Raw genomic sequence first — 72,089 nt, 5'->3', positions numbered from 1 at the left:
AATTGATCTCTCATGCTTCACTTATATTATTTTGAGAGTCCTTTAGAACAACATGGCAATTTTCTTTTAGGCATAATAAAAACTTTCATATAAGTGCATTGAATACTAAGATAAGTTTGATACTTGATGATTGTTTTGAGATATGGAGATAGTGATATCAAAGTTGTGCTAGTTGAGTAGTTGTGAATTTGAGGAATACTTGTGTTGAAGTTTGCAAGTCCCGTAGCATGCACGTATGGTAAAAGTTGTGTAACAAATTTGAAACATGAGGTGTTATTTGATTGTCTTCCTTATGAGTGGCGGTCGGGGACGAGCGATGGTCTTTTCCTACCAATCTATCCCCCTAGGAGCATGCGCGTAATACTTGGTTTTTGATGACTTGTAGATTTTTGCAATAAGCATGTGAGTTCTTTATGATGAATGTTGAGTCCATGGATTATACGCACTCTCACCCTTCCACCATTGCTAGCCTCTTCGGTACCGTGCATTGCCCTTTCTCACCTTGAGAGTTGGTGCAAACTTCACCGGTGCATCCAAACCCCGTGATGCGATACGCTCTATCACACATAAACCTCCTTATATCTTCCTCAAAACTGCCACCATACCTACCAATTATGGCATTTCCATAGCCATTCCGAGATATATTGCCATGCAACTTTCCACCATTCCGTTTATTATGACACACATCATCATTGTCATATTGCTTTGCATGATCATGTAGTTGACATCGTATTTGTGGCAAAGCCACCGTTCATAATTTTTTCATACATGTCACTCTTGATTCATCGCAATCCCGGTACACCGCCTGAGGCATTCATATAGAGGCATATCTTGTTCTAATATCGAGTTGTAACCATTGAGTTGTAAATAAATAGAAGTGTGATGATCATCGGTAATAGAGCATTGTCCCCAAAAAAGGCCAAATAAAAAAAGGCCCAAAAAATAAAAGAAAATAAAAAGGTGGCAATGCTACTATCCTTTTTTTCCACACTTGTGCTTCAAAGTAGCACCATGATCTTTATGATAGAGAGTCTCTTATTTTGTCATTTTCATATACTAGTGGGAATTTTTCATTATAGAACTTGGCTTGTATATTCCAACAATGGGCCTCCTCAAGTGCCCTAGGTCTTCATGAGCAAGCAAGTTGGATGCACACCCACTGTGTTTCTTTTGTTGAGCTTTCATACATTTATATCTCTAGTGCATCCGTTGCATGGCAATCCCTACTCCTTGCATTGACATCAATTGATGAGCATCTCCCTAGCCCATTGATTAGCCGCGTCGATGTGAGACTTTCTCCTTTTTTGTCTTCTCCACATAACCCCCTTCATTATATTCTATTCCACCCATAGTTCTATATCCATGGCTCACGCACATGTATTGTGTGAAAGTTGAAAAAAGTTTAAGATTACTAAAGTATGAAACAATTGCTTGGCTTGTCATCGGGGTCGTGCATGATGAGAGCATTCTTGTGTGACGAAAATGGAGCATGACCAAACTATATAATTTTGTAGGGATGAACTTTCTTTGGCCATGTTATTTTCAGAAGACATGATTGCTTAGTTAGTATGCTTGAAGTCTTATTATTTTTATGTCAATATTAAAATTTTATCTTGAATCTTCTGGATCTGAACATTCATGCCACAATAAAGAAAATTACATTGAGAAATATGTTAGGAAGCATTCCACATCAAAAATTATGTTTTTATCATTTACCTACTCGAGGACGAGCAGGAATTAAGCTTGGGGATGCTTGATACGTCTCCAGCATATCTATAATTTTTGATTGTTCCATGCTATTATATTATCAACCTTGGATGTTTTATATGCATTAATATGCTATTTTATATGATTTTTGGGACTAACCTATTAACCTAGAGCCCAGTGCAAGTTTCTGTTTTTTCTTGTTTTTAAGTATCGCAGAAAAGGAAAATCAAACGGAGTCCAATTGACCTGAAACTTCACGGAGATCATTTTTGGACCAGAAGAAGCCCAGGAGTACCGGAGGTGGGCTAGAAGAGTCCTGAGGCCACCACGAGGGTGGGGGCGCACCCTACCCCACTGGGCGCGCCCCCTGCCTCCTGGCCGCCTCGGGGCCCCCCTGGCCGACTTCTTTCGTCTATATACATCAATATACCCTAAAAACATCGGGGAACAGAATAGATCAGGAGTTCCGCCGCCAGAAGCCTCTGTAGCCACCGAAAACCAATCTAGACCCGCTCCGGCACCCTGCTGGAGGGGGGAATCCCTCTCCGGTGGCCATCTTCATCATCCCGGCGCCCTCCATGGCGAGGAGGGGGTAGTCCACCCTCGGGGCTGAGGGTATGTACCAGTAGCTATGTGTTTGATCTCTCTCACTCTCGTGTTCTTGAGGTCGTACGATCTTGATGTATCGCGAGCTTTGCTGTTATAGTTGGATCTTATGATGTTTCTCCCCCTCTACTCTCTTGTGATGAATTGAGTTTTCCCTTTGAAGTTATCTTATCAGATTGAGTCTTTAAGGATTTGAGAACACTTGATCCACTTGATGTATGTTTCGGTGATCAACTTGCGAGTTCCCTCGTGAACTTATGCATAGGGGTTGGCACACGTTTTCATCTGAACTCTTCGGTAGAAACTTTGGGGCACTCTTTGAAGTTCTTTGTGTTGGTTGAATAGATGAATCTGAGATTGTGTGATGCATATCGTATAATCATACCCATGGATACTTGAGGTGGCATTGGAGTATCTAGGTGACATTAGGGTTTTGGTTGATTTGTGTCTTAAGGTGTTATTCTAGTACGAACTTTATGATAGATTGAACGGAAAGAATAGCTTCATGTTATTTTACTACAGACTCTTGAATAGATCGATGAGAAAGGATAACTTTGAGGTGGTTTCATACCCTACCATAATCTCTTCGTTCGTTCTCCGCTATTAGTGACTTTGAGTGACTCTTTGTTGCATGTTGAGGGATAGTTATATGATCCAATTATGTTATTATTGTTGAGAGGACTTGCACTAGTGAAAGTATGAACCCTAGGCCTTGTTTCAACACATTGCAATACTGTTTGTGCTCATTTTTATCATTAGTTACCTTGCTGTTTTTATATTTTCATATTACAAAAACTTATATCTACCATCCATATTTCACTTGTATCACCATCTCTTCGCCGAACTAGTGCACCTATACAATTTACCATTGTATTAGGTGTGTTGGGGACACAAGAGAATCTTTGTTATTTGGTTGCAGGGTTGTTTGAGAGAGACCATCTTCATCCTACGCCTCCCATGGATTGATAAACCTTAGGTCATCCACTTGAGGGAAATTTGCTACTGTCCTACAAACCTCTGCACTTGGAGGCCCAACAACGTCTACAAGAAGAAGGTTGTGTAGTAGACATCAAGCTCTTTTCTGGCGTCGTTGCCGGGGAGGTTAGAACTTGAAGGTATATCTTTAGATCTTGCAATCGAATCTTTTAGTTTTTTGTTTTATCACTAGTTTAATTTATAAAAGAAAACTACAAAAAAATGGAATTGAGTTTACCTCATACGCTTCATATTTTTAATATCTTTCGTGAGTATGATGGAAAGGAAAATTGTGCCAAAGTGTTAGAAGAAGAATGCATTAGAATGTTTGGCACTAAATATTTTAATGATGAGCATGATTGCAATGTTTTTAGTATGAATTCCTTGAATATCCATGATGCTAATGATATGCAATGCCACAAGCTTGGGGAAGCTATGTTTGATGAAGATGATATTTTTTGTCCCCCAAGTTTTGAAGAGCAAATTTATTTTGATGATAGCATGCCTCCTATCTATGATGATTATTGTGATGACACGTATGCTTTAAAGAATAATGATAACAATGAAACTTGTCATCTTGATTTCAATTTTGACTCCCATGATAGTTAATTTGTTGAGTTTGCTCCCACTACTATTCATGAGAAGAAATTTGCTTATGTGGAGAGTAGTAAATTTTCTATGCTTGTAGATCATGAAAATAATGCTTTATGTGATAGTTATATTGTTGAATTCATTCATGAAGCTACTGAAAATTATTATGAGGGAGGAACATATGCTTGTAGGAATTGCAATAATATCAAGTTTCCTCTCTATGTGCTTAAAATCCGGAAGTTATGCTTGTTTTACCTTCCTATGCAAGTTGATTCTTGTCCCCATAAGTTGTTTGCTCACAAAATCCCTATGCATAGGAAGTGGGTTAGAATTAAATGTTCTAGTCATATTCTTCATGATGCTCTCTTTATGTTTCAATTCATATCTTTTATATGAGCATCATTGAAATCATCATGCCTAGCTAGGGGCGTTAAACGATAGTGCTTGTTGGGAGGCAACACAATTTTATTTTTGTTCCTTGCTTTTTCCTCATTATTATAAATAAATAATTTATCTAGCCTATGTTTTGGTTGTGTTTTTTATGTTTTAGTTAGTGTTTGTGCCAAGTAAAGCCTTTAGGACCTTCTTGGGTGATTGTTATTTGATCTTGCTGTAAAAAACAGAAAGTATGCGCTCACGAGAATAATTTTCATTTTTTACCAGGGAGCGATAAAATACCAATTCCACTTGCAGTAGATTAATAAACATATTTCCTAGGACTTCCTAATTTCTCAGGATTTTTGGAGTTACAGAAGTATTCAAGAGTTACAGATTACTACACATTGTTCTGTTTTTGACAGATTCTGTTTTCATTGTGTTGTTTGCTTATTTTGATGAATCTATGAGTATTATTGGAAGGTATGAACCATAGATAAGTTAGAATACAGTAGATATTACACCAATATGAATTTAGAATGAGTTCACAACAGTACCTAAGTGGTGATTTATTTTCTTATACTAACGGAGCTTACGAGTTTTCTGTTAAGTTTTGTGTTGTGAAGTTTTCAAGTTTTGGGAAAAGATTCGATGGACTATGGAATAAGGAGTGGAAAGAGTCTAAGCTTGGGGATTCCCAAGGCACCCCAAGGTAATATTCAAGGACAACCAAAAGCCTAAGCATGGGGATGCCCCGGATGGCATCCCCTCTTTCGTCTTCATTCATTGGTAACTTTACTTGGAGCTATATTTTTATTTACCACATGATATGTGTTTTGCTTGGAGCATCATTTTATTTTATTTTGTTTTGCTTGCTGTTTGAATAAAATACCAAGATCTGAAATTCTTTAATGTTAGAGAGTCTTCATATAGTTGCATAATTATTCCACTACTCATTGATCTTCACTTATATCTTTCGGAGTAGTTTGTTGTTGCTCTAGTGCTTCACTTATATCTTTTTAGAGCACGGTGGTGGTTCTATTTTATAGAAATAGATGAACTCTCATGCTTCACTTATATTATTTTGAGAGTCCTAAACAGCATGGTAATTTTCTTTGGTTATGAATTTAGTCCTAATATGATGGGCATCCAAGAGGGATATAATAAAAACTTTCATATAGAGTGCATTGAATACTATGAGAAGTTTGATACTTGATGATTGTTTTGAGATATGAAGATGGTGATATTAGAGTCATGCTAGTTGAGTAGTTGTGAATTTGATATATACTTGTGTTAAAGTTTGTGATTCCCGTAGCATGCACGTATGGTGAACCGTTATGTGATGAAGTCGGAGCATGATTTATTTTTGATTGTCTTCCTTATGAGTGGCGGTCGGGGACGAGCGATGGTCTTTTCCTACCAATCTATCCCCCTAGGAGCATGCGTGTAATACTTTGTTTCGATAACTAATAGATTTTTGCAATAAGTATGTGAGTTCTTTATGACTAATGTTGAGTCCATGGATTATACGCACTCTCACGCTTCCACCATTGCTAGCCTCTCTAGTATCGCACAACTTTCGCCGGTACCATGAACCCACCATATACCTTCCTCAAAAAAGCCACCATACCTACCTATTATGGCATTTCCATAGCCATTCTGAGATATATTGCCATGCAACTTTCCATCGTTCCATTATTATGACACACTTCATCATTGTCATATTGCTTGCATGATCATGTAGTTGACATCGTATTTGTGGCAAAGCCACCGTTCATAAATCTTCATACATGTCACTCATGCATTATTGCACATCTACACCGCTGGAGGCATTCACATAGAGTCATATTTTGATCTAAGTATTGAGTTGTAATTCTTGAGATGTAAGTAAATAAAAGTGTGATGATCATCATTATTAGAGCATTGTCCCATGTGAGGAAAGGATGATGGAGACTATGATTCCCCCACAAGTCGGGATGAGACTCTGGACGAAAAAGAGGCCAAAAAAGAGAGAGAGAGAAAAGGCCCAAATAAAAAAAATAAAAAAATGAGAGAAAAAGAGAGAAGGGACAATGTTACTATCCTTTTTCCACACTTGTGCTTCAAAGTAGCACCATGATCTTCATGATAGAGAGTCTCCTATGTTGTCACTTTCATATACTAGTGGGAATTTTACATTATAGAAATTGGCTTGTATATTCCAATGATGGGCTTCCTCAAAATTGCCCTAGGTCTTCATGAGCAAGCAAGTTGGATGCACACCCACTTAGTTTCTTTTGTTGAGCTTTCATACACTTATAGCTCTAGCGCAACCGTTGCATGGCAATCCCTACTCACTCACATTGATATCTATTAATAGGCATCTCCATAGCCCGTTGAAACGCCTAATTGATTCGAGACTATCTTCCCCTTTTTGTCTTCTCCACAACCACCATTCTATTCCACTTATAGTGCTATGTCCATGGCTCATGCTCACGTATTGCGTGAAGATTGGAAAAGTTTGAGAACATCAAAAGTATGAAACAATTGCTTGGCTTGTCATCGGGGTTGTGCATGATTTAAATATTTTATGTGATGAAGATAGAGCATAGCCAGACTATATGATTTTGTAGGGATAGCTTTCTTTGGCCATGTTATTTTGAGAAGACATGATTACTTTGTTTGTATGCTTGAAGTATTATTATTTTTATTTTAATATTAAACTTTTGTCTTGAATCTTATGGATCCGAATATTCTTGCCACAATAAAGAGAATTACATGGAAAAATATGTTAGCTAGCATTCCACATCAAAAATTCTGTTTTTATCATTACCTACTCGAGGACGAGCAGGAATTAAGCTTGGGGATGCTGATATGTCTCCAACGTATCTATAATTTTTGATTGTTCCATGCTATTATATTATCTGTTTTGGATGTTTATGGGCCTTATTATACACTTTTATATTATTTTTGGGACTAACCTATTAAGCGGAGGCCCAGCCCAAATTGTTGTTTTCTTGCCTATTTCAGTGTTTGAAGAAAAGGAATATCAAACGGAGTCCAAAACAGAATGAAACCTTCGGGAGAGTTATTTTTGGAACGGAAGCAATCCTGGAGACTTGGAGTAGACGTCAGGGAAGCTTCGAGGTGGCCACGAGGCAGGAAGGCGCGCCTGCCCCCCTGGGAGCACCCCCACCCTCGTGGGCCCCTCGTGGCTCCCCTGACCGACTTATTTTGGCTATATATATCCATATACCCAAAAAACATCGGGGAACAAAATAGATCGGGAGTTCTGCCGCCAGAAGCCTCCGTAGACAACGAAAACCAATCTAGACCCGTTCTGGCACCCTACCAGAGGGGGGAATCCCTCTCCGGTGGCCATCTTCATCATCCCGGCGCTCTCCATGACGAGGAGGGAGTAGTTCACCCTTGGGGCTGAGGGTATGTACCAGTAGCTATGTGTTTGATTGCTTTCTCTCTCTCTCTCTCTCTCTCTCTCGTGTTCTTGAGGTGGCACGATCTTGATGTATCACGAGCTTTGCAATTATAGTTGGATCTTATGATGTTTCTCCCCCTCTACTCTCTTGTGAAGAATTGAGTTTTCCCGTTGAAGTTGTCTTATCGGATTGAGTCTTTAAGGATTTGAGAACACTTGATGTATGTCTTGCATGTGCTTATCTGTGGTGACAATGGGATATCATGTGATCCACTTGATGTATGTTTTGGTGATCAACTTGCGAGTTCCCTCGTGAACTTATGCATAGGGGTTGGCACACGTTTTCATCTTGACTCTTCGGTAGAAACTTTGGGGCACTCTTTGAAGTTCTTTGTGTTGGTTGAATAGATGAATCTGAGATTGTGTGATGCATATCGTATAATCATACCCATGGATACTTGAGGTGACATTGGAGTATCTAGGTGACATTAGGGTTTTGGTTGATTTGTGTCTTAAGGTGTTATTCTAGTACGAACTTTATGATAGATTGAACGGAAAGAATAGCTTCATGTTATTTTACTACAGACTCTTGAATAGATCGATGAGAAAGGATAACTTTGAGGTGGTTTCATACCCTACCATAATCTCTTCGTTCGTTCTCCGCTATTAGTGACTTTGAGTGACTCTTTGTTGCATGTTGAGGGATAGTTATATGATCCAATTATGTTATTATTGTTGAGAGGACTTGCACTAGTGAAAGTATGAACCCTAGGTCTTGTTTCAACACATTGCAATACCGTTTGTGCTCACTTTTATCATTAGTTACCTTGCTGTTTTTATATTTTCATATTACAAGAACGTATATCTACCATCCATATTGCACTTGTATCACCATCTCTTCGCCGAACTAGTGCACCTATACAATTTACCATTGTATTGGGTGTGTTGGGGACACAAGAGACTCTTTGTTATTTGGTTGCGGGATTGTTTGAGAGAGACCATCTTCATCCTACGCCTCCCATGAATTGATAAACCTTAGGTCATCCACTTGAGGGAAATTTGCTACTGTCCTACAAACCTCTGCACTTGGAGGCTCGACAACGTCTACAAGAAGAAGGTTGTGTAGTAGACATCAATCTTGTGTGATCGTAGGAAATTTTCTGAAATTGCATGCTACGTTCCCCAACATAGAATGCCCGGCATGTGGCGTTGGTGCGCGGTAGCTGCGTTCCGCAGGCTAAAGGGCATGCGAACGTAGATGTGTGAGCGGCCTCCACACCGGCCGATGCGGGACGGCCAGAAGAGCTCCTGAGAAGCAGCTCTGTTGAGCCCTGGGATGTTGATGCAGACACGTAGCTCGCCACCCATGTCCGGGGTGACAGCTGCACCGGGTGATTGCTACCTCTTGAGCACTGCGTTGGTTTTCCCTTGAAGAGGAAAGGGTGATGCAGTAAAGCAGCGTAAGTATTTCCCTCAGTTTTTGAGAACCAAGGTATTACTCCAGTAGGAGACCATGCGTGAGTCACCTCGTACCTACACAAACAAATAAGAACCTCGCAACCAACGCGATAAAGGGGTTGTCAATCCCTTCACGGCCACTTGCAAGAGTGAGATCTGATAGAGATAATAATAATAAGATAAATATTTTTGGTATTTTTATGATATAGATTGAAAGTAAAGATTGCAAAATAAAATAGATTGGAAACTTGTATGATGGAAAATAGACCCGGGGGCCATAGGTTTCACTAGTGGCTTCTCTCAAGTTAGCATAAGTATTACGGTGGGTAAACAAATTACTGTCGAGCAATTGATAGAAAAACAAATAATTATGAGAATATCTAGGTATGATCATGTATATAGGCATCACGTCCGCGATAAGTAGACCGAAACGATTCTGCATCTACTACTATTACTCCACACATCGACCGCTATCCAGCATGTATCTAGAGTATTAAGTTCATAAGAACAGAGTAACGCCTTAAGCAAGATGACATGATGTAGAGGGATAAACTCATGCAATATGATATAAACCCCATCTTTTTATCCTCGATGGAAACAATACAATACGTGTGGTTTCCCCTACTATCACTGGGATGCAAGATTGAACCCAAAGCTAAGCACTTCTCCCATTGCAAGAAAGATCAATCTAGTAGGCTAGACCAAACTGATAATTCAAAGAGACTTGCAAAGATAAACCAATCATACATAAAAGAATTCAGAGAATAATAAAATATTATTCACAGATAATCTGGATCATAAACCCACAATTCATCGGATCTCGACAAACACATCGCAAAAGAAGATTACATCGAATAGATCTCCAAGAGAATTGAGGAGAACTTTGTATTGAGATCTAAAGAGAGAGAAGAATCCATCTAGCTACTAGCTATGGACCCGAAGGTCTGAAGTAAACTACTTACACATCACCGGAGAGGCCATGGAGTTGATGTAGAGGCCCTCCGTGATCAATGACCCCTCCAGCGGAGCTCCAGAAAAGGCCCCAAGATGGGATCTCTCGGGTACAGAAGTTTGCGGCAGTGGAATTAGGTTTTCGTGGTGCTCCTGGATGTTTGCGGGGTACGTGGACTTATATTGGAGGAAGAAGTAGGTCGGTGGAGCAACGAGGGGCCCACGAGGGTGGAGGGCGCGCCCAGGGGGTAGGCGCACCCCCTGCCTCGTGGCATCCTCGATTGTTTCTTGACGCCCACTCCAAGTCTCCTGGATCACGTTTGTTGAGAAAATCACATTCCCGAAGGTTTCATTCCGTTGGGACTTCGTTTGATATTCCTTTTCTGTGAAATACTGAAATAGGCAAAAAAACAGCAATTTGGGTTGGGCCTCCGGTTAATAGGTTAGTCCCAAAAATGATATAAAAGTGTAAAATAAAGCCCATTAACATCCAAAACAGATAATATAATAGCATGGAGCAATCAAAAATTATAGATACGCTGGAGACGTATCAAGCATCCCCAAGCTTTATTCCTGGTCGTCCTCGAGTAGGTAAATGATAAAAAAGAATTTTTGATGTGGAATGCTTTCTAACATATTTCTCAATGTGATTTTTCTTTATTGTGGCATGAATGTTCAGATCCGAAAGATTCAAGATAAAATTTGAATATTGACATAAAAATAATAATACTTCAAGTATACTAACTAAGCAGGCATGTCTTCTCGAAATATCATGGCCAAAGAAAGTTATCCCTACAATATCATATAGTCTCGCTATGCTCTATCTTCACCACACAAAATATTTAAATCATGCACAACCCCGATGACAAGCACAGCAATTGTTTCATACTTTTGATGTTCTCAAAAAATTTCAATCTTCAGGCAATATATGAGCGTGAGCCATGGATATAGCACTATATGTGGAATAGAATGGTGGTTGTGGAGAAGACAAAAAAGGAGAAGATAGTCTCACATCAACTAGGCGTATCAACGGGCTATGGAGATGCCCATCAATAGATATCAACGTGCGTGAGTAGGGATTGCCATGCAACGGATGCACTAGAGCTATAAGTGTATGAAAGCTCAACAAAAGAAACTAAGTGGGTGTGCATCCAACTTGCTTGCTCACGAAGACCTAGGGCAATTTGAGGAAGACCGTCATTGGAATATACAAGCCAAGTTCTATAATGCAAAATTCCCACTAGTTTATGAAAGTGACAACATAGGAGACTCTCTATCATGAAGATCATGGTGCTACTTTGAGGCACAAGTGTGGAAAAAAGATAGTAACATTGTCCTTTCTCTCTCTTTCTCTCATTTTTTATTTTTTATTTGGGCCTTTTCTCTCTCTCTTTTTTTGGCCTCTTTTTTTCGTCCCGAGTCTCATCCCGACTTGTGGGGGAATCATAGTCTCCATCATCCTTTCCTCACATGGGACAATGCTCTAATAATGATGATCATCACACTTTTATTTACTTACAACTCAAGAATTGCAACTCAATACTTAGAACAAAATATGACTCTATGTGAATGCCTCCGGCGGTGTACCGGGATGTGCAATGATGCATGAGTGACATGTATGAAGAATTATGAACGGTGGCTTTGCCACAAATACGATGTCAACTACATGATCATGCAAGCAATATGACAATGATGAAGCGTTTCATAATAACGGAACGGTGGAAAGTTGCATGGCAATATATCTTGGAATGGCTATGGATATGCCATAATAGGTAGGTATGATGGCTGTTTTGAGGAAGGTATATGGTGGGTTTATGGTACAGGCGAAAGTTGCGCGGTACTAGAGAGGCTAGCAATGGTGGAAGGGTGAGAGTGCGTATAATCCACGGACTCAACATTAGTCATAAAGAACTCACATACTTATTGCAAAAATATATTAGTTATCGAAACAAAGTATTATGCGCATGCTCCTAGGGGGGTAGATTGGTAGGAAAATACCATCGCTCGTCCCCGACCGCCACTCATAAGGAAGACAATCAATAAATAAATCATGCTCCGACTTCATCACATAACGGTTCACCATACGTGCATGCTACGGGAATCACAACCTTCAACACAAGTATTTCTCAAATTCACAACTACTAAACTATCATGACTCTAATATCACCATCTCCATATCTCAAAACAATTATCAAGTATCAAACTTCTCATAGTATTCAATGCACTTCTATGAAAGTTTTTATATTATTCCTAAAAGAAAATTTCCATGTTGTTCTAAAGGACTCTCAAAATAATATAAGTGAAGCATGAGAGATCAACTATTTCTATAAAATAAAACCACCGCTGTGCTCTAAAAGATATAAGTGAAGCACTAGAGCAAAAACTATATGGCTCAAAAGATATAAGTGAAGCACATAGAGTATTCTAATAAAATTAAAATCATGTGAGTCTCTCTCAAAGGGTGTGTACAGCAAGTATGATTGTGGTAAACTAAAAGGCAAAGACTCAAATCATACAAGATGCTCCAAGCAAAACACATATCATGTGGTGAATAAAAATATAGCTCCAAGTAAAGTTACCGATAGACGAAGACGAAAGAGGGGATGCCTTCCGGGGCATCCCCAAGCTTAGGCTTTTTGGTGTCCTTGAATTTTACCTTGGGGTGCCATGGGCATCCCTAAGCTTAGGCTCTTGCCACTCCTTGTTCCATAATCCATCAAATCTTTACCCAAAACTTGAAAACTTCACAACACAAAACTTAAAATAGAAAATCTCGTGAGCTCCGTTAGCGAAAGATAACAAAACACCACTTCAAGGTACTGTAATGAACTCATTCTTGATTTATATTGGTGTTAAACCTAATTTATTCCAACTTCTCTATGGTTTATAAACTTTTTACTAGCCATAGATTCATCAAAATAAGCAAAGAACACACGAAAAACAGAATCTGTCAAAAACAGAACAGTCTGTAGTAATCTGTAGCTAACGCAAACTTCTGGAACCCCAAAAATTCTAAAATAAATTGATGGACGTGAGGAATTTATCTATTAATAATCTTCAAAATAGTTAACTAAATATCACTTTCCAAATAAAAATGGCAGCAATTCTCGTGAGCGCTAAAGTTTCTGTTTTTTACAGCAAGATCAAAAAGACTTTCCCCAAGTCTTCCCAACGGTTCTACTTGGCACAAACACTAATTAAACACAAAAACACAACCAAAACAGAGGATAGATAAATTATTTATTACTAAACAGTAGCAAAAATCAAGGAATAAAAATAAAATTGGGTTGCCTCCCAACAAGCGCTATCATTTAACGCCCCTAGCTAGGCATAAAAGCAAGGATATATCTAGGTATTGCCATCTTTGGTATGCAATCCATAAGTGGATATCATAATAGATTCATATGGTAATTTAAATTTATTTCTATGGAAGTGTTACATGCCTTTCCTTAATGGAAATTGGAATTTAATATTCCCTTCCTTCATATCAATAATTGCACCAATCGTTCTAAGGAAAGGTCTACCAAGAATAATAGGACATGAATGATTGCAATATATATCAAGAACAATGAAATATACGGGCACATAATTCCTACTTGCAACAATAAGAACATCATTAATTCTTCCCATAGGTTTCTTAATGGTGGAATCCGCAAGATGCAAGTTTAAAGAACAATCATCAAAATCACATAAACCTAGCAAATCACACAAAGTTTTTGGAATCGTGGAGACACTAGCACCCAAATCACACAAAGCATAACAGTCATGATCTTTAATTTTAATTTTTATTGTAGGTTCCAACTCATCATAAAGTTTTCTAGGGATACAAACTTCCAACTCAAGTTTTTCTTCATAAGATTGCATCAAAGCATCAACAATATGTTTAGTAAAAGCTTTATTTGACTATAAGCATGAGGAGAATTTAGCACGGATTGCAACAAGGAAATGCAATCTATCAAAGAGAAATTATCATAATTAAATTCCTTGAAATCCAAGATAGTGGGTTCATTGCTATCTAAAGTTTTAACCTCTTCAATCCCACTTTTAACAATTTTTGCATCAAGATCTAAAAACTCCGAATCATTGGAACGCCTTTTAACTAAAGTTGACTCATATCTAGTCCCATCATTATCAAGATTCATATTGCAAAACAAAGATTTAATAGGCGGCAAATCATTCACTTTTAGATCTTCATCCTTATTATCATGAAAACTAGAAGAACACGCTTTCACAAAGCAATCTTTCTTAGCACGCATCCTAGCGGTTCTTTCCTTGCACTCATCAATGGAAATTCTCATGGCTTTGAGAGACTCATTGATATCATGCTTAGGTGGAATAGATCTAAGTTTCAAAGAATCAACATCAAGAGAAATTCTATCCACGTTCCTAGCCAACTCATCAATCTTAAGCAATTTTTCTTCAATCAATGCATTGAAACTCTTTTGTGAAGTAATAAATTCTTTAATATTAGATTCAAAATCAGAGGGAATCTTATTATAATTTCCATAAGAATTGTTGTAGGAATTACCATAATTATTAGAGGAATTACTAGGAAACGGCCTAGAATTAAAATTACCTCTATACGCGTTATTACCAAAATTGTTCCTACCAACAAAATTCACATCCATAGATTCATTATTATTCTCCATCAAAGTAGACAAAGGCATATCATTAGAATCAGTAGGAGCACTCTTATTAGCAAACAATTTCATAAGTTCATCCATCTTTCCACTCAAAACATTAATCTCTGCAATTGCATGCACTTTTTTACTAGTAGATCTTTCAGTGTGCCATTGAGAATAATTAACCATAATATTATCTAGGAGTTTGGTAGCTTCTCCTAAAGTTATTTCCATAAAAGTGCCTCCTGCGGCCGAATCTAAAAGATATCTAGAAGCAAAATTCAATCCGGCATAAACTGTATAATCATCCATAAATTCAAACCATGTGTAGGGCAATTACGTATCATTAATTTCATCCTCTCCCAAGATTGTGCAACATGTTCATGATCAAGTTGCTTAAAATTCATAATATCATTTCTAAGAGAGATGATCTTAGTGGGAGGAAAATACTTAGAGATAAAAGCATCTTTGCACTTATTCCATGAATCAATACTATTTTTAGGCAAAGACGAAAACCAAGCTTTAGCACGATCTCTAAGCGAAAACGGAAATAGCTTAAGTTTAAAAATATCATTATCCACATCTTTATTCTTTTGCATATCACACAAATCAATAAAGTTGTTTAGATGGGTAGCGGCATCTTCACTAGGAAGGCCAGAAAACGGATCTTTCATGACAAGATTTAGCAAAGCAGTATTAATTTCACAAGATTCAGCATCGGTAAGAGGAGCAACCGGAGTGCTAATAAAGTCATTATTGTTGGTATTGCCAAAGTCACACAATTTAGTATTGTCTTGAGCCATCGTGACAGGCAAGCAATCCAACACACAAGCAAACAAGCGGAGAGAAAGCGAGCGGAAAGAGAGGGAGAGAGGAAAAAAGGGCGAATAAAACGGCAAGGGTTAAGTGGGGGAGAGGAAAACGAGAGGCAAATAGCAAATAATGTAATACAGAGGATAAGAGCTGTAATGGGTACTTGGTATGTCTTGACTTGGCGTAGATCTCCCCGGCAACGGCGCCAGAAATCCTTCTTGCTACCTCTTGAGCACTGTGTTGGTTTTCCCTTGAAGAGGAAAGGGTGATGCAGTAAAGCAGCGTAAGTATTTCCCTCAGTTTTTGAGAACCAAGGTATCAATCTAGTAGGAGACCACGCGCGAGTCACCTCGTACCTACACAAACAAATAAGAACCTCGCAACCAACGCGATAAAGGGGGTGCCAATCCCTTCACGACCAGTTGCAAGAGTGAGATCTGATAGAGATAATAATAATAAGATAAATATTTTTGGTATTTTTGTTATATAGATTGAAAGTAAAGATTGCAAAATCAAATAGATTGGAAACTTGTATGATGGAAAATAGACCCGGGGGCCATAGGTTTCACTAGTGGCTTCTCTCAATATAGCATAAGTATTACGGTGGGTAAACAAATTACTGTCGAGCAATTGATAGAAAAACAAATAATTATGAGAATATCTAGGTATGATCATGTATATAGGCATCACGTCCGCGATAAGTAGACCGAAACGATTCTGCATCTACTACTATTACTCCACACATCGACCGCTATCCAGCATGCATCTAGAGTATTAAGTTCATAACAACAGAGTAACGCCTTAAGCAAGATGACATGATGTAGAGGGATAAACTCATGCAATATGATATAAACCCCATCTTTTTATCCTCGATGGAAACAATACAATACGTGTGGTTTCCCCTACTGTCACTGGGATCGAGCACCGCAAGATTGAACCCAAAGCTAAGCACTTCTCCCATTGCAAGAAAGATCAATCTAGTAGGCCAAACCAAACTGATAATTCGAAAAGACTTGCATAGATAAATCAATCATACATAAAAGAATTCAGAGAAGAATCAAATATTGTTCATAGATAATTTGGATCATAAACCCACAATTCATCAGATCTCAACAAACACACCACAAAAGAAGATTACACCGAATAGATCTCCAAGAGAATCGAGGAGAACTTTGTGTTGAGATCCAAAGAGAGAGAAGAAGTCATCTAGATACTAGCTATGGACCCGAAGGTCTGAAGTAAACTACTCACACATCACCGGAGAGGCCATGGAGTTGATGTAGAGGCCCTCCGTGATCAATGCCCCCTTCGGCGGAGCTCCAAAAAAGGCCCCAAGATGGGATCTCTCGGGTACAGAAGGTTGCGGTGGTGGAATTATGTTTTTGTGGTGCTCCTGGATGTTTGCGGGGTACGTGGACTTATATAGGAGGAAGAAGTAGGTCGGTGGAGCAATGAGGGGCCCACGAGGGTGGAGGGCGCACCCAGGGGGGTAGGCGCGCCCCCTGCCTCGTGGCCTCCTTGATTGTTTCTTGACGCCCACTCCAAGTCTCCTGGATCACGTTTGTTGAGAAAATCACGCTCCCAAAGGTTTCATTCCGTTTGGACTTCGTTTGATATTCCTTTTCTGTGAAATACTGAAATAGGCAAAAAACAACAATTTGGGCTGGGCCTCCGGTTAATAGGTTAGTCCCAAAAATGATATAAAAGTGTAAAATAAAGCCCATTAACATCCAAAACAAATAATATAATAGCATGGAGCAATCAAAAATTATTGATACGTTGGAGACGTATCAGTGATGCGGGGCGTTGCTCGTCGCGCATGGCACACACCTGTTGAAGCTCTTCGATTCCCTCCGTGGTGAATTCCTGAGCGCCTAGTGCTTCGCACCCTACGCCCTGTTCGTGGAAGCGCGCATTGAAACACGCCTCCACATGGCGCCCAAACGCCTCCCTTGTGACGTTGGTCAGGTCAGAGGCCCTCCAGAGGAGGGCCCCCGAGCCCAAACTGAGAGTGGCGCCGGGCGCGCCTTCCTATGCAAGAGAGGAAGGCGCCCCAGCAGTGGGGCAGGCCCTGAGGCACGTCCATCAGATAACCCACCCTCCTGAGGTCCTCTGAGGAGTAGCTGATTCTTCTTCTTAGGGACGGCCTCAGGAGGATGGATGGCGCCCTCGTCATCTGAGTTCTCAGCCGCTGCGTCCTGGTAGGCGCGTTCGAGGAAGCACATCGCATCCTTCTCATCGCAGGCGATCATGATGATGCCACAGGTTCCTAGCATCTTGAGGACGTTGTAGCCGTGGTGAGTCGCCACCATGAACTTGGCGAGGGCCGGGTACCCCGAGGATGGCATTGTATGGGAGGCGAATGTGGGCGACGTCGAAGTCTATGAGATCGGTGCGGTAGTTGTCGTGCTTGCCGAAGGTGACAGGGAGGGGAATCTGCCCCAAGGGGACAGTGGAGCCATCGATCACCCCTGAGAAGGGCTTGGTGGGGAGGAGCTGGTCGTAGGGGCACCTGGAGCCTCTCGAATGTCTCAGCAGAGAGGACGTTCAGCCCTGCACCTCCGTCGATGAGTGTCTTGGTAACAAGGACGTTGCTGATGGTCGGTGAGCAGAGCATTGGGAGCACGCCGGCGGTGGCTGCACACTTGAGTTGATCCGTAAAGTCAAAGGTGATGGAGTATTTGGACCACCTGAGGGGACGCGACACCTTGAGCCTAGGGAGGGCTGTGTTCACCTCATGAGCGAACTGCTTGAAAACGCTATGGGAGGCGGGGGCCTGAGCGCCACCCAGGATGCAGGCGATAGCACGAGGCTCCTGGAAGCCCCCGGCCCCATCATCTTGGTGGTGGTCATCGTTCCTCCTTGGTAGCGACGGTAGTGGAGGAAGGCCAGCGTTGTCCTGAGGACGGTCCTCACGAGGCTCGTCCCTCCAGGGGCCATCGCGAGGCTGGTCCTGCCAGCGGTCTTGACGAGGCTGATCACGCCAATCCTGGTGAGGGTCGCGGTTGTCCCAGTGGCCTCCACCACGGCCTCCTCTGCGGCCGTAGCCACGATCGTTGTGCTCAAGGCAGCGGCCAAGGCACCCATCTCGGATGGCCCTGTGCTCTTGGCAGTCGTTGGTGTTGTGGCTATGGATGTTGTGGAAGGCGCAGAACGGGCGGCTACCCCCGGAGGACTCGGGATGGTTGCAGCCGCACTTCATCTCGGGCTCGGCCACGAGCACAGCCGGACCCTTGCGCTTCACATCCTTGGCCTTAGCCTTCTTGTCTTCCGGGTCGGCCTTCGGAACCTCAAGGAGGGAGAGGCGGCCTTCCTCTGCCCTCGCGCACCTGGTTGCCATGTTGAACATCTATAGGGTTGAGTACATGTCTTCATGTATGGAGAGTTCTTCCTTCATCTTGACATCCCGGACACCATCAGTGAATGCTAAAATGATGACCTCGTTCGACACCTTGGGGATCTTGACGCGAACATTGGTGAAGCGTTGGATGTATTTGTGTAAGGTCTCCCCTGGCTGCTGCTTGATGCGTCGCAGGTCGTGTAACGCCCCGAGACCGATGTGCCAGGTGTCTTCCAGTTATTCGTTGTTGTTGCCCTGTCATTGCTTGTGTGTCATGCTTTGCATATCATGTCATCATGTGCATTTCATTTGCATACAAGTTCATCTCATGCATCCGAGCATTTTCCCCCTTGTCCGTTTTGCAATCCAGCGCTTCTATGTCACCCGGTGTCCCTTTCTACCTCTTTTCGTGTGTGGGTGTTAAACGTTTTCGGATTGGACCGAGACTTGTCATGTGGCCTTGGTTTACTACCGGTAGACCGCTTGTCAAGTTTCGTGCCATTTGGACTTCGTTTGATACTCCAGCGGTTAACCGAGGGACCGAGAAGGCCTCGTGTGTGTTGCAGCCCAACACCTCTCCAAAGTGGCCCAAAACCCACCTAAACCTCTTCCATCATCTCGGTCGTTCGATCACGATCGCGTGGCCGAAAACCGCACCTCATTTGGACTCTCCTAGCTCCCTCTACCTATATATATGTGGCTCTCCCCGAATTTTCGCGCAGTCCAAACCCTAGCCATCTCCCTCATCGCGCCGCCGGACACGTCCATCCCGCACCGGACATGTCTGCCGGACGCGTCACTCCGACCAATGGCGCGCTGCCACATCACCTGCCCCGCCACCACTGCGCCAGGCCCGCCCGGGCCCGGGGCCGGCCCCCGCGGCCCGTCTCCCCGTGGCCGCCGCCCGAGGGCACCGAGCTGCCCGAGTCGCTGCGCGCCCTACCCCGCCGCCGCGTGCTCCGGCCATCGCCTGAGTTTCGCACGCCGCCGGCCGCTGCCCCTCTCGGCCGCGCCCGCAGCCGGCCGTCGCCCCGCATCGAGGCATCGACCTCCGCCGCCTCCCGCAGCGCCTCGCCGCCGCCCAAGCTCTTCGCCCGCGCCGCCCCGACGTCTCTCCGGTGAGCTCGGGCCTCCTCTTCGTCAACTCCGGTGGGAATCCGATAAACCTCGAAGTCTGTTCCCCGGATCCAGATCTGGATGAACTAGGGTTGACTTTTTGCCCTAATCTCAGTAATTTTTGCCTTTCTTCATCGCATCATAACTTTGCATCCGTGGTTTCGATTTGTGTGTGTACCATATCAAAATGTTCGTCTCGACGAGTACATTATTTCAACTCATTGCGTCATTTTCATTTGAGCTCATCTTAATGCCCGAAATGCTGTTGGAAGAGGGCTATGTGAGAAATATTTCAGTTCTGCTTCAGCAAATGGCCTTTTGTCATTTTTGCCATGATTAATGTGTGCATGCTATGATCCTGAGCTCTACATGTGTTTTGTAGAATGCCATGCCATCTTTACAGGGGTGTATGCCATGTATTTTTGTGATCTTTGTGGTGACTAGCACAAGCATGCAAAGTAGCGTAATCGTTGATGCTGATTTCAGGGACTTACAATTTCACCAAGTCCTTGTCCTGATTTTGTTGTTATGCCATATGTTCATGTTGTTTCCTAGTGATCCGTGCCTATTTTGAGGATGATCAGTAAGGATGTTTTGTTAACATTGTGGTTCTCTATCCATCCATGTCTTTTTTTGCATTTATGGAGCACCCTAGCTTGAGTCAGTCGAGCTCTACTTTTGCTATAAAATGATCCTGGCAGATTGTTGACATGTTTAGCGATTTTGCCGATGATGTTGCTATTGATCCGTGCATGCTATGTTGTTGTTCTTGCCATGTATAGCTTCTATGACATGTCTTCTTGCTGGGTGTATGCTTAGTTTGTCATTCCATGCTTTGTAGTGAGTGCATCGAGCTCGTAAACATGGCTACTTGTTAACTGTTTTGCTATGCTAAGTCTGAATCTGATTATGTTTTTGCTTTGTTCACATGCTTGCAATTGTATTCTCTGATCCCTTTTGGCTCATGGTCACGAAGGGACTTTTGTTATATGCTTAGAGTAACTTCATGCCATGCCTTGCTTTGCCATGATATGTTCCTGTAGCATGTAGTTATCATGCTCTAAACATTGCTTCCTGATGATAAATTCCTGTCATGTTGTTATTTCTCTAAGTCTGAAACCTGTTATCTTTTGCATTTTTGCCATGCTTGTTTGAACCTGTTAATGGATGAATTAGCCGTAGCTCAGTGTTAATATTTTGGCAAGCTTCATGAGTGGATCTCTGCCATGTATTTTGTTGCCATGTTTGAGTGCTGTAGCACATTTATCTTGATGCATTTAGATGGCTACTTGCTGTTTATCGCAGACCGGTGCCATATTTGTTTTGCTTGCCATTTCCAAACCGTGCATCCGATTCCGGTGATCTTTATATCGATTTCAACCGAAATCAACTCCTCTTTCTAGTGGAACTCTTGGACCAGGTTCAATCATTCCTTTTCAAATCATGCATATGCACCGCATACCGCATCCCGCATATCATACCATGTTCGTGTGTTGGTTGTTTACTATGTTGTGTGCTTCTTTCTGATGTTGCTTCTTCGGGTTGGTTCTGATAACGTCGCGTTCATGAGGACCCTTTCGACTACGTCCGTTTGTCTTCTTCATGGACTCGTTCTTCTTCCTTGCGTTTCAGGCAAGATGACCATACCCTCGAAATCACTTCTATCTTTGCTTGCTAGTTGCTCGCTCTTTTGATATGCCTATGCTACGATACCTACCACTTGCTTATCATGCCTCCCATATTGTTGAGCCAAGCCTCTAACCCACCTTGTCCTAGCAAACCGTTGTTTGGCTATGTTACCGCTTTACTCAGCCCCTCTTATAGCGTTGTTAGTTGCAGGTGAAGATTGGAGTTGTTCCTCGTTGGAACATGGATATTTTGTTGGGATATCACAATATCTCTTATTTAATTAATGCATCTATATACTTGGTAAAGGGTGGAAGGCTCGGCCTTATGCCTGGTGTTTTGTTCCACCCTTGCCGCCCTAGTTTCCATCATATCGGTGTTATGTTCCCGGATTTTGCGTTCCTTACACGGTTGGGTTATAATGGGAACCCCTTGACAGTTCGCCTTGAATAAAACTCCTCCAGCAAGGCCCAACCTTGGTTTTACCATTCGCCACCTAGCCTCTTTTTCCCTTGGGTTAGGCCAGCCCAAGGGTCATCTTTATTTTAACCCCCCCCCCCCCGGGCCAGTGCTTGTCTAAGTGTTGGTCCGAAACAGAGCCACTTGCGGCACCACCTCGAGGAAACTTGAGGGATGGTTTTAGCTGTACGTAGTGTTCATCCGGTGTTGCCCTGAGAACGAGATATGTGCAGCTCCCATCAGGATGTCGGCGCATCGGGCGGTCTTGCTGGACTTGTTTTACCATTGTCGAGGATGTCTTGTAACCGGGATGCCGAGTCTGATCGGCTTGTCTTGGGAGAAGGAATATCATTCGTTGACCATGAGAGCTTGTGATGGGCTAAGTTGGGACACCCCTGCAGGGATTTGAACTTTCGAAAGCCGTGCCCGTGGTTATGGGCAGATGGGAATTTGTTAACGTCCGGTTGTAGAAAAACCTGAAGTTGACCTTAATTAAAATACCTCAACCGCGTGTGTAACCGTGATGGTCCCTTTTCGGCGGAGTCCGGGAAGTGAACACGGTGTTGGAGTTATGCTTGACGTAAGTAGTCTTGGATCACTTCTTGATCATAGTTTCTCGATCGTGATTTGCCTTCTCTTCTCGCTCTCATTTGCGTATGTTAGCCACCATATATGCTAGTCGCTTGCTGCAGCTCCACCTCATACCTTTACCTTACCCATAAGCTTAAATAGTCTTGATCGCGAGGGTGTGAGATTGCTGAGTCCCCGTGACTCACAGATACTTCCAAAACCAGTTTGCAGGTGCCGATGATATCGTGCAGGTGACGCAACCAAGCTCAAGGAGGAGCTCGATGAAGATCTTGTCCTTTGTGTTGTTTCGTCCTAGTTGATCAGTAGTGGAGCCTAGTTGGGACGATCGGGGATCTGTGTAGCATTTGGGGTAGTCTTCTTTTACTTTTGGTTCCGTAGTCGGACCTTGAGTGTATTTGGATGAATGTAATGCTTTATTCATATAATTGTGTGAAGTGGCGATTGTAAGCTAACTATGTATCTCTTTCCCTTATATATTACATGGGTTGTGTGAAGATTACCTCACTTGCAACATTGCTTTGAATGCGGTTATGCATCTAAGTCGTGCTTCGACACGTGGGAGATATAGCCGCATCGAGGGCGTTACAAGATGGTAATCAGAGCCTTCCCCGACCTTAGGAGCCCCCTGCTTGATCGAATCGCTGGCGTTGTTGAGTCTAGAAAAATGTTTTGAGTCATTTAGGATTATATATATCGGAGAGTTAGGAATTATTTTTACTCCTCAGTCCCTTTGTCGCTCTGGTGAGGCATCCTGACGTAGAGTTTTGACTCTTCTCTTCTCAAATTTCACTAAATTTTTTTAGGATCACGCGGGTATCTTGGAACCATTCCGATGGTTTTGTGACGAGAACATTGTTCTTGGTGCCTCCTGACATTTAGGAATTGTGGCAGTGTCCCGGGGAGTTGAGCTCCGAGGTGTTTTCGTCACAATTTTATCGTTGCAGTTCTGGAATACCTGAGTTTAGTTTCGCCGACATCGAAAATCTCTTTTATGCAGTTGTTGGTGAGATAACCTCGACGCCACCCAGTACTGGGGCGGGAGTTCGGGAGTATTGCCATAACTCGTATAACAGATGCTTTTCGAAGGTTGAGGTAAACGATTTCTGAAGGTTTCTTGGTTATGTGTTGAAGGATGGATACAGTTGGATGTAGGATTTGCTAGTTTTGGGTGAGATATTATGCTTCCCCTGTATCCCCAACACCTGATTGCATAACCGGAAAATTTCGGGAGTTTATAAGTGGGAATTCAAGTAGCTCTTAGGATATCTTTCCGACAGATGTATGATATGAAATTGGGGTTCAACGTCTAGTGGTCCGCCTATCCACGGTTGGTTTTACAGTGGTCTCGTTGTGTCTTAAGGAGTCCTTGGCTATGCCGACTCGGGGATGCTTCGTATGTCATGTGCACTGCCCTGTACATGATGGTGTTGTACGATCGAGCCCGTGTAGGGCTCACCATGAAAACTTCAGACGAAATCTCTATCATATGTTTGTTCTGGCTTATTCTGCAAGCCAATTCTTTGTTTTGTTTTGAGTTGTGGTATTCGAGTTGCTTTGAAGTCAAATGTTGATTCCATACCTTTCCTAAGCGGTGTTCTCATGTGAATACTAATCCTTCATGATAATCGAGATTGTCATGTCAATCCTTTTCAACCGACGTGCTCCTCATCAAGTGGATCCAATCATTTCAACATCCGCAAGATCAACTCAAGTCTTCTCAACGGTGTTCGTTTCATCCGTCCCAAGTTGTCTTTGTTGTCCCTCCCTCCCACCCGCCCTCCCTTGTTTTTTTCTTCAAAGACTCAGATTTCTTATTCAAGTATCCTTTTATTGATGGGAAGCCTCTCCATTCTTTTCCGTTAATATTCTTATCCGGTGATTATCATGAAGATGCTCTACAAGTTCATGATCCTTCATTCTTTTTCTCCTCCGGTGGATTCAAATCAAGCTTTTGGTATTGATCATATTCCTTTCCTCGTTTCAAATGCCTTCTCATACCGGTGCACCTCATAATAATTCACTTCTCGCTATTCATTTGTTACGGCGTGCTCAAGCTATCTCAAAAGGCTCGTCTTGTCATTCAAGATCCGTTCAACCTATTTCGAGGTTGTTATCTCATTCTAGCCATTTAATTCAACCAGTGCAATCTCCTTTTCTAGCAATCGTTCTACGGTGTATCTTTTGAGTGGGCCCTAACCCACAGGTCTTTTACCTGGATCTTACCTGACTCTTCTATTCTTTCCGGAGTTATCCCAAATTCTTTTCGAACTTTGACGTAAGAACGAATTATCATCAGTCAAATGTCTTCTCCAAGATCTTCCAAATTCTTTCATCATTGGCTCAACCTTTTCTATTTTTTCATTCCGGAGGGCATCAACAATTCATGGTGGTGTTTCTCATCATCATTCTCTGCATTTGAAGACCGAAGAAGATTTTTTTTTCTCTAAATATTGCTCCTTTCTCTTCAAGATTCGTGGTTCTAGTTCAAGGCCCATCCTCTCATAATTGTTTTGATTGTCAAAATTCTTTTCACCCATCCGGAGCAAGTCAGGAGTCTTTTCAGTTTGATTCTCCGGAGCCCATCATCTAAGACGTATTCATTCTCAGCTTTCAGCTATCATTCTCCAAATCTTTCCGGTGCATCATTCAATATTCTCTAATCAGTTCATGATCTCTTCGTTCTATTGTATCTTAACTCTCTCATGTATGTTCGTTCATTTGCTAATTCTTACCATTGATTCATCCTTTTACTTCATTCGTTGTTCAATTCTTATGGTGGTTCTTCCAGGATTCTCTGCCACTGTTACCATATCAATTCATTCGTCATTCCAATCATACCGGTGGTTCATTGAAGACCTTCCCAAGTTTATGTTATATCTCTCTTAATCTTTTCTATGAGAATAAGTAATATGTCAAATCCGTTGATTGTCATCAATTTAATTGGTGAAGGATACGCATAACGTAATTCTTATTCTTGTTCATCCAAGTGATTAATTCCCTATTCCGGAGGCTCATCAAATTCCTGATTTCAATTGTTTTCATCTTCTCTTTTTCCTGGAGTTCCAACCTTTTTCAATTATGTCACCACAGAGATTCATTTAAATCATTACAACGATTCACCTTGTGTTTTCAACTTCCCTTTCCTTTCGTTCGATCATTCTTTTGTTTAACAGAGTTCTTCATGGAGGTTCTACATGATGGTTCATCAAGGATTTATTTCCTTCTCCAAGCGTTCATCAAAATTCTTTTCAGAGGAGCTCAAGAATTCTTCATCTTGCTATCCGGAGTGCAATTCTTTCTTCCATATCATTGGAGGTGGTATTATGTCATTCTTGATTATTTGAGTTCATGTTTCATGATTCACAGGTTGTTAAGAATGAGATATTTTAAATCCATCAATCTCTTAGCTGGAGTTATCTTGTGTCATGTTTCACCTAAAGCTTTCCTTAAGGATTGTTGCTTTTATGGTGCTTATAAATGACCCAAGTTCTTCATTGATCCTCCCGGTGAAACAAGTTCCTCGTCTGCTTGGTCTTATCAATCCAACGTATCGTTTTCGTTAGTGGCAGAATTTCACCTCATAATTTCAAGATGTTTTCCATAAGTCCACTACAACCTTGTTCTTTTCATTGTTGGTTTTCCAACAACTCCGTTCTAGCATTTGTAGTAAGCGTGCTCTCTCAAGATCGTGTTTCCCTTCGTTCATTCCATTCCATTCTTACTTTTGTTCCGGAGGCATTGTGTTGCTTCTCTCTTCAAACCTTCTTCTTGTTCTTGTTAGGATCTTGTTCTTGTCATGCCTATCCATTTAACCGGAGTGTTGTGCCCTTTTTCTCAAGTTCTTTTCGCCTTATCAAGTCTTGCATCTCTTGTGAACCGGAGCGCTACCCGAATTTGTTCTTCCTTGTTCCTCTTTCCTAATGGAGTGCTTTCAACTTCGTTCATCTTCGTTGTATTTCTTTCTTTCAATTTGCTCAACCTCGCAAGGTTCTTTGGTTTCATTCGTTTGTCAAAGAAGCAATTTAGTTTTACCTCTCCTCTTTCTTTTCCTTTTCCCCTCCGGTGCCATTCTAGATCTCGGGACGAGATCCTCTCGTAGTGGTGGAGTGTTGTAACGCCCCGAGACCGATGTGCTAGGTGTCTTCCAGTTATTCGCTGTTGTTGCCTTGTCATTGCTTGCGTGTCATGCTTTGCATATCATGTCATCATGTGCACTTCATTTGCATACATGTTCGTCTCATGCATCCGAGCATTTTCCCAGTTGTCCGTTTTGTAATCCGGCGCTTCTATGTCACCCGGTGTCCCTTTCTACCTCTTTTCGTGTGCGGGTGTTAAACGTTTTTGGATTGGACCGAGACTTGTCATGCGGCCTTGGTTTACTACCGGTAGACCGCTTGTCAAGTTTCGTCCCATTTGGACTTCGTTTGATACTCCAACGGTTAACCGAGGGACCGAAAAGGCCTCGTGTGTGTTGCAGCCCAACACCTCTCCAAAGTGGCCCAAAACCCACCTAAACCTCTTCCATCATCTTGGTCTTTCGATCACGATCGCGTGGCCGAAAACCGCACCTCATTTGGACTCTCCTAGCTCCCTCTACCTATATATATGTGGCTCCCCCCGAATTTTCGCGCAGTCCAAACCCTAGCCATCTCCCTCCTCGCACCGCCGGACACGTCCATCCCGCACCGGACATGTCCGCCGGATGCGTCACTCCGACCAATGGCGCGCTGCCACGTCACCTGCCCCGCCACCACCGCGCCAGGCCCGCCCGGGCCTGGGGCCGGCCTCCGCGGCCCGTCTCCTCGCCACCGCCGCCTGAGGGCACCGCGCTGCCCGAGTCGCTGCGCGCCCTGCCCCGCCGCCGCGTGCTCTGGCCGTCGCCGGAGTTTCGCACGCCGCCGGCCGCCGCCCCTCTCGGCCGCGCCCACAGCCGGTCGTCGCCCCGTGCCGAGGCGTCGACCTCCGTCGCCTCCCGCAGCGCCTCGCCGCCGCCCAATCTCTTCGCCCGCGCCGCCCCGGCGTCTCTCCGGTGAGCTCGGGCCTCCTCTTCGTCAACTCCGGCGGGAATCCGATAAACCTCGAAGTTTGTTCCCCGGATCCAGATCTGGATGAACTAGGGTTGAATTTCTGCCCTAATCTCAGTAATTTTTGCCTTTCTTCATCGCATCATAACTTTGCATCCGTGGTTTCGATTTGTGTGTGTACCATATCAAAATGTTTGTCTCGACGAGTACATTATTTCATCTCATTGCATCATTTTCATTTGAGCTCATCTTGATGCCCGAAATGCTGTTGGAAGAGGGCTATGTGAGGAATATTTCAGTTCTGTTTCAGCAAATGGCCTTTTGTCATTTTTGCCATGATTAATGTGTGCATGCTATGATCCTGAGCTCTACATGTGTTTTGTAGAATGCCATGCCATCTTTACAGGGGTGTATGCCATGTATTTTTGTGATCTTTGTGGTGACTAGCACAAGCATGCAAAATAGCGTAATCGTTGATGCTGATTTCAGGGACTTACAATTTCACTAAGTCCTTGTCCTGATTTTGTTGTTATGCCATATGTTAATGTTGTTTCCTAGTGATCCGTGCCTATTTTGAGGATGACCAGTAAGGATGTTTTGTTAACATGATGGTGCTTTATCCATCCATGTCTTTGTTTGCATTTATGGAGCACCCTAGCTTTAGTCAATCGAGCTCTACTTTTGCTATAAAATGATCCTGGCAGATTGTTGACATGTTTAGCGATTTGGCCGAGGATGTTGCTATTGACCCGTGCATGCTATGTTGTTGTTCTTGCCATGTCTAGCTTCTATGCGATGTCTTATTGCTGGGTGTATGCTTAGTTTTTCATTCCATGCTTTGTAGTGAGTGCATCAAGCTCGTAAACATGCCTACTTGTTAACTGTTTAGCTATGCTCCAGTTTTTCACTAAGTCCGAATCTGATTATGTTTTTGCTATGTTCACATGCTTGCAATTGTATTCTCTGATCACTTTTGGCTCATGGTCACTAAGGGACTTTTTTTATATGCTTAGAGTAGCTTCATGCCATGCCTTGCTTTGCCATGATATGTTCCTGTAGCATGTAGTTATCATGCTCTAAACATTGCTTCCTGATGATAAATTCCTGTCATGTTGTTATTTCTCTAAGTCTGAAACCTGTTATCTTTTGCACTTTTGCCATGCTTGTTTGAACCTGTTAATGGATGAATTAGCCGTAGCTCAGTGTTCATCTTTTGGCAAGCTTCATGAGTGGATCTCTTCCATGTATTTTGTTCCCATGTTTGAGTGTTGTAGCACATTTATCTTGATGCATTTAGATGGCTACTTGTTGTTTATCGCAGACCGGTGCCATATTTGTTTTGCTTGCCATTTCCAAACTGTGCATCCGATTCCGGTGATCTTTATATCGATTTCAACCGAAATCAACTCCTCTTTCCAGTGGAACTCTTGGATTTTCAAATTGAGGCCAGGTTCAATCATTTCTTTCCAAATCATGCATATGCACCGCATACCGCATCCCGCATATCATAGCATTTTCATGTGTTGGTTGTTTACTATGTTGTGTGCTTCTTTCTGGTGTTGCTTCTCCGGGTTGGTTCCGATAACGTCGTGTTCATGAGGACCCTTTCGACTACGTCCGTTTGTCTTCTTCATGCACTCGTTCTTCTTCCTTGCGGGATTTCAGGCAAGATGACCATACCCTCGAAATCACTTCTATCTTTGCTTGCTAGTTGCTCGCTCTTTTGCTATGCCTATGCTACGATGTGATGCCCGGATAATTAAGCTACAGTGAATCTCCACTAATGAAGCCACGTCACCTCGGTTAAACCCGCGTAGTTCGAAACCCAGTTCAAAATCCAAATTTAAAATAAAGGCAAACAATAAAAGTTTTCAAATATTAAAACTAATGTTCGGGTGGATTCAAATAAATCATGGATAATTATGATGGAGAAACCACACTTATATAAAATCTTTAAATACTCTAGAATGAATAAAACAATAGTCAAACAATTATTGAAATGCCTTTTATAATTAATAAAATGTTAAACTATTCTATTTAGGTGTTAAACTTTTTATTGCACTGGGTTTAGTGGTAGTACTAAGTTAGGGATCATTCTTGTACTTTAACAAACTAAAATAAAATGAGGAATAAGATAAAACAGAAAAGATATAAGATAAATAAAAAGGAAAAACAAAAACAGAAAACTAATAAAGGGAGAGAGAGCAACCCCCCTGGCCCAATGGGGCCAATCGGCCCAGCTGGCCTCCCGAACCAGGCCGGCCCACCTCTCCCTGCTTCCCCCATAACCCTCCCACTACCCAACCGTAACCCTAGCCCACTCCCCCGATTCCCCACTCTCCCCCTCTCCCGATCCCGATCTGGATCGGGATATCTTCCCCACCCTCTGCCGCACGCCCCCGAGGGCGCCCCGACGCCGCCGCCCCTCGCCGAATCGACCTTGCCGGACTGCCGCCTCATCGCCGCCCCGCCACGTCTTCGTCCTCCTCCGGGACGCCACCTCGCCGGAGCCACCCCACGTCTTCGTCCTCCTCCGGGACGCCACCTCGCCGGAGCCGCCCCACGTCTTCGCCGGCGTCGCCACCCCCCGCACCGTGTCGGATGCCACCTCGACCGCCTCCTCACCGGACCTCGCGTCCTCGTCCTCCTCCCCGAGCCCGCGTACGCACATCTGCAGGGCCCGGTGAGCCGCGCCCCTCCTCTCTTCCCCTCGCCCCGTGCTCGTTCCCTCCGCTGCTCGCCGCTCCCGACTGCCCTGACGAGCTCCGTCGCGTCGCACCCCCGCAGTCGATGTCCTTGCCGCGCTCGGCGCCCGCCCGTGTCGTTCGCGCCCACGGCCACGCCAGCAGCGCTCCCCTGCAACCTGCGTCGGCGCTGCCCGCGGCGGCCACCGCAGCTCCCGTACGCACCCGCACGACGCAACCTCGCCCCGCCTGCGTTCGCGCTGCTGCTGCCTCCCTCCTACTCCGGCGCTCTGCTCCTGCGCCGCGCCGGACGACCCGCGCTCAGCCGCTCCAGCCGCCGCTGCACCTGCTCGCTGCCGTCCCGTGCCCGACCTGCTGCTTCGCTGCCGCTGCCGCGCCTGAAGCTCCTCCCATGCTAGCTTCCGGCGGTCGACGCCCCTGCCAGCGCCCAGACGGGCTGGTGCCCGTGGCCCGTTAGCCGTCGCCCGCTAGGCTTCCCCCTGAGCCACTGACATTGGGGTCCCACCCCAAAACGTTTGTAAAAAAAAGGGGGATATAAAAAATGATTATAAAATAAATAAATAGATAGTAATTAAATTAATTAATTAATAAATTAATGAATTAATTAAGTTAATTAATCCTATTTAATTAATCTAATTAACTAGTTTGTTTAATTAAACAGTAATTAGATTAGTTAATCCTAATTAGACTAAACAGTCAATGACGAACGGGACCCACATGTCAGTTGACCAGTCAACGCCTCTGTTGACTGCTGACGTCATGCTGACGTCAGCATGCACTGTTCTGGATAATCTTGGATTAAAATAATTAAATAAATGCTAAAAATGATTTTAATCTTTTAAAATTAATATAAAATAAACCGTAGCTCAGATGAAAAAACTTTGTACATGAAAGTTGCTCAGAACGACGAGACGAATCCAGATACGCAGTCCGTTCGTCCACCACACGTCCCTAGCATAGCGAACCTATAACTTTTCCCCTCCGGTTCATTTGTCCGAACACTCGAAACACCAGGGATACTTTCCCGGATGTTTCCCCCCTTCACCGGTATCACCTCATACCGCGTTAGAACATGCCTAGCTTTGCATGTTGTCCTGTTAAGCACTTGCTTGCTATGTATTTACTGTTTTATCCCCCCTCTTCTCTCCGGTAGACCCCGTGACGATGCTGATGCCCCTGTGGTCGACTACGTCACCGATGCTGATGCTGACGCGCCGCATTGGATCGTAAGCTCGCGCTTGTATTAAGGGGGCTAGATCTGCTTTCGGCCGCGTTCGCAACGTGCAGGTGTGCTATGGGCGATGGGCCCAGACCCCTGTGCGCTTAGGTTTAGACCGGCGTGCTGACCTCTCTGTTGTGCCTAGGTGGGGCTGCGACATGTTGATCTTCCGCGGCCGGGCATGACCCAGGAAAGTGTGTCCGGCCAAATGGGATCAAGCGTGTTGGGGAATGTGGTGCACCCCTGCAGGGAAGTTTATCTATTCGAATAGCCGTGTCCCTCGGTAAAAGGACGACCCGGAGTTGTACCTTAACCTTATGACAACTAGAACCGGATACTTAATAAAACACACCCTTCCAAGTGCCAGATACAACCCGGTGATCGCTCTCTAACAGGGCAACGAGGAGGGGATCGCCGGGTAGGATTATGCTATGCGATGTTACCAGGAGGACTTCAGTCTACTCTCTTCTATATGCTGCAAGACGGAGGCTGCCAGAAGCGTAGTCTTCGATAGGATTAGCTATCCCCCTCTTATTCTGGCATTCTGGAGTTCAGTCCACTGATATGGCCCTTTACACATATACCCATGCATATGTAGTATAGCTCCTTGCTTGCGAGTACTTTGGATGAGTACTCACGGTTGCTTTCTCCCTCTTTTCCCCCTATCCCTTCTACCTGGTTGTCGCAACCAGATTTTGGAGCCCAGGATCCAGACGCCACCGTCGACGACGACTCCTACTACACCGGAGGTGCCTACTACTACGTGCTGCCCGCTGACGACGACCAGGAGTAGTTTAGGAGGATCCCAGGCAGGAGGCCTGCGCCTCTTCCGATCTGTATCCCAGTTTGTGCTAGCCTTCTTAAGGCAAACTTGTTTAACTTATGTCTGTACGCAAATATTGTTGCTTTCGCTGACTCGTCTATGATCGAGCTCTTGTATTCGAGCCCTCGAGGCCCCTGGCTTGTAATATGATGCTTGTATGACTTATTTTATTTGTAGAGTTGTGTTGTGATATCTTCCCGTGAGTCCCTGATCTTGATCGTACACGTTTGCGTGTATGATTAGTGTACGATTAAATCGGGGGCGTCACAAGTTGGTATCAGAGCTGACTGCCTGTAGGAATCCCCCTTTCCAACTCCTTGGCCGAAGTCGAGTCTAGTCATTGAAAAACTTTTACTAACATGGTTGTGCGGCTTACGGGCCCACGTCGCCATCTAGGGGGTATTAGGATCTTTTACTCCTCGATCCTTACTCTGGGACTCTGAACTCTCTTCTATTCGGGTTAAATGAATTTTGCTAAATCTAACATTAGGATCCCGTTATCACTTTCACCCGGAGAGCCCCTTATTACTGATGATCGTCTGCTGCATGTGAAGACCCTGAAGATACTCACCGATGTTAACCCGAGAACTTGTGTTCATCGCGTTTACAATTCCCCTTCCACCGTCAACCCTTATGGATAAATACTTGCAGTTGTTATGCTTACATACATCCCTAGTTGGTCTTGTTATTACAAGATACCCCGAAATACTCGTCGTATTTTCGAGAATCCTTTGAGCTTACTGCCTTGCTGTTCTTTGTCACCTGAATACCCCTACGGATAATTCTCGCACTTATCGAGTATCCGCTCATTCCCAGTTGTTTAGGTGTTTCGCCAAAGACATCAAAATATCATTTGATCTTCCGAAAATCCCGAGTAGCCTATTGCTCTTGAAATTCTCGCTTGCTTGCATTATGGTTAATCCCATAAGTTTCGTAATCTTATTGGCCTCCCTTGTCTTTATCATTTTAAGTCTGTTGATTCAATATGTTGAGGATGCTCGCATTCCTCAGTCGAATCCTAGGATTCATCCTTCCGGCTCAAACGTCATTTGGATATGAGCTGGTTCTTGACCAATCAATGCCTTGATCGTTTGTGCTTCCAAGTCTGTTGAACTTATTCATTTTCGATCAGAACGATTGCTTATGATCCCTTGATTTGGAGATCATAAAGTTTCTTTGCATTAAGCTTTGAATTAGTCAGTTGTTTCTATAACCCGATGCCATGGCATTCCTTCTTCCTTTGATTGAGTACCGATACTCACATCAGCCCCGTTGTGGATCGCCATACCCATTGCCGGGTTATTATCCGACAATGTCCTTCACAACCAAAATTATTGTGAGTTCTTTACCTGATACATAATGCCCTTGGTAAATGGTATCATCTGCTTGGCCAACCATGCTCTGCTTTCGAGCTGGTCGTATTTACTATTGAAGCTTGTGTTATATGTTTCCACGATACCCTGACGGGTTGAACCTATGCCTTCCTTTATATGTGTGAACTTGGAAGTTTTCACGAGTCATACTCATCTGGTATTTCACCAGATAAAACTTTCAACACTAATGCCTTTATCAAAGCGAAAAGTGAATGGAAGGTTATATATTGAAGAAGTGGGAGTCGACCTTGAACTTTGTGTTCATGCCCATGGACACGATGTAGATCTTATCATTAAAGCTTTTCTTAAATTAATTATTCCCTTGGTATAAGTTCATCTTATCTCTGGTATCTGGCCTTTTGCAATCGTGGTTCTGACCATGTTCTCCTTTAAATAACATTTCTCGTGCAAGTTTAAGCATTTGTCTTCTGCAGAGCAATACCCTAGTCCAATCTCTACTTTGATCTGTCGTCGAGCATTACCCCCCTAGTATCTCGAGATTATCATGGAACTGCATAACCTCTTATGAGTTCTTCATCAGGTATTACATTCTCACGGACTCCAATTTTTCACGGGCCTTGAGTTATGAAACACTCAAGGACACCGATAACGGAATCGAGTCTGCACTGCGATTCAACGAGGATTAGAGATCTTCATCGCTTACAAGTTTAATACTCCATGTCTGCCCTAGCCTGAACGGATACATCATTATCGTGCTAATTTTAATCATCAGCATTCTGAGCTCTTCAAGGGTATCAACTGAATTCATGATGAGAAATACCATCCTTGCCCCCGATGATTTGTGTTATCATCGGCCACTTTATTGCCTTCCCTCCAACACAAACTTGTTCATGTTTTGTGTTATACCTTGAGTTCCTTGCTATCCAGCATTTGTCCTTCTTTACCTTGGAATATTACCACCTTTTGTGTCAAGAATGTCGTGGTAATTTTACCACCTCTTGAGAATTCTTGGTATAGTAATATCTCTCGCCATTTGCGTTCATTTCTTGGTCTCCGTGTTGTTTCTAACCGGAATACCGACAAATGGTCTGTGATGTGTAAATTCTAAACTTCTAGCAACCCTATTGCTTTGAAGTTATTGGTCTACAGTTTCATTAGAATCCTATTGCTTATTGAATCATCATTCAAACATTGATCGTGCTACCTAGTCCAGATTCCTGGGTGCACCCTTCTATCATTGCTCAGTTGAGCATGTTTCCCTCGAGCATACATCATTATATCATTGATCCGACAAATGATATTTCCTTGTTCACATAATTGTGGAAATCCATCTTTTGGAAATCTCGATGAATTGTCGCTGAGTTCATCAGCCACCTCATTCTATCCTTGATTTAATAATGAACTCATGATTCGGAACTTGCTTCCACAGTTCAATTCCCGAGAATCTTACAATGTCATCTTGACAATTTGTGTCGCACCTTTTCTCCTCGGGCATCCTGAGTCTGAGTTATCCTGACACCAATCAGATCTGAATCTCGGTCAGATATGATGGTTGGAACATATTTCCAAGAGTTATAACATTGGTCTTATGTGACCCGGTAAGGTGGTGTCGTGCCTAGCACACCTGGCCGATTGGCCATATTGTTATAGATTCCTTTTCAGCAAGGTTATCCATTCTTCCATGACGAAATTGTAAGACTTATTCTACAAGTTATTCCTGATGGATCCTTTGTGTTTCCAAAGTCTGATCTTCACCTGATGACCATGTCAATGCTTTCTCGGAGCATGCCTATGGTACTTCAATTTTCAACAAGACCATTTGAAGACCAATGCTAAATGTTTCCTGCTCAATTATCCAAACACCGATGTACGGGTAATGTCATGAAATTTATCTCCCCTACCTAAGGAGTTTTCTACATTATATACTGTCATGGATATCATGCTCTGCTTGTCCTTGGGAAGGGTATACCCCTGGTATATGTGACAAACACATTATCCTTTCCACTGTTCTGTTTGATCTGATGATCACATTTTCCTTCCATTGGTTTGTTTAAACCTCCTTGTGATCTATAATATATAAGCAGTAATATTTCCCTGCTTATGTAAACACCTCGTTGTACCTCTCTGTCCGCAAGACCCTGTCGCGATTGTTGATGACATTCGATAACCACCAATGGATGAGAACTTTGCCTATTGGTCCGCCTCATTTCAACGAGCAGGAGAATGGTTCTCTTCGTCCCTCGCCCTTGGTACCGATGTTGTTGCCGACTTAACCGACGGACTATCCTCTGACATGCCTTGCTCACATGATCGTGCAAGATGTCCTCGCCCTTCATACTTTTAACCCACATGGTGGGCCCATAACCCATAGTTCCACAGGATCGAAACCTGACTCTCCTGTACAACCTATTGTCAAAGTTATTCCTCGCGCTTGACTTCATATGTAATTCATGTGCCACCTCTCTGTTGATCTATTCTGGTATCAGATGCACTGCTTATTCACATTGCTCTAAACCCCTTCAACACATCGTTTCAGGGAACGACGATTGTCTATCCGCTTCAAACTCCTTATTGTACCTTCTTACCTTACTCTCGATTTGTTCAACTCGAGAGATACTCATCTGTTCATTCACGGGAAAACCCCAGACGATTACCCCTTAAGCATTCTGTCGTAGCCGAGCTATCCCTTACCTTTTTGTAAGTACGATGAAGATCCCGAAGACAGGATGACGACTTCATCATTTTGACCTGAAGCAGAAGTATGAAGGCATCAATATATTGGATTGACCTCTTCGAGAAGAGCAACCAACACCGAGAAGATCCGTTAGAATTTCGTAACCAATCTCTGCCCCTTACTCCCCTCCTAAATCTCGGGACGAGATTTCTTGTAGTGGAGGAGATTTGTGACGCCCGGATAATTAAGCTACAGTGAATCTCCACTAATGATGCCACGTCACCTCGGTTAAACCCACGTAGTTCGAAACCCAGTTCAAAATCCAAATTTAAAATAAAGGCAAACAATAAAAGTTTTCAAATATTAAAACTAAATGTTCGGGTGGATTCAAATAAATCATGGATAATTATGATGGAGAAACCACACTTATATAAAATCTTTAAATACTCTAGAATGAATAAAACAGTAGTCAAAACAATTATTGAAATGCCTTTTATAATTAATAAAATGTTAAACTATTCTATTTAGGTGTTAAACTTTTTATTGCAGTGGGTTTAGTGGTAGTACTAAGTTAGGGATCATTCTTGTACTTTAACAAACTAAAATAAAATGAGGAATAAGATAAAACAGAAAAGATATAAGATAAATAAAAAGGAAAAACAAAAACAGAAAACTAATAAAGGGAGAGAGAGCAACCCCCCTGGCCCAATGGGGCCAATCGGCCCAGCTGGCCTCCCGAACCAGGCCGGCCCACCTCTCCCTGCTTTCCCCATAACCCTCCCACTACCCAACCGTAACCCTAGCCCACTCCCCCGATTCCCCACTCTCCCCCTCTCCTGATCCCGATCTGGATCGGGATATCTTCCCCACCCTTTGCCGCACGCCCCCGAGGGCGCCCCGACGCCGCCGCCCCTCGCCGAATCGACCTTGCCGGACTGCCTCCTCATCGCCGCCCCGCCACGTCTTCATCCTCCTCCGGGACGCCACCTCGCCGGAGCCGCCCCACGTCTTCGCCGGCGTCGCCACCCCCCGCATCGTGTCGGACGCCACCTCGACCGCCTCCTCACCGGACCTCGCGTCCTCGTCCTCCTCCCCGAGCCCGCGTACGCACATTTGCAGGGCCCGGTGAGCCGCGCCCCTCCTCTCTTCCCCTCGCCCCGTGCTCGTTCCCTCCGCTGCTCGCCGCTCCCGACTGCCCCGACGAGCTCCGTCGCGTCGCGCCCCCGCAGTCGACGTCCTTGCCGCGCTCGGCGCCCGCCCGTGTCGTTCGCGCCCACAGCCGCGCCAGCAGCGCTCCCCTGCAACCTGCGTCGGCGCTGCCCGCGGCGGCCACCGCAGCTCCCGTACGCACCCGCACGACGCAACCTCGCCCCGCCTGCGTTCGCGCTGCTGTTGCCTCCCTCCTACGCCGGCGCTCTGCTCCTGCGCCGCGCCGGACGACCCGCGCTCAGCCGCTCCAGCCGTCGCTGCACCCGCTCGCTGTCGTCCCGTGCCCGACCTGCTGCTTCGCTGCCGCTGCCGCGCCTAAAGCTCCTCCCGTGCTAGCTTCTGGCGGTCGACGCCCCTGCCAGCGCCCAGACGGGCTGGTGCCCGTGGCCCGTTAGCCGTCGCCCGCTAGGCTTCCCCCTGAGCCACTGACCTTGGGGTCCCACCCCAAAACGTTTGTAAAAAAAGGGGATATAAAAAATGATTATAAAATAAATAAATAGATAGTAATTAAATTAATTAATTAATAAATTAATGAATTAATTAAGTTAATTAATCCTATTTAATTAATCTAATTAACTAGTTAGTTTAATTAAACAGTAATTAGATTAGTTAATCCTAATTAGACTAAACAGTCAATGACGAACGGGACCCACATGTCAGTTGACCAGTCAACGCCTCTGTTGACTGCTGACGTCATGCTGACGTCAGCGTGCACTGTTCTGGATAATGTTGGATTAAAATAATTAAATAAATGCTAAATCTTTTAAAATTAATATAAAATAAACCGTAGCTCAGATGAAAAAACTTTGTACATGAAAGTTGCTCAGAACAACGAGACGAATCCAGATACGCAGTCCGTTCGTCCGCCACACGTCCCTAGCATAGCGAACCTCTAACTTTTCCCCTCCGGTTCATCTGTCCGAAAACTCAAAACACCGGGGATACTTTCCCGGATGTTTCCCCCCTTCACCGGTATCACCTCATACCACGTTAGAACACGTCTAGCTTTGCCTGTTGTCCTGTTAAGCACTTGCTTGCTATGTATTTACTATTTTCTCCCCCCTCTTCTCTCTGGTAGACCCCATGACGATGCTGATGCCCCTGTGGTCGACTACGTCACCGACGACCCCTCCTTGTCTGAGCAACCAGGCAAGCCCCCCCCCTTGATCACCAGATATCGCCTATTCTTCTCTATACTGCTTGTGTTAGAGTAGTGTAGCATGTTACTGCTTTCAGTTAATCCTATACTGCTGCATAGCCTGTCCTTGCTACTACTGTTGTTACCTTTACCTGCTATCCTACTGCTTAGTATAGGATGCTAGTGTTCCATCAGTGGCCCTACACTCTTGTCCGTCTGCCATGCTATACTACTGGGCCGTGATCACTTCGAGAGGTGATCACGGGCATATACTATATACTTTACACTGTTACATTACCTGTGATACTGTTCGGAGATGGGGGCTGAAGGGGCAGGTGGCTCCATCCCGGTAGAGGTGGGCCTGGGTTCCCGACGGCCCCCGACTGTTACTTTGTGGCGGAGCGACAGGGCAGGTTGAGGCCACCTAGGAGAGAGGTGGCCTGGCCCTGGTCGGCGTTCGCGGCTACTTAACACGCTTAACGAGATCTGGGTATTTGATCTGAGTCTGGCCATTTGGTCTATACGCACTAACCATCTACGCGGGAGTAGTTATGGGTATCCCGGCGTCGTGGTATCAGCCGAAGCCTTCGTGACGTCAGCGACTGAGTGGCGCGCGCCGCATTGGATCGTAAGCTCGCGCTTGTATTAAGGGGGCTAGATCTGCTTTCGGCCGCGTTCGCAACGTGCAGGTGTGCTATGGGCGATGGGCCCAGACCCCTGTGCGCTTAGGTTTAGACCGGCGTGCTGACCTCTCTGTTGTGCCTAGGTGGGGCTGCGACGTGTTGATCTTCCACGGCCAGGCATGACCCAGGAAAGTGTGTCCGGCCAAATGGGATCAAGCGTGTTGGGGAATGTGGTGCACCCCTGCAGGGAAGTTTATCTATTCGAATAGCCGTGTCCCTCGGTAAAAGGACGACCCGGAGTTGTACCTTGACCTTATGACAACTAGAACCGGATACTTAATAAAACACACCCTTCCAAGTGCCAGATACAACCCGGTGATCGCTCTCTAACAGGGCAACGAGGAGGGGATCGCCGGGTAGGATTATGCTATACGGTGTTACCAGGAGGACTTCAGTCTACTCTCTTCTATATGCTGCAAGACGGAGGCTGCCAGAAGCGTAGTCTTCGACAGGATTAGCTATCCCCCTCTTATTCTGGCATTCTGCAATTCAGTCCACTGATATGGCCCTTTACACATATATCCATGCATATGTAGTATAGCTCCTTGCTTGCGAGTACTTTGGATGAGTACTCACGGTTGCTTTCTCCCTCTTTTCCCCCTATCCCTCCTACCTGGTTGTCGCAACCAGATGTTGGAGCCCAGGATCCAGACGCCACCGTCGACGACGACTCCTACTACACCGGAGGTGCCTACTACTACGTGTTGCCCGCTGACGACGACCAGGAGTAGTTTAGGAGGATCCCAGGCAGGAGGCTTGCGCCTCTTCCGATCTGTATCCCAGTTTGTGCTAGCCTTCTTAAGGCAAACTTGTTTAACTTATGTCTGTACGCAGATATTGTTGCTTTCGCTGACTCGTCTATGATCGAGCTCTTGTATTCGAGCCCTCGAGGCCCCTGGCTTGTAATATGATGCTTGTATGACTTATTTTATTTGTAGAGTTGTGTTGTGATATCTTCCCGTGAGTCCCTGATCTTGATCGTACACGTTTGCGTGTATGATTAGTGTACGATTAAATCGGGGGCGTCACATACGATACCTACCACTTGCTTATTGAAAGGATAGATATGGTTGACTAGAGGGGGGGTGAATAGGCAACTAACAATTTTTAGCTTTTCTTTAGCAATTTAAACTTTGCATCAAAGTAGGTTGTCTAGATATGCAACTAGGTGAGCAACCTATATGATGCAACAAGGATAGGAACACAAGCAAGCAAGATATATGAAACAAATAAGCTTGCACAAGTAAAGGCACGAGATAACCAAGAGTGGAGACGGTGGAGACGAGGATGTGTTGCTGAAGTTCCTTCCCTTTGAGAGGAAGTACGTCTCCATTGGAGCGGTGTGGAGGCACGATGCTCCCCAAGAAGCCACTATGGCCACCGTAATCTCCTCACGCCCTCACACAATGCGAGATGCCGTGATTCCACTATTGGTGCCCTTGGAGGCGGCGACCGAACCTTTACAAACTAGGTTGGGGCAATCTCCACAACTCAATTGGAGGCTCCCAACGACACCACGAAGCTTCACCACAATGGACTATGGCTTCGCGGTGACCTCAACCGTCTAGGATGCTCAAACACCCAAGAGTAACAAGATCCGCAAGGGATTAGTGGGGGGAATCAAATATCTCTTGGTGGAAGTGTAGATCGGGGCCTTATCAACCACTCCCGAGCAAATCAACAAGTTTGGTCGGCTAGGGAGTGAGATCGGGCGAAAATGGAGCTTGGAGCAATAATGGAGCTTAGAGGTGGAAGAGGTAAGTCAACGGGGAAGAAGGGGACCCCTTATATAGTGTGGGAAAAGGATCCAACCGTTACCCACCAACCAGCCCACGGCCAGCGGTACTACCGCGCCTGGCCAGCGGTACTACCGCAAGGCCGCGCGGTACTACTGCTTGCAACCAAGCGGTACTACCGCACGGCTGTGCGATACTACCGTACCGACCCACGGTACTGCCGCAACCCCAGCAACAGAAAAGATAAACAGATGCGCAGGAGCTGGGGGCGGTACTTCCGCGCGCGCGGTACTACCGCGCCCCCCATGCGGTACTATCGCGAGGCAAAAATCCCAGCCAAGGGGGAAGGGAAACTTCCGTGCCTACTTCCGCAAAGAAATGGAAGTAGCAAAAACCCGACACAGTAGTACTGCCGAGGGGCGGTACTACTGCCTGACTGCATAGCGCGGTACTACCGCTCGGCGAAAGCGGTACTACCGTGGGCACCCGCGGTACTACCGCGCCACCGCACGGTACTACCGCGGATGCCTACGGTACTACCATTGTCCTGGGAGCAGTACTACCGCAACCAACAACAGCAGCCAGACAAGGGAGGCAAGAAGACGGAGGAAGCTCCAAGGAAAAAGGAGGGGACAAGAAGGAGACGTGTACGTGATGATTCCACCCAAACCTTTCCAACGCGGACCCCCTCTTAATAGTATGGCTTTCCTACGACTCAAATCCACCAAAAAGAAACGTAGAAAAGACGCCGTCTTCATCAGTCTTTGAGGGGCACCCAATCGTCTTGTGCCTAGCAATGAAGTGTCTGGAATACTCATGGCACACGATTAGTCCGCAAATGCGTTGTCATCAATCACCAAAACACTTAGGGATAAAAATGCCCTTACACTTATCATGCCTCCCATATTGTTGAGCCAAGCCTCTAACCCACCTTGTCCTAGCAAACCGTTGTTTGGCTATGTTACCGCTTTGCTCAGCCCCTCTTATAGCGTTGTTAGTTGCAGGTGAAGATTGGAGTTGTTCCTCGTTGGAACATGGATATTTTGTTGGGATATCACAATATCTCTTATTTAATTAATGCATCTATATACTTGGTAAAGGGTGGAAGGCTCGGCCTTATGCCTGGTGTTTTGTTCCACCCTTGCCGCCCTAGTTTCCGTCATATCGGTGTTATGTTCCCGGATTTTGCGTTCCCTACACGGTTGGGTTATAATGAGAACCCCTTAACAGTTCGCCTTGAATAAAACTCCTCCAGCAAGGCCCAACCTTGGTTTTACCATTCGCCACCTAGCCTCTTTTTCCCTTGGGTTAGGCCAGCCCAAGGGTCATCTTTATTTTAACCCCCCCCCCCTGGGCCAGTGCTTGTCTAAGTGTTGGTCCGAAACAGAGCCACTTGCAGCGCCACCTCGAGGAAACTTGAGGGATGGTTTTAGCTGTACGTAGTGTTCATCCGGTGTTGCCCTGAGAACGAGATATGTGCAGCTCCCATCAGGATGTCGGCGCATCGGGCGGTCTTGCTGGACTTGTTTTACCATTGTCAAGGATGTCTTGTAACCGGTATGCCGAGTCTGATCGGGTTGTATTGGGAGAAGGAATATCCTTCGTTGACCGTGAGAGCTTGTGATGGGCTAAGTTGGGACACCCCTGCAGGGATTTGAACTTTCGAAAGCCGTGCTCGCGGTTATGGGCAGATGGGAATTTGTTAATGTCCGGTTGTAGAAAACCTGAAGTTGACCTTAATTAAAATACCTCAACCGCGTGTGTAACCGTGATGGTCCCTTTCCGGCGGAGTCCGGGAAGTGAACACGGTGTTGGAGTTATGCTTGACGTAAGTAGTCTTGGATCAATTCTTGATCATAGTTTCTCGACCGTGCTTTGCCTTCTATTCTCGCTCTCATTTGCGTATGTTAGCCACCATATATGCTAGTCGCTTGCTGCAGCTCCACCTCATACCTTTACCTTACCCATAAGCTTAAATAGTCTTGATTGCGAGGGTGTGAGATTGCTGAGTCCCCATGACTCACAGATACTTCCAAAACCAGTTTGCAGGTGCCGATGATATCGTGCAGGTGACGCAACCAAGCTCAAGGAGAAGCTCGATGAAGATCTTGTCCTTTGTGTTGTTTCCTCCTAGTTGATCAGTAGTGGAGCCCAGTTGGGACGATCGGGGATCTGTGTAGCATTTGGGGTAGTCTTCTTTTACTTTTGGTTCCGTAGTCGGACCTTGAGTGTATTTGGATGAATGTAATGCTTTATTCATATAATTGTGTGAAGTGGCGATTGTAAGCCAACTATGTATCTCTTTCCCTTATGTATTACATGGGTTCTGTGAAGATTACCTCACTTGCGACATTGCTTTCAATGCGGTTATGCCTCTAAGTCGTGCTTCGACACGTGGGAGATATAGCTGCATCGAGGGCGTTACAGGTCGCCTGCAGCGGGGGCATGGCTGCGAGGGCCCTGGAATTTGGCAATGAAGCGCTCATGCAGCTCATCCCAGGAATTGATCCCACTTGGAGGTTTAGGAGCCACGAGAGCGCGCCATCCTTGAGAGCCATGGGAAACCAGTTCGCCATGACCTTCTCGTCGCCGTTCGCCGCCTCGATGCTCAGCTCGTAGATCTGGAGGAACTCAGCGGGGTCAGAGGTGCCGTCGTAGCGCGGAGGCAGATCTGGCTTGAACTTGCCGGGCCAGACGACGCGGTGCAGCTCCGGAGTGAACGCTCGGCAGCCCGCCGCGGAGGGGGAGCCTGGTCTTGGCGCCTGCATGCCGCCGCCTCGGGTGGCACACGGTCCTGGCGTGGCGGTGTTGGGAGCACACGCGCCTCTCCTTGAGGCCGCTGCACCACCTGGCAGCTTTCTTCGTCGCGCATCAGTGCCCTGCGTTGCGGGCCGCGCTGGGGGGCCTCACGCCTTGGCTCGGGGACGACATCGCGCCGGAGAGGAGGAGGAGGCGTACCGTGGGCCACGTCGCCCGCCTGAGGCTGTGGGGGAGGCAGTGAACGAGACGGTGCGGGAGCCTCTCCAGCGGCGTTGACGAGCTCGGCGATGTGGTCCAACCAATTCTCGTAGAGATCATCGGCCGGGTGATAACGCAGGAACTCGCGCGCCATGAGCAACCAAGTTTGCGCGTTCGCCGGCCCGCGACGAGCATGAGAGGACGAAGTAGCCGTCGGAGTAAATGACGGAGTGGCGGTGCGACCATCGCGCCACACGGCAGGCGGTAATGACGAGGCTTGCTGCTCGTGGACCACGGGGCCGATGGCGGCATTAGCTGCAGGTGACGGGGAGCGGCGGGGAGCGCCGTCGCCCGCAGGCACTGTTTGAGCAACGCGAGCGGCGAGGGCTGATCAGCGCTCGACACGAACTCGACGAGCGTCGGCCATGAGAACGGCAGAACGACCGACGAAAGAGAGGCTTCGACACGCCCCCTACCTGGCGTGCCAAATGTCGGATTCAGGGCTCCGCGGACCCAAGAAAGGTTCGAATTCTGGGGCGTGTGCGAAGAACTCAACCTCTCCAGCCAGCCAACTCGGCGTTCTCACGGCCTAGCTCGATGAGCAGGAAAGGAAATGGACTCAGCAATTTACCCAGGTTCGGGCGACCTTGCGGTGTAAGACCCTACTCCTGCTTTGGGGTGGATTAGCCTCGCGAGGGGCTGAGGATGAGCTTGTACAGGGGAAGAACAACCTCAGGAGGTCTGTTCTTGTGTTGATGTGAGCTAGAGAAGTCTCTTGATCTGGGGATCCCTTCTACGATGGTGGCTAAGCTATATTTATAGGGCCTTGGTCCTCTTCCTCCAAAACAAAGGCGGCAAGGGATCCCACAGTGGCCAATTTTGAAGGGGGACAAGTAGTACATCCTATCCTGACGAAATGTGGTCTTCGCCTGCAAAGCGCCTGCTCGTGACGCCGTGGTGGGCTTGATGATGACATCCGTCCTGCCATCCTAGCGGTCTTGGTCTCGATGCACTGGAATGGAAACCTTTGGCTGAGTCTTCGGGACCTCGCGCCTGCGCTTACCTCCTTAGCATCAAAGAGGAAACCTGCTACTCAACGTCCGCCGGTGCCCGCCTGGCCTTGGTCGTTAGGGCTTGCGTCACCCAAATCTCATGAGGTGGGTGCTTGCATAGGAATCTCCGCTCCCTCCGGAGGTCTTGGTGTCGTCCGCCTCGCGAGGCCTGGCCCCTCGCGAGGGTCTTGTCTTGCCGAAGTTGAAGGTGGGCCGTACCAGACCGTTGATAGAGCCACGCCATAAGCCGCGGGAAGGTAAGTCTGGATACCCTGGTTTCTAGAACGCCTACAATATAGGCTATGGAATATTCAAGGTCAGGTGACGTTTTTTGCTAATATTATATAGGCGTTGTTTGCAAATGGTGCTTCACACGGCAAATCTAATGTTTTCGACGACAATTCTAGTGATGCAAGGATGGCAAGTTAGTTGATACACATGGCAAAAAAAAAAATTGACACAAACGGCGATTTTCTGTCAAAAACTAAACTGAAAAACGAAGTTGTCATCCTCGCATTGGGCATTATCAGATTCCAAAATCATTACCATTAGTAGAGTTTGGCTTAATTACATACTACTCCCTTCGTCTCAAAATAAATGTTTTAACTTTGTACTAACTTTAATATAAAATTATACTAGGGTTAAAACACCTATTTTGAGACGGAGGGAGTATATCATTGCATAAGTGTTTTGTGCATCGGGGTTATTCTTTTTCTCTGGCTCTGCCCCTGAGTTAGCAGTCCCACTCGCAGCCTTTAACTCTAGCACCAATACAGACTCAGGATAGCAGCATTAATGATGCAAAAAAAAAACAGAGTTATGGAACAAAGGAAGTCGTCCAGTGTCCTTTCCAAGTGAGTAAATGATTAATGCCAATTATTACTATACGATGGGCGCGCAATTTTGATATGGAAGGTTCATGGAAAATATACGATATAGTAACTATTTTCACCATTACTAGCAGGAGCCAAAAGGTTACTCAGATCTACCCTGCCGATATGTTCAAACATGTCAGAGAAGAAGGGGTGGCCTGATGAGCAGAAACAACAGTTTTCAGGGACTCCTGCCATGCTTTGGGTATGGACTATGGGTGTGTTCTTTTGATGTTTTGCATCATCTTGGGAGTTCCCTTGTTCCATCTGTGAGGCTAATAACACTGGCTGAAGCAGAAAAAGAAGCCCCTTGGCTTGTCTTCAATATTGCCTTTAGGCGTGATATCACCTCGAGAAGCCATTAGAGAGCTCGTCCCAGGCGATTCAGGAGGTAAGATTGCATTCTCCGAACTGAATGTGCGAGCAGGGGCCATATGTTCTGGCGGTGAAAGGGTTGAGAGGTAATGGAGAAGCATTTGAACTATCTGGGTGAAGTTTGGTCTGTCGCTTGGGTCTTCTTTCCAGCAGGATGTTAGGATCTCTGATAGCTCCTCCGGCAAATTATCTGCACTTGGTCTGATGTTCTGCAGAAAATGAGGTCTCATAAGGTCAAATTACTAATATATGATACAGGTGTATGCATTATGGAATAATGCATGATAAAACATATTCAAAACAATCAGAACTCCCTGCAACATAAATAGGTTCAAGAAAGTCTATAGACAGCAAATGCGTATGATTATACTCTAAAAATCTAATGTTACCTTGAAAGCGGCAGCATATGCAGCTTGCAGGTTAGACATGCCCTCAAAGGGTAGTCTATTGTGCAGTAGTTCCCATAACACAATTGCAAAGCTGTAAACATCCACTTTGTGGTTGTAATGTTTCTTTTCTCCGTGCCTTAATGTGACTGTGCTGTACAACTGTTGAATTATTTCAGGTTAATCACATAATAAAAAAGAAATGAAAAGGTTCAAGAACTGAAAGATATGAAACTGCAGTAGCACAAACCTCGGGAGCCATCCAACGGTATGTTCCTGTTTCTGCGGTCATCATCTCTGTTAACGTCTCTTCTCTTGCTAAACCAAGGTCGACGAGCTTAACTGTTCTCTGGTCCGCTGTAAGCAGCAGATTCTCTGTACAAAGAGAAGGGCAAAAACTATGGACTCAGAATCAACTTTATTTGCACAAACATTTCCTCAGGCGGATCATTTGAGATTAATGTAGGAAAAGATTAGCTTACAGAAGATAACTACAGACTACAGAATAACATACCAAGGAAATGGTAGATCAACAAAACCAGTGTTAGCCTTAATGAAATATCACATCTCATATGCATTGCTGACTCGGCACTAGACTAGTAGTTATTTCTCATATGCATTGCTGGCTCAGTACTAGACTAGCAGTAATTGTCTAATGAAAACAGGACTATGTCGCACCAAAGTATAACTATCTGTCAACGTCTCTTTGTTCAGCTGACTTAGCTAACTGTGGCCTGGAACATGGTAAAAAGTGCAAAACAGTATGGTACAAGTCATCATTCACTGAACAACTATAATAACTCCTCTTTCTCGACCTTACACATCTCCTTATCTTGCTCCGGCATCTTGTTAGTACAAACTGGAATAATTTCTCCAACTTGGGAGCAGTTCTTTTATCCAAGACTGCCCATTCCACATCATGTTCAATCTGATGCACCAAAAATATGGTGTCCAAAATCTACAAGAAATATATTCATCGGCCAATGGATCTAACAAATTTTGAAGACGTTCACACATAGCAAGATCTAGAGGGAAGCCAGACCTTCAATCCAAGATCCAACAAATCTAGAATATATAATGCCTGTAACATGCTCTGATCTTGCTATGTCATACTAAACCCCAAATCATATTGAATCTTTGTAAAGATGAGATGCACATAACCCCCAAATGCTGACCTTTAAATTACAAAAGAGATGAAAACTTCAAAATTACCAAAGCAATGGTGACTGTTAGTCATGAAAACAAGCAGGACCCAGTTGCCCAACGAAAACAATAAAGGGCACATGCAATAATTGCATGTGATTAATTACTGCTTGCATAACCAAACTACATGCACACGGCACAGGCTCAAACAGACATCTGTTGCGCTATGCCAATAACTTGGCGGTCTAAACAATGTACATGCAACGAGACAAAAGAGATGGGTGTATGCATCAGGTTGCAGGATGGACGCTCAGTTGAGTCAGTCAAGGCCTGTCTCCCTGTCCTAATTTTGCTTTTGCCGAACCGGAAACACGAATCTGAGTGGTATCCTACACCCATGTCCATGTTTAGCAACCTTCATCTGACTAGAACACCTGAATGCAAGTCGGATCTCGACACCTATGTCACCAACGCTGAGGCATTGTTTACTGGTTATAGTTATAAGTGCAAGCTATTTACTAAGTGTGTGATATCTTAGTTTCTCTGATGATGAAGTAAAAAATATTCGATCAGCCAATGCATGTGCATAGAAACCATAATATTAAGAGGTGGAATCAGAACACATACAGTACTAAAGATTAAACTACAGAAGTCACACACATTTATAACTTAGAAGGTGTGCACTTTGCGCATTGATCCAATAAATTTCACTATTCATAGAATAAGATCAGGCTACCTGGGTAATTATTCTTGCTACTTGTTGCACTGTACATTGAGGCTATAAATGCTTCAACATCTCAATATGTATGGACACTTATGCTTAGTTTGTGACCATAAACTATAGTATTCAGTAGGTATATCACCCAGAAGTGCATACACTACATGCTTCCCCGCGCTTGTGTTCTTCGCACACACAACTAGTGATGTTTGTGTAAAATTTACAGGTGCACTGGTCCCATAGTAAGACTAGCTCGTGACAACAGAAATTGCTAACACAACAGAGCATGGGCTAATGGGAACAAGAAAGTCATGCGCCACTGGTCACTTGTTTAATTAACTGCCTAACATCCCCTTAACTTGGTTCTGAAGGCAGAATTCAGCACAAACTTGAAAGAAATCCAATACATTGCTATGCCAACGGTAAAAGTAACAGTACGACACCTCAAATGTACCCATGCGTGTACACATTGCTTATACAATATGAGACGTAACGTGCAATATTATGAACATTAAAGTGGCGCATGTAGCGTACTGCATAAATCGACTTAACAGGGAAGAGGGGGAAAGACCCCCACCCCCCCCCCCCCCCAAAAAAAAAAAACCTGAACGTGTGCACACACAGAGAGATCCTACAACAGTACCACTCAGGGTATATATGGACAGAAGGAAAGCCACTATCCTCTTTGCAGAGATTCACCTAGTATTCAAATGCAAAATGGAAAATCTTACCAGGTTTAAGATCACGATGAATGATCCCATGTGCATGCAAACATTCCATGGCTCGGGCGATGTCCAATGCAAATCCAACTGCTACACGAGGCTCCAGGTTCCTAGGCCGTAAGCTGACCAAATACTTCCGCAAAGAGCCCCCCACTAATAGCTCAGTCACCACCACCATGACAGGCTCTAGGCAAGCTCCAATAAACTGAACAACAGGCAGATATAGTTTTCAATATCCAAAAGCGCCCAACACTTCCAGCCAATGAAATAATGATAGTAGTCAGCAAAGAAGCGAACCTTGACAAGGTTCTTGTGCTGCACCCTTGATAGCATGGTCACCTCTCTCAAGAACCTACCCTGCCTCTTGATGACCTCTTCAGGGGTGTCCCCTTTGTGCACAATCTTGATAGCAACATTTTGGTTCTTGTACCTACAAACCCCATCATCATGAATCATCAACTGAGAGATAAATTATAAGCAAACAACTCATACAAATCAGCAATTTGTAGATCGTAGTGTAAACAGACGAGCCTTACTTCCCCTCGTAGACCTTTGCATGTCCACCCTCACCGATCCGTGGCCCAACAAAGAGAAGCTTTGGGTCGATGAGCCAGCTGGGATCAATGTGAAGACCTTCACCCGCATAGAACGTGCTCCCCGACTCCATTTCCGCCAGAGTGGATCCACTTTGGGTCCCGTGGGGTCACACGGCCCCACCAAACGCTTAAATAAAAGATTTGATATTTTTAGAAGGTGATCGAAATTGGTAGAGAAGTATATCACAAGCATATTGTACCAGAACCGCGCAGAACATAGATGCATTACGTGTGTACGGCAAATTCTACTTTCAGAAAGTATTCACAAGTTGCTCCAAAGAATGTATACGAATTAAGAAAATAAAAAGGAAATATTTGCAAGTTGGTACATAAGCATGTCATATACACGTATTGAGCACTTCACTGGATATAGGTAGGAACTAGAAGGATCAGGTGTATGCAATACTTTCTTCTTCACGGAAGTATTTGGAAGTTGGTATACGAACATGTTAGAAACATCTCACTGAAAATAGGTATGCTCTAGAAGGACCGACTGCATTCGACAATTTGTAAACAAGGTTCTCGTACCACCATTATTTCATTTTTTAAGTTCACAACAAAAAGAACCAACTACGATCCTGTTCACATAGAGGAGAGTATATATGCATGCAGTAATAAAAGCCTAAATAATGGATATTCCATATGCATTGAAAACCCATGAGTACCAGCATTGACTGAGTGAGTTACTTGAATGCAGTCCAGCACAAAATCACATAAATTTAAAACTAATATGAGGCATGTTTTGCCATCTCTACCCTAAGAGAAATTGTCACCGCATTGCATCATGATGAGATCACGATCTTGTAACTACTCGTGACCTGCTTGGCACGGCGGGCTGAACCAGTCGGCACGCAACGATCCGGCCAAACGAGATAGACGCACGCACAAAGCCGCCAGCTAAGCCTGTGGTTAAACACCATGCTTGCGCGCATTTTAGTCCACGCTTGCCGCGAAGTTTTTCCCTGTCAAAAGCGGCGGCCCAACTACCCCGGGAGAGGGAGATGGAACCACAAATGGCGTCGCAGCCCGACAGTCCACCATGGACACTAGTCTACAGTAAGAAGTCGGGAGCAGCGACGGAGCGAGCTTGCGGTGGCCACTAATCTAGCGCGAGCACGCGTGCAGGGAACGGAATCGGGCGGGATCAGGCGGATTGATCGGGAATTAGGACATGGCCGGGGACAGAGCTTACCAAGAAAGCCCGGATCTCCCTCTTGTAGGAGCGCGAGGAGGCTAGACCGCCAGGCGTCCGGGGAGCTCGCCTCCGACGCCTCTGGTGCGCGAGCAGCAGCAGCTCGGCGCCCGGCGCCACATCAAGGGGAGAAGAGGCAGCAGCTAGCTAGGAGCCCGACCGCGCGCGGGTGAAGCGGTGGCAGAGGCAGAGCAACGCGGAGAGAGATGGAGATGGGGATGTGAGGGCGTGGCGGTCGGTCGGAGCGAGGCAGCGTGCAGCCCGTGAGAGGGGGAGGGAGGGAGGGAGGGAGAGGGGTAGAAAGATGGGTGAGATCGAGAGATTTCAGTGTAGTATTCATTCATATGTTTCCCCGACTCCCTTCTTTCCATCTCTCTTTTCCTTTAACAGTTTTTTTTACATAAACACGCAAAATTTACGTATCTTTCCATTATAGAAGAGTGAGAAAAATTACGATTATGGATTACATCACAAACACATACATAAAGATGTGTGTGGGACATTCATGAAGCAGAGGATAGAGTGTTCAGGCCAAGCACAAAGGTCTATCTCTAAAGCACTATGTGATCTAATCCGGTGACGCCAGCTCTAGCACAACAGTGCGCATCATCCTGGATGATATGCACTAGACGACCAACGAAAGAGCGAGTAGCGTCGAAGATACATCCATTTTGATGCTTCCAGATTTGCCAAGCCATGAGGATGATGATGGAAGAGATGCCGCGACGTTAAGCCGGAGGGGCGCCGGGGCAAGAAGTCACCCATCAGGTCAAGCATGGTGTTGCAGCGAAGGGAGGTACAACTGTGGATTAGCACCAAGCCAACATGTCGTGTGAGACTTGTCACGAGAAGGAGCACGCAATCATGATGTGAAGCGTGTCCTCCGGCACTTGGTAACAAAAGGAGCATAACTCGTTCATGCTTTGGATTTCTATCTGAAACACACACAAGATGGTTCATGTCCAAACAGATTGGATGATGGTCAGAATTACCCATCTCCAGATTGATCAATCCTGCTAAAGGGTGCCTTTGAGCCCAGTCTGTGTTAGACATAACACGGTCAAGCCTCTCCCTCAAACCTGCATGAAACCAACCTTCATAGCCAACATCCTCAAGAGAACAGTCAAAGAGAGTATCTTGGAACACCTGAAGGCGCGACTGGTGACGCAAGGCTCTCCCTTCATTCTTTGATGAGAAAATGATCTTGTTAAAGTCGCATATCATCGCCCATGGCAAATCTGTTTGTGAGTAAAGATCACATAAAGTACCATAGGTGCTCCCCTTGTTATTCTAACTAGATTCTGCATATATGTTTGTTAGTCTCTGTGTGTCCCATTTATTTCTTTCACCTACGCATCAATATTGAGAGTAGATCCTCACCTCTTTTGAAACTACCAACATAGCCCCCCTTCTACCATCCAAACTTGGTGCAACGACCATGTAATCCACTCAGATTTTATTTTCTTACCTTATCTACACGTGTGTCATCCAGATGTGTCTCAGATAGAAAGAAAACATCTGGGTTATGTCGCCTTTGAATAACAAGAAGCGGATGAACTATTAGGGCGCCAAGGAGACCCTGACAGTTCCAACTAGCGAGTTTCATTGTTTTCGGCGAACCCCCACATGGGGGGGGGGGGCTAATCCCATATGATACTAACATTTTCATCACCTTCACTTAAACTTGTCCATCCAACTCCACCCTCCAACCATTGTCACAAACGAATCTACTTCAATTCCTTGTTAGTTTCTTCCACTACGGGTTCCTGTGGTTTTTGCACCCTGCCCAAATGGATGACACAACGAAATTGAGGTAAAGTTCCATTTATCTCGCTTAAGCTCGTTCAAATATAGCGAAGAAAGTATATTTCCTACTAAATATATGCTTTTTGTACCTAGTGCCCAATCTATTATGACAACAGAGGTTTGTGCAGATATGAGAGGGTTCCCATATACAGTAGTTTCAGCCTATGCTTTCGTGAATCATCAGATGGCATGACAGTAAGCTTAAATTAACTGTCCTTTCTTAGCAAATGACTATATAATGTGTTCTATACTTAAGCATACAATATTCCTACCGATTTGTTAACTTCAACTTATTTCTGACAAATAGATGACAAATCAGACTTAACATTTAGAACAAAATACCTTTCCTTTATATTACTATCTTTCCTAAACACCTGAATGTCTCTCAAAATATACAATGTGTCTTGCAAAAAACAATTAGTTAAGAAACCATGTAAGAATAATCAAATATTTCCTTTATTGTGTGTCGAGTTATCCCCTACTTTGTAAGAACAATTTTCCATGAGAATCTATGGATCAAAAAGTCTAAGGTAACTATAGAAAGATTTCACCTTAAGACCAGAGAGGATTTCATATTTTAACAACGGCGTTAAAATCACCAATGAAGAGCATAATACTTGTTTCGGTAGGGAGGATTGAAATAATTTTATCGAACTTTATGATATTCGAACTGGTATTCAAATTTCATTGAAGATGCATGTCCGTTCCATCCATGTGCTACTACCCAATGGCCCTATCAATGATCCATTTATGTTGTTTAACATATAACTATGATTTACTATGCTTTCTCTTAACTGCCGTGAGTACTAGTTAAACATTCATTGCTAACTCTATTGAAACACTATAAGTGCATCTAGTGCCACCCCTAGTTGGTTTTGGAGTATTGACGACACGCGTGGTTGAGGGACTAATGTGCTTGTGAGAATTGCAGGATAACACAAGTAGAAGTTCCTCATTGATTTGGTTTACCTACCAGAGATGACCCCTAAAAATGTATGAAGACATTGAAGACAATGGTGGTTCGTGAAGACATTCACGTTGAAGATAATGACGTGTGAAGACATTCACTTGAAGACAATGGAGTGCAAAGACATAGTTTCTTTCATAGTTTCATTTTTCTTCTTTCTTGAGTCATAGGAACTATCGAACTGTTAAGTGGGGTCCAAGTGAACAAAGTCAGAAGACTGACATGATGCTCAACTCAAATCATATGTCTTCAAGTGAAGACAACGAGAGTAAATCTTATCCAGAGTTGGATGAGTCAGCTTTGCTTGTAGCCCAAGTCAAGCTGCCGCGTGTGTTTGAAATCCAACCGTTGGACACGTGTGCCCGGACACCGAAGCCCTCGCGGCCTTTAAACACAGCGTCCGAGACGAGTGGCTCGCCCGACACCTCGGCCAAGAAAAGCCGAAGTCCATGGCAGCCCTTATCGCACTTATGACCCGCTTTTGCGCGGGAGAAGATAGATGGCTAGCTCATAGAAGCAATAGCACCGGCGACCTTGGCACCTCCGAAGCCAGGGATGGCAATGGCAAGCCATGACGCAACAAGCACAAGCGTCGAGACAACAACCAAGATACCGAAGACACGACAGTTAACGCCGGATTCAGTGGCTCTAAACCCGGTCAGCGGAAGAAGCCATTCAAAGGAGATAGAGATGGTCCATCTAGTTTGAACAGAATACTCGATCGGCCTTGCCAGATTCACGGCACCCCCGAAAAGCCTGCCAATCATACCAACAGAAACTATTGGGTCTTTAAACAGGTCGGCAAGCTCAACGCCGAACACAAGGGGAAAGGGCCACCCAGCAAGGACAACGATGAAGAGCCTCGCCCACAGAACACAGGGGGACAGAAGAAATTTCCCCCCGAGGTCAAAACGGTGAACATGATCTACGTCACTCACATCCCTAAACGGGAGCGTAAGCGCGCATTAAGGGACGTCTACGCCATAGAGCCAGTCACCCCAAAATTTAACCCATGGCCAGCTTGTCCGATCACTTTCGATCGCAGAGACCATCAGCCAATATCCATCATGGAGGATCGGCCGCATTGGTTATCGATCCAATTATTGACGGATTCCACCTCACGCGAGTCCTTATGGATGGCGGCAACAGTCTCAATCTGCTTTATCAGGACACCGTCCGTAAAATGGGCATTGATCCATCAAGAATCAAGACCACTAAAACCACCTTTAAAGGGGTAATACCCGGCGTAGAGGCCTGTTGCACAGGATCCATAATGCTGGAAGTCGTCTTCGGCTCACCGGAAGACTTGATCTTCGACATTGTCCCGTTCCAAAGTGGCTATCACGCACTACTCGGACGAACCGCTTTCGCCCATTTCAATCCAGTCCTGCACTACGGTTATCTCAAGCTTAAGATGCATGGACCACGTGGCATTACAATAGTCAATGGAAACATGGAGCAATCCCTCCGTATGGAGGAGCATACCGCGGCCCTCGCGGCTGAGGTGTAGGGTGGCCTCGCTAAGCCGAAAACCACACTGGCAGTCAAGCCCCCGGACACTGTTAAACGAGTCCGGTCTACCCTCCAGAACGACAGTCCAGCTCATCTAGAGCTAGATTAGCAATTCGGCCTCCGCCAATGCCCCATCCTGATAGCTGCATATGTACCGCGCGTACATAACTACGTGTTAAAAATACCATGGTCAAGGATAGAGGCATGCTAAACATAGGGTCCACGATACGGCTTGACCCTATTCGAACCTACATATTGCTCCACCTTTTTCTTATTATTTTTTTTATTTTTTTTTAGGTTCTTTATAGCCCGCATTAATTTCTGGAGCTAATAAGGGCCCCCCTTCTAGGCCCCTTATACATACTCGATTGTCGATCCTCTCAAAGGGTCCTAAACCAAGGTGAAAAGCGGCACAGACGTGCGGCAGTATGTCCAAAGGATCTTCTAGATCATTTTTCAAATTTAGGACCTCTATACAGCTTTCCCTTGTTCTCGGCATGTAAAATAGCCGTGATGCTTATTGCATCTTGTGTAAAATATGTTTTGACGTACCAATCAGATTATAATGGAAACAGTTTCGCCTAGCCTCGTTTGGTATTGGCCTTTTTTTTCTTTTTTCCCACTTTACGTTCAAATTGGCATATACAACTTGGTACGACTTAAATCGCTAGGGGCTCTATTCAAGCCATATACATGTCTTCAACAATTGAAAGTCCGAACACTCTCTGAGTATACTTCGGCATCCCGAATACTGCATTATATGCATCGGCTCCGAATCACGTCTTTGGTCAATAGTTGGGTTGCCCAGCTCCTGTGCATGTCACCTTACGTTCCGTTTTTCGGCTAAGGTACCGGCTAGCCCGGTCAAGCACCTCAGTAGAGAAAGCCGAAAACTGACTGTCATGATGCGGCGAGGGCTGGTCCGCAATTCGGTGACTTATTAAATCTCTAGCGATTTCTTTCGTATTACACGAAGGTTTGGCTTTGTTCAGACACACGTCTAAAGGCATCTAAGTTCGATAGCTGCATACACACCAGGGCTATCTTACAACCCCATTGTCAAACTCCTATGGCTAAGTGAGAGTGGTAAAGCCGCATAGTCTGATTGCCTCGCTTGCCGCACTAACACCTCCTTTACGGACCAAGACATTGGGTCAAGAGTGATTATGTGCTATCCCGAACACCCCCGTACTAGTTACGTGGGGGCTGAAGTCGACGACTGGCAAACTCTCAAAGATACAAACGGCCGCATAGGAGGAGAAGTAATTCAAGATAACAAGCACAAATATATTACAAAAGCCTCAGTTTATGATAAAATGCCTGGGTGGCTCGGATACATTTACTCGAACACCACATCCTTCGAGCATTGACCCTCTATCAAATGGGGACCCTCAAGGACATCGTCGAAGTAGCGCTCTGGCGTGCGGTGGACCTTGTCTCCAGACGGACATTCAACGGCTACGCTGGTGGCCTTCATCTTCGCCCAGTGCATCTTGACACGGGAAAAGGCCATCCGCGCGCCCTCAATACATGCCGAGTGCTTTACTGCCTCTATTCATGGCAAGGTGTTGCCAAGTCACTTGACCAGGCCAAAGTAGCCGCTCGGAATGGGTCCGGCTGGCCACAGCCGGACTATGATGTCCTACATGGCCAAACCAGACATCCTGTGCAGCTCTGCCAGGTGCATCATCTGATTGTTGAGTAGCACTGGTCGCTCTGGTGCCAAATGCTGCGACCAGAAGAGCTTCTCCGTCATGTTCCCGTCTTGGGCCTAGAAATATTGGGCGGCATCAGCCGCACTCCTTGGGAGATCCATGAAAGCGTCTAGAGCACTCCATAGTCGATTTAGCAAAGCATATCTTCGACCGCCGAATATACTCTGTAAAAGAAAAGGCTTACCAGATGCTATATGTCCGGCTTGCTTGATCTCCTCGCGAGCAGCCCGGGACTCGGACCGCGCCTCCTTCGCAGCTTGAAGAGCCTTGGTGAGATCGGCCGCTTGGGCCTTGTTACTCTCCTCCAAGGACTCACACTTGGTGGCGGCCTCCTAGAGTGCTTGCTCCTTCGGTCACCCTCGCCTCATACTTAAGGCAGGCGGCCTTTTTGGCCTCCACATCCGCAGCTGCTTTCTCTACGGCTGCTTTGCTTACCCTCCCTCCTCCTTGGCTTCGGCAAGGGCACTCTGGAGGGCCTCGACCTCAGTCGCATTGCCTACAATCATTAATAGTCACGCATGAGCGTAAAACTCTGTGTTTGCATTATAATTCAGGCTTGTAAGGGGTCTTTTAAAAGCATACCTTGGGCCTCATCGAACCGCTTGTTAATAAGGTCGATCTCATCATCAGCGAGCTTCAGTTTCCGCTGGAGTTCGGAAACTTCCGCGTTCTTGGCCGAAGCTGCCAGCAACGAAGCCTATTCACCAAAATAGACAAGTATGTTACCTCTGGAATATTCGACCCTCTGTCCGGCCCTTTCTTCAAAAAGCCGAACAAAGTCTCAGGGGCTACTATCTATACACAAGTGTATGATTATACAGGCAAAAGTGACCACAGATATTACATCACATATCTCAAAACCTGTTAGCAGGCTAGTGAACACTTCATTCAGTCCGCTTTTGGCGGACTGAACCTTTTCAACCACCGTACCCATCAGGGCATGATGCTCATCCATGGAAGCACGGTGAAGTGCTTCCCTCAATGTATCTGGCGCCTCCGGATTGATGGAGGTCGTCGGTGGAGTCGGCACTCCCCCTCGGGTCCGGAGCCGTGTGGGACTCTGGAGCAATATTCGGCTGGGGGGCGGACTGGTCAAGGCCCCCGCCGCCAGTCTCCATGGGGATTACGCCCCCCGTATCTCCAGTCGCCGAGGCATTTCCCTCTAGCGCCGTTTCAGTGGCCCTCTGTACTTCTCCCTGGCCCGGAGAGGTCCTTTGGGATAACACCTCGGTGTCATCCGTGGCATGTGGCGGGGAGGCTCGTGGAGGCGACTCGCTCTCCATCATCTCCGGCGCCAAAGAATTCCCCAAAGACAATGATTGTTGGGGAGATCACGGGCTGGACTAGAAAACATAGATGATATATCACCTTGTAATTTATAAAAAGCCGGACATACGCATTATCTTTGAATACTTACGATTTGGCCAGGGGCTTCGGCCTGGTGTTCCGTTCGGGGATGTCTTTGACGTCCGATTCTGAATCGTCTGAAAGGGAGAGTTTCCCCTTCTTGGATGCCTCCACCTCTAGGTCTGCAGAAGCCCCCCTTTTCTTCTTTCCTCCCTTAAGGGGAGAATTTATCTCCTCCTCTCCCTCTTTGTCTTCATCTCCCTCATGGGAGGAGGGAGCTCTGGTATCTTCGGACGTTACGTCTGAAGTACCTTTACGGCGAAGGCCACTTCTGTCCTCCTTGCCCTTCTTCTTGGCATTCTTCTCTAGCACCTGGTACGGCGCCGGAACCAGCATCTTCGTCAGAAGAGGAATAGCTGGGTCTTCGGGTAGTGGAGCCGGACACCGGATCCGCTCTTCCTTCTTGGTCCAGCCCTGAAGAATAAGGGGAAGGCTTAGTATGCTCCTTGGATCTACAAGTTGAGGATATGTTTGGAAATCTGAAAAACTTACTGGAGTAGCAGGATGAGCGCGGTCGAGGCCGAGGTCTTCGGTCGTTTTCGGCCATGACTTTCTGGGCCTTGAAAAGCAGCTTCCATATATCTTCATGTGTTGTGCCGAAGAACCACTGCAAGGTCCGGGGACTGGCCGGATCAAACTCCACATATGGAGAGTCTAGCGTTGGCAGGGGAGAATCCGGCGAAAAAGCATCACTCGGATCACGCTGGCAAGGTTGGTGTTCTTCTCTATCATGCTTTGGACCCACTTCTGCAGCGTCATCACCTCATCGGATGACGCCCAGTCCAGGCCTTTTTTGATCCATGATGTAAGCCGCATTGGAGGACCAGATTTGAATTCAGGGGTGGCGGACCATGTGGCGTCACGAGGTTCCGTGATGTAGAACCACTCCTGTTGCCATCCCTTCACGGTTTCTATGAAGGTCCCCTTGGGCCAGGTGGCGTTAGGGAGCTTGCTCACCATGGCGCCGCCACACTCCGTGTGTTGATCCTCGACCACTTTTGGCTTCATGTTGAAGACCTTGAGCCACAGGCCGAAGTGGGGGGGGGGGATGCGAAGAAACGCCTCGCACATTACGATGAACGCCGAGATGTTGAGGAATGAATTCGGGGCTAGATCATGGAAATCTAGCCCGTAGTAGAACATGAGCCTGCAGACGAAAGGGTGGAGTGGAAACCCTAGCCCGCGAAGAAAGTGAGGGATGAATACCACCCTCTCATTGGGCTCCGGGGTGGGGATGATCTGCTTCTTGGCAGGGAGCCGATGGGTGATTTCTTTGGCTAAGTACCCCGCTTCCCGGAGTTCCTTGATGTTCTCCTCCGTGACGGAGGATGCCATCCACTTGCCCTATGCTCGAGATCCGGACATGGCTAGAGTGTTAGCTGGGGGCCGAAGGGGTTGAAGCTGGGGCACTAGAGCTCAAGGACAGATGGGCTGAGGAGGAAGAAGGCGTGGGGTAAAAAGGTGGATCCTTATCTTCTTATAAAGGCAGTGAATATCGAGTGTCCCCCCACGAGCCTTAAAGCTCGCCTATTCCCTAGGGGTCGTGCAAATGACACTGTTGGATTACCCAAGCCCATATTGATGGGAATCCCGCAATAAGGGGCACGATCTCTGCTTTGACAAGACGTGTCAATGAAGACCGTGTCTCGAAACGCGAAGTGGGAGGCTGAAAAATGGTTCAAAATAATAATAAGGTCGGAATACAACGCCTCGCCAAAAAAGCTGTCAGAAGGCATGACCTATTTTTATTTAAGTATTTTTCCCTTGTGGTTCAGCATTGTAACTATTATACAGAGCCGGATATAGTTCTTTTGGTCAGCTACTTTGAAGTGTTCGGAGGAGGAACCCGCCTTGCAATGCAGAAGACAAATCTGCGCGCCAGACACATCGTCATTGAAGCCTGGTTCAGGGGCTATCGAGGGAGTCCTGGATTAGGGGGTCCCCGGGCGTCCGAGCTATGTGACATGGGCCGGACTGGTGGGCCGTGAAGATACAAGATAGAAGGCTTCCCCTCGTATCCGGAGAGGACTCTCCTTTGCGTGGATGGCAAGCTTGGCATTCAGATATGAAGATTCCTTTCTCTATAAACCGACTTTGTATAACCCTAGGCCCCTCCAGTGTCTATATAAACCGAAGGGTTTAGTCCGTAGAGGGGAGGACAATCATACAGGCTAGACATCTAGGGTTTAGCCATTACGATCTCATGGTAGATCAACTCTTGTAACCCCTATACTCATCAAAGTCAATCAAGCAGGAAGTAGGGTATTACCTCCATCAAGAGGGCCCGAACCTGGGTAAACATCGTGTCCCTTGCCTCTTGTTACCTTCGATCCTCAAACACACAGTTCGGGACCCCCCACCTAAGATCGGCCGGTTTTGACACCGACATCAGTGCTTTACCAAGACGATCCGCGTCCCACATGAGGCAGAAAAACGGTAGAAGCAATACGTGGTTAACTTGAAGAAGATGATGGAGAAGCGGATTCAGCAACGAGTGAAATGATGGTTGCTTCGTCCCTCCAACTCTTTTTAGCATTATTACTTCGTCCCTCCAACTTAACTGCGGGAATGGTGCAGCTTTATGATTTGACGCCTCATTGCTCATTACTATGCCGGCGCCATGACTGGGGTGCTTCACCCCTGCTTCTCTGCACTGTTATTTCGGTATGGCACGTGAACCCGGTTGCTTGATGTCCCACATGTCGGCGAAAGGGACTAGAACATTTATGAAAGCGAGCGCTCCACTCTTACGACGGAGGAGTACATGACACGGCGGCCCAGTGAACTGTTACTTGTACTGTAGTACTACTATAGTTTTGCTATTTCACATGATCCATCGATACAGACCCGATTAAACAGGAAAGGGCGGGATTTTTCCCGCGTGGTAGATGATACTAGCCATACATTTCAAAGGCAATTTTAATGTATGCAAACTGAATAATTGAGTAACAATATGAGGTCTAGTAAAACTAAAAACACATATGATTTATTGTGTTAGAGTGTAGTAGTAGTGTTGTATTGCATAGTTGTTAGATGTAACATGCGAGAACGTGTAGAGATGTAGTTTTGGAGGACCTACAGAGAGAAAAGCGTAATACGGTCACCGGACTTCAGAATACGCTCATTATAGTCACTATATATGTTTTGCGGTGATTATACGGTCACTTGCTCACCGTTCAGCATCGGATTGCACTATGTTGACTGGCCAAATAGTCTGCGTGGCACTATGTTGACTAGTTAAATTGACCACGTTCCTTGTGGGTCCCACCTATCAGTTGGCATAGGAAAAAGGTCATATAAACACAAATTTACGCAGGTGCGACAAGACTCCAACCCGTGGGCGGGAACCACCTGGTTGTGTATGTGTCTGTCAGGGCCTGATGTGTGCGCATGCACGTGCAGGTTGAGCACTTGAGCATGAGAGTGTGTATTGGTTGTGTGGTATGTGCATGCATGCGTGTGTGTGTGTGCGTGTGAGTGTTGCATGCGTGCATGGTTGTGTGTGTACGTGTGAGTGTTGCGTACGTGCGTGGATGCGTGTGTTTGTGTGAGTGTTGCGTGCATGTAGTTTGTGTGCATGCGTGCGTGTGTGTATAATCACCACACCAGCTCCTATGTGTTAAAACAGACGGCTCAGCATGCCAATACAAGGCCACCTCGTCCGTTGTGCCCGCGGTCATGACTTCGAACCACCGTCCAATATTTTTTATCGTTTGTTTTCATTCTTACTAGCAAGATGCCCGTGCGTTGCACGTAACATCAAGATGCATTTGTATGAGTAGTTTATCTTGTGAGAGAAAAGGATGAACGAGGGAAAGCCTTATTTGCAAATGTGGAGAGGGGTTTGGGTACCTTTTTGCAAAATTGTCATAGTTTCCTTCCTATTCGTCAGATATAAATCGGATGGCCTATATTGCAGGATGGCAGGCACACCATCATCACTAACTCTGTTTTTTATAAGAGTACAGTAGATACACGTCGACAGGTGGGCTCAATGGTAGTGATAATGTGATGCAACACTAGAGGTGCCACGTGGAGCGTTTAACTGGTCAACTAGTCGTGTGTTGAGCAAATACAGAGTTGTACGGTGAGCCCGTGACGGTATAATATCTACAAAACATAAATGGTGACCGTAATGAGTGGATTCTGAAGTCCAATGTACGTATCGTGCTTTTGCTTCAAACACAATGATCGTAATTGTATATATCGCGAGAGAAAGATGAAACATGCGTGAATGTGCTGGGGGCATACTTTTAGAGGACCTAGAGATAGTTTGTGTGCGTACGTGAAAGGGGCGTAGATGGGGTGTATGCGATGGAGAGAGAGATGCTCTTCGTTTCTCTTTATTATGACTAACTTTATATATAGTATAAAAATATTAAAATTCACGGTGCGGAATAAATATCATTGTGGGCACCATGCAATGCAAATTAACATTCATACTCCTCCATATAACTTTGTAATGTTGTATATATGTAGAAATTCTAAAATAAATTTTTGGCCACACTTTGTGTGGCTTTATTCAAAAGGAATGTTGTATGCGAAATAAACGTGAAGAGAGGGCTTTTTAGATCAATGGGGTACGTGATGTAACATGTGTGAATGTGTAGTTGATGTATTTGGCAGGGCCTAGAGAAGTATGTGTGTGTATTACGTATTCGAGAGAGGCATGGATAGAGGGGCCGGTAGGGGGGCGTGGGAGAGATAGCACGAGAAATGAGAGAGGTCTAGAGAGAGATAGACGAATATGATGTCACGACGAGAGATGTTGTTGGGGATATAACTACTGGGTATGAACCGCCCAGGACAGGGTCGGGTCATACCACTGGCGATTTATCAATGAAGATGGCGGCTCATACAAGACCATTGACGGCCCAAGACCCAGAGGCGACTTGAGGCCCAAGAGGATGAACCGCCATATGTGTATAACTTGTTTTGTAAGGCAAGCATAGTTAGTCACCGAGCCGGACACACTGTGTATGAGCCGGCCGGGACTCCATGAGCCGCCGGGCGTCTTCCTATGTATATATAGGGACGACCCGACGGTGGTTTAGGGACAAGTAACAAACAATCGAGAGCTAGGTCTAGCGTATTCGCTCCCTGGTAATCGAAACCCTAGCAATACAACACAAAGCAGGAGTAGGCTTTTACCTCGTTGAGAGGGGCCGAACCTGGGTAAACTCTCTGTGTCCTTTGTCCCGTTTAACCCCTTCAAGCTAACCTAGTTGCGATGGCTCCATGACTAAGTCCTTGCGCTAGGACATCTATCGTGTCAAGTCCACGACAGTTGGCGCCCACCGTGGGGCCAGCGCACGGTGGTTTCGAGTTCTTGATGGGCAGCTTCCTAAGGATCAATGGATACACTATGGGCTGGATGACCAAGTGTCAGGACCCCGATTCCAAGTCACATCAATCTAGCCGGTAACACCTCATATCACATTACGGCCTCACGCACGCTATCCCCACGGGTGTCGCCTTACCATGGCCCGGGACCGTTTGCGCCTTTTGGCTCACGTATATGATAGTGTCGCTAGCATCCATATGACAGAGAACCCGGGCCGACATGGCTAGTCGTGAACCCAAAGCGGCACAGACCTATGGGGACAGGCATACATGTATCACATCGAGCATGTCAGTCAACAGCGTGTGAATCCGGGCTGTAGCACTGGGCTAATAGGACTCCGGGGAACCCATGCTATAGCAGGCTAGGCAGGACTCTGAATGTCACCGTGTGACATTTCCCCGAAGGGACAGACATAGGAACAAAGTGAAACACATGCCGGCCAGTCAAGTGTCCTGAGCAGTAGTGCTAGGCTAGCAGGACTCCGGTGAACCGGGCTGTAGCGGACTACTATGGCTCAAGGAGCACTAGACTACATTTCCCCATAAGAGAGGCTGCCAAGGATAAACAACTAGATTGTCGGATCCCACACATACCAAGCATTTCAATCATACACACAATATGCTCGATATGTGCAAATACAACATGGCATCACAACAAAACTCTACAACTCAAGTACTTTATTTAAAGGCTCCGAAGAGCAATACATAACATGTTCATACAGGTAGGGGTCACATGACGCGACACTCAAGTCATACAAGCATACAAGCACATGCGGAAGCAAAAATTCTAAGTACAGACACTAGAAAGAAAGAAGGCTTGTCGAAGCCTGACTATCTACATAGGTCCCTCCATGACCAGGATCACCACCTGGGTGGCAAGTTACTCATCAACATCGAGGTCAACATAAAACCCATCGGAGGGGGCGGTGTTGTTGTCTGAAAACAGTAATTAAAGCAACATGAGTACAAAGGTACTCAGCAAGTCTTACAACAGAACCTACTATACATGCTCATTCTCAAGAAGGTGGTGGAGTTATTGCAGCAAGCCAGCTTTGACTCTATCCTACGAGACACCACTATAAAAATAGTTTCTGCACACGAGTCCACTAATCACCAACACAATACTCCACCGGGGATCCTCCCTCGTCATCCTACGAGAGGGCCATCCTCGGTACTCACACTTATCTTGAGTCTTTTAGTAGTAACCATTAACTTGTCTATGAACTGTATAGGCAACCAAGTAGTCCTTTACCGCGGACGCGGCTATTCGAATAGATGATGTTAACCATGCAGGGGTGTACTTCTTCATACACGCTCTCACCACTTACCATCGTTTACATGACATGTACTCGGCAACCTTCAAGCGGAAGCCCAACGAGGGTGTCGGCCACGGCCTACCTAAACACACGAGTCTCTAGTCCAGGTTTATCGCCTATCCAGGTTCCATCCGCAGGGAGTCCGGCCGAGGTTTCCACATACAGCCCCGAACGATGTGTACAGGGTTCCGAGACACCAAACGGGCGCCCGGCATGCCCGGCCACGGCGTATCTACCGCATCATAGCCCACCCCTAGGGTCAGCGCTACGCACGGCCGCCAACACATAACCTACAAACACCAGAAACTAGTTGCAACTCCTGGACAGAGTACTAGGGTGATTAAGAAGCCGAGAGGGTCCATTGGTTTCGGGCCCAATGTATGGTAGTAACTGATTCTTAAATCACACATACAGATCTCAGTTCTTAGGGACGGCCTCAATGAAACAACCCACCATGTACTCCTACATGGCCTCTCATCGATACCTTTACCAAAACATGTTCAACACATCCCTCACTTTACCGACATAAGAATTTCACTCTAGCCCATCACCCAGATGAACCAGACCTGACACAACTCTAAGCATAGCAGGCATAGCAAGGTAGGAAACACATACATGGCTCAATCAACTCCTACACATGCTAGTGGGTTTCATCTAGTTACTGTGGCAATGACAGGTCATGCAGAGGATAAGGGTTCAACTACCGTAGCACACAGCAGTTTGAAACATTGTTGTCTTAATGCAGTAAATGAGAGCAGAGGCAAGAACATGGGATTGTATCGATATGATCAATGGGGTTGCTTGCCTGATGGAGTGGTAGTAGGGTACTGCCCTTCAGCTGGATACTCGAAAATATCCTCGGAGGCAGAACCTACCACAAAAGACACCACAGAACACAATCATCACATGGCAATATGCAACAATATGATGCATGCTATGACATGGCAATATGAGGTGTTCTGCCTAATGCAATGTGAAACAAGTTGAAATGGGTCCATTTGAATCAAAGATTCAAATGGGAGCTTATGTTCTTAAGCATTATAAGTGTATTATCTTGTTTCACCTAAACAGCAAGGTTAAAGTGTTTTGTCATGCATGAAACCATTACAGATGGAAAGATTGAATTTTTCTGATCAAATTTCATATATAAATCTTTGCATTTGGAGTTATAGATTAAAAGTTATGAATTTTAGAAGTTTTGGTTATTTTTTGGAATTTCTTATATAAGAATAAATCCAGAAAAGGACTTACTGCGTCAGCCTGGCGTCAGTGTGACGTCAGCGAGTCAAAGGCGCCAGCCCAGGTCAAACCTGACTGGTGGGCCCCATCTGTCAGTGTCAGAACTAACTAACAGAGTTAGTTAGTGTTTCCTTAGCACTAAACTAGGTTAGTTAGGCCCTGGGCCCACATGTCAGTGAGACGGGGTTAGTTAGCGAGGTCATTAACCCCTAACAGTGTGATTAGCACTAACTAAAAATTAAACTATTTTAGTTAGGAGCCAGCCCCACATGTCAGTGACTCGGGGGGGGGGGTCAAACTGGGGTCAACCTGAGTCAAACTCGTCGGAGTTGACCCGGGGCTCGTCGCCAGCAAGGCCAGGGACGGCGGAGGGGTGCGGGTTTCCTCCGACGACGACCATTTGGCCGGCGGAGGGCATCTACGTGACGCGGGCACTCGTCCGCGTCGAGTGGTGTAGGTGGTTGGGCCTGGGGTAGCCAGAGTCGTCGTCGACGTCGACCTTGGCGGTCGCCGGGGCTCGGGTGAGGTCGGGGTCGGTGCTACGGTGCACGGGAGGGCGAGTGGGTGTGTGAGTTAGACTCCTGGGGGCTTCCTGAGCACGGTGAGGCGCTCCGTTGTGAGCTTGCGCGGCTGTGGCCACGGCTGCGCCATGGCCGGCGGCGAGAAGCTCTCGGCCGCGGTGGGAAATGGAGCTACGGGACGGCTGCGAGCTTGAGAGAGGAGGGGAGAGGAAGAGGGGCTCACGGCGGTGCGACCAGCTGCTCAGCGGGCTCGGGGAAGACCTGACAGCGATGAATCAACGGTGGCGGTCCTCGGTGGCCGAGGAGGAAGAAGACGAGGCAGCCGACGATGCAGGCCATCCCAGCGCTCGGGGCCAGGGTGGGGCGGAGCGTCAGACGATGGCGGAGGCCGTGGACAGCGCGGGGAGGCGAGGGGAGCATGGTGGCTGTGGCAAACGGCGTCGGCGGCGACGAGCTCCGCTCGGGCTGCGCGGGAGAGAGAGCAGAGAAGGGGGAAAGGTCGGGAGAGAGTGAGAGAGGTCCACGGGGGTGCGTGGCGTCTCCCAGAGGCGTCCAGGCATCGAGGGGGAGCATCCAGGCGTCCTGTGGTGAACCGGGCGATTGAGGCGCCCGTGATCAGAGCGCCGATTCAGCCGCGTACTATGGATCTGCCTCGTTTGGATATGACTCCGCCTCAGCATGTTCCGACACCATCGGGCCACTATTCTAACCCTTTGGATAACATGATCGCTGCGGCGACACGATTGGTAGCTCTCCCAGTTGAAGGCCAGTCTCCAGCTGCGATATAGACGCGGAGGGCTAGAGAACTTCTTCAGACAGCAGTGGCTCAATAGGCGGGTAGCCGTGAAAGGGTTCATTCGACCCCTCATCCAAGCCGGAGTTATAGCAGGCATATTGAATCGCCCATAGTTTCAAGCAGTGAACAACGCTGTAACCAGCCTCATGGGCATGACCCGACGCGCGGTGGTGTTGATGCTCAGACCTTGGTGGATCAGGGCAGAGCGCGTCGGGAGGCTGAGCTAGCGGCTCAGCTAGCGGCTCAACAACAGTCTCCGGCTTATCCATCAGCTTCAGTGGAGGCAGGAGTGACCTCTAGAACCTTGGGTGTGCCATGTTTAGTGCCAGCTCTGGGTAACGAGCATTTGCCTAAGGATTTCAAGGGTCCTCGTAAGGTGCCTAATTACACAACAGATCAACCCCCTGAAGCTTGGATTGAGAGTTATGAGATGGCCATGGAGATGTTGGATGTTAGTGATGCTACATGTGCTAAGTATTTCACCATGATGTTGGACGGGCCGGCTCATACTTGGTTGAAGGGTTGCCCGCTAACTCCGTAAGATCATGTGTAGATGTGACAGCCTGGATTTTGCCTTCTCTCTTTTTTCGGACTTCATTTGCCCTTGCTTTGAATTTGGGTTTTTGAATCAATTCAAATGGACTTAAACACTTGGGCATGTCCTTGATTTTCACCCAAGCGACCCCTCCATCTCTCATTCAACTTTCTTTCTCTAAAAAATCCCAAAATAGCCCAAGGAATATTTTTCATAAAAGAAAAATATTCAAATTCTTTTCTGAAACTCAATTCAGAAACTTGTGCTCCAAAGCAACCCTCATTTTTCTTACTTCCAAAAATCTGAGAAAATTCCCAAATATTCTTTTAACATTGTCTCACCTCCCTGTGCAAAAATATTACATAATTATTTGGAATATTTTTGCTACAGAAAATCATTTCTGTTCTGGCCTCAAAATCCAGTTTCTACGGCAAGTGCATTTTTCCTTGATCCAATGAGGCTAAATTTTCTTGAGCTTGATTACCCTCCTAGATAAACCTTAACTCCAGAAGCTTAGCCCTAATCACCTTCTACAAGCCCTCCAAACTTGGCGACCAAGTTCCTGACCAGAAATTTGCCAACAAGCTCAAGTCCAATCTGGTCAGCCTGGCAGTGTGTGATCAACTTTCCTAGACTAAACACTGCAAGGATTACATGAGGGACAAGGTTTGGCAATGAGCGGGCGTCGTTTTGACCACGCCAGCGTGGTGACCGCGTGAGGACACGACCCTAGCATCGCGTCCGACGCGCTCACGCGGTGCCATCTTCTCGGTTTCGCGTGTGATCGATTTAGAGCGCACCGACGACTGCCGCACCGTGCCACCCCTCCTCCTCTTCACCTTTGACCTCTCCCTGGTGCTCGCCGACGCCGGAGACGCCGCAGCGGGCACGGGCACGTCGCACCCAAAAGCCACCGTGCGCCCCGTGCCCCTGTCTTCTTCCTCCACCGCCTCCTGTGCTCGTCCGCATGCTGCACAGCTCCCGCGTGAGTGTTGCACCCCTCCAGCCCTCATTGACGCCGTTCATCGTCGCTCGCCGGCTTCCAGAGAGCTCCGGCGGAGCCACGTACCCATCTCCCCCTCCGGCTATAAATTCAAGCCCCTCCCACTGCTCCAAGCACTCCAAACCCACCACACAACCACCACAAAGTCATAGCTTAGCTGCAGCCTAGCCGGGAAGGCCTCTGGCCGCCGTCCCCGACCCGAGCTCGCCGGCGATCCCCCGCAGCCCTCCTCCTTGCTCTGGTGCCCCTCGAGCTCGAGCAACTGCTCAGGCGACTCCTTGGAGGTTCGCTGGTGCTGTCTGGACGCGCTGCAGCCCCTAGGACCGCCCCAATTCGTCGTCTTCTTCCTCTCTGGCGAGACCCGACCACAGCCGCCGCTCGTGAGCTTGGTTGCGAGCTGCTCCGACCACCTCTCGTCGAGCACAAGGTTTCTCCTCATATACTATTTCACCTTAGCTAGAGGTCCGTCGCCCCTCCTGGATTTCAATTCCTGGTCAATTGATTCCCAATTAAAGGAAGCATTCCCCGACGTAACAGGCGCTAGTCCACCTATTACGCCAGGGAAGTAGCGCCTTAGTGTTTATCTTAGGGGTGTGTGGGGCCTAGGAGCTGCTGGCGCCCGATCTGGAGGTTGGTCGGGATTAAAGTGATGGTCGGGGGGCGCTGCCAAGCACGGTGGTGGCGTGAGGTCGAGGGGAGGGCGGGGCAGCGAAGGTAGGGGTCTGGGCTGGTGGTCGCTGGCGGTTCGAGAAATATCGTCAATAGTGACTGGCGGGAGGTAGACGAAGGTCATTTGCCCGTTCCTTATAGATCAGACGGTTCATAAAAAAAATCGACTAACCTATTTATTTTTAGTTGACTATTATTTTGATAGGACCACATGTGGTGGTGTGCTGGAGGAGTACCTGCATTTCCCAGCCATCCCTGTGCTCATATATTACAAAATCATACAGAGTAGAATCTAATTTTGTTTGCCATGCAATGTTGTAGAGCTATCATATGTCTCCTGTCATTTATTTTTCAGCCACCTACTATCTGCTACTTTTACAGTGCACTAGTTCTGCACACACTTCATCCATACTCTCATTATTGTGTTTTTATGCAAGGGTATTTCAGACTCTGCCTTGACAGAAGCACAAAAGAAAAGAGAGAAGTCACTCCTGCTTGCTTCGCGGGCAAGCAAGACACGTGTCCGTGCTTTAAAGGTTGGATGTTCAACAGATGGAGACGGTAAATGTAGCTCTGGAGTTGATGATCTCGCTCTCCATGAACCACCATCCCAGGTGCTTGCTTTAACTTCACGGTGTCATATGTGGTTGCATGTTGCATATGGTGTCTAGCTTGTATTCGAAAGGCCGAAGTCGGTCTTTATTAAGATAAGGAAAGATATTTTTTACATGAACCACCATCCCGGGAGCACTAGAAGACAAATAGCTAGTCAGGGCGCTGGCCGAGCCAGTGACAAGCCCAGGATAGACAGGCATCACCTGGAAGCCAACTAAAAAGCCACGTTGGTGGCGAAGCAGCCTGCCTCCCACTAGGCTCTCAGGTCCTTGATGATCATGCTCACTACTCCAGCTGGATGTCTAGCTTGTATTGCTTCCAATTTGGTTAAATTGCATCTGCTTAGCTTACACATTATACCTTTAAATATGACATACCTTCCTGTTTTTGGTACATACTAGTACATCTGTCTATTAACCATGTTCTTACATCAAACTAATGTTCTTGTGTATCCCTCATCAATCACTTATGATGAGACAGTCACCCCAGCGGGTTACTGTGACAAAATACGCTCTTTTAAAGAATGCAGCGTCAGCCTCCCCACATGATTCTCAAGAAACAACAAGGCTTGATGAAGATAGTGAACGTAGCTCTGTAGTTGATGACCGCATTTCCCCTACACCAGCATCGCAGGTGCTTGCTTTAACTTGGCGGCGTGATATGTGGTTGCATGTTGCATATGGTGTCTAGATTGTAATTCTTCCAATCTGGTTAAATTGCATGTGCTATTCTGCTTAGTTTATACATTATACCTGTTAATGTGACATGCCTTCCTGTTTTTAGTACATAGTACATCTCTCTATTAAGCATGTCCTTACATAAAACTATTGTTTTTTTGTATCCCGCATCAATCAATATGATGAGACACCTTTAGTATATGCAGTGTGATATTAGTTGCATCTTTCATATGATTTATAGCATGCGCTGCTTCTAATTTGTTGAAACGCCATTTATGATGGGACACTTTTAACTTGGCACAGTCATATTGGTTGCATCTTTCATGTGGTGTCTAGCTTGCATTGCTTCTTATTTGTTGAAATGGCTTCTGCTTAGTTTACACAAACAGTTGTGAATATGCCATGCCGTCCTGTTTTCGTACATATTCCATCCTGGTATCATGTGTTTGCCTTACATCAAAGTAGTGATTGTCAATATCATGCACGAATGAGTTCTGAAGAGTGAATTTTATTGCTTTTTCTTGTCGGTTTTACTTGACAATTCAAAATCAATAAAGCGGAAGGAAATTAGCAAGGCAGTGGATAAAGGTGCTCCTTCCAAATGGAGGGCCTCTATAGATTCTACTCCGCCACCCCAAGAAGATTTGCAAGACAACACATGCATAGACACTCTATGTAGTTGTGTTGATGATGAGCACGTCTCCCCTAGTGCACCATCACAGGTGCTCCCTCTAACTTGACACTGTTATATGTGGTTGCATGTT

General features: G+C 45.9%; 1 protein-coding gene across 1 annotated transcript; it reads right to left on the bottom strand.

Moving 5' to 3' along the window:
* Window positions 1-46,042: 46,042 nt before the first annotated feature.
* LOC125512883 (serine/threonine-protein kinase STY13) lies at window positions 46,043-51,497 on the bottom strand. The gene is made up of 7 exons (XM_087528002.1): window positions 51,205-51,497; window positions 49,953-50,139; window positions 49,714-49,846; window positions 49,426-49,621; window positions 47,084-47,208; window positions 46,837-46,995; window positions 46,043-46,656 (listed from the first exon to the last, which is right to left on the bottom strand). Exons 2-7 carry the CDS (start codon window positions 50,081-50,083, stop codon window positions 46,348-46,350), a joined length of 1,053 nt encoding a protein of 350 aa, XP_087384128.1. The 5' UTR covers window positions 50,084-50,139; window positions 51,205-51,497; the 3' UTR covers window positions 46,043-46,347.
* Between the last annotated feature and the right edge of the window lie 20,592 nt (window positions 51,498-72,089).

The sequence above is a fragment of the Triticum urartu genome, chromosome 6A (genome assembly GCF_056163025.1).
Source record: "Triticum urartu cultivar PI428250 chromosome 6A, HENAU_Tu73, whole genome shotgun sequence".
Taxonomy (NCBI): domain Eukaryota; kingdom Viridiplantae; phylum Streptophyta; class Magnoliopsida; order Poales; family Poaceae; genus Triticum; species Triticum urartu.
This window is presented reverse-complemented; position numbering and strand designations above follow the sequence as displayed.

Coding starts and splice junctions, on each gene's coding strand:
- LOC125512883 (XM_087528002.1), bottom strand. CDS start 50,083: ATGGAGTCGGGGAGCACGTTCTATGCGGGTGAAGGTCTTCACATTGAT. Junction 49,622..49,713: donor AGCACAAGAACCTTGTCAAG/GTTCGCTTCTTT, acceptor CCTGTTGTTCAG/TTTATTGGAGCTTGCCTAGA. Junction 46,996..47,083: donor ACCGTTGGATGGCTCCCGAG/GTTTGTGCTACT, acceptor ATAATTCAACAG/TTGTACAGCACAGTCACATT.